We start from the raw sequence: 72,089 nt of genomic DNA on the forward strand, positions 1-72,089 counted from the left end.
CCCTCTTTCCTCCCTCACACTTTTTCCCTAATTTTTTCCTCCTAATTTCCTTATATCTTAAAATTAGTTTTACTTCATTATCTGATTTTTCAGCCTATTCAATGTAAATAGTCCCCCATTTACTTTTTGGTTAATGTAGTATAAAATATCATCATCAATAAGTCATGTTTTTATTGTAAACAAATGGGATACATGTTGTTTCTCTATTTGTACATGGAGTCAAGGCATACCATTTGTGTAATCATAAATTTACATAGGGTGATGTTGTTTGATTCATTCTGTTATTTTTTCCCTTCCGTCCATGCCTCCCACCCCTCTTTTCCCTCTATACAGTCCTTCCTTCCTCCATTCTTACCACCCTCCTTATCCCTAACCCTAAAACTAACCCTAACCCTAACGCTAACCCCTCCCACCCTCCATTATATGTCCTCATCTGCTTATCAGCGAGATCATTCATCCTTTAGTTTTTTGAGATTGGCTTATCTCACTTAGCATGATATCCTCCAATTTCATCCATTTGCCTGCAAATGCCATAATTCTATCATTCTTCATGGTGGAGTAATATTCCATTGTATATGTATGCCACAGTTTCTTTATCGATTCATCAACTGAAGGCTTCTAGGTTGGTTCCACAATCTGGCTATGGTGAATTGAGCAGCAATGAACATTGATGTGGCTGTATCTCTGTAGTATGCTGATTTTAAGTCCTTTGGGTATAGGCCAAGGAGTGGGATAGCTGGTCAAATGGTGGTTCCATTCCAAGCTTTCTGAGGAATCTCCACACTGCTTTCCAGAGTGGCTGCACTAATTTGCAACCCCACCAGAAATGTATGAGTGTACCTTGTTCCCCACATCCTCGCCAACACCTATTGTTGCTTGTGTTCTTGATAATCGCCATTCTAATTGGGGTGAGATGGAATCTTAGGGTTGTTTTGATTTGCATTTCTCTTATTACTAGAGATGTTGAACATTTTTTCATATATCTGTTGATCGCTTGGAGATATTCTTCTGTGAAGTGTCTGCTCATTTCCTTAGCCCATTTGTTGATTGGGTTATTTGTATTCTTGGTGTAGAGTTTTTTGAGATCTTTATAGATTCTGGAATTTAGTGCTCTATCTGAAGTATGAGTGGCAAAGATATTCTCCCACTCTGTAGGCTCTCTCTTCACATTACTGATAGTTTCCTTTGCTGAGAGAAAGCTTTTTAGTTTGAATCTATCCCAGTTGTTGATTCTTGCTTTTAGTTCTTGTGCTATGGGAGTCCTATTAAGGAAGTCTGCTCCTAAGTCAACAAGTTGAAGGTTTGGACCTACTTTTTCTTCTATAAGATGCAGGGTCTCTGGTCTGATTCCAAGCTCCTTCATCCATTTTGAGTTGAGTTTTGTGCAGGGTGAGAGATAGAGGTTTAATTTCATTCTGTTGCATATGATTTTCCAGTTTTCCCAGCACCATTTGTTAAAGAGGCTATCTTTTCTCCATTGCATATGTTTGGCCCCTTTGTCTAGTATGAGAAAATTGTATTTATTTGGGTTTGTGTCCATGTCCTCTATTCTGTACCATTGATCTACCTTTCTATTTTGGTACCAATACCATGCTGTTTTTGTTACTATTGCTTTGTAGTAGATTTGAAGATCTGGTATTGCGATACCCCCTGTTTCGCTCTTTCTACTGAGGATTGCTTTAGCTATTCTGGGTTTTTTATTCTTCCAGATGAATTTCGTAATTGCTTGCTCTATTTCTGTAAGGAACATCATTGGGATTTTAATTGGAATTGCATTGAATCTGTATAGCACTTTTGGTAGTATGGCCATTTTGACAATATTAATTCTGCCTATCAAGGAACATGGGAGATCTTTCCATCTTCTAAGGTTTTCTTTAATTTCTTTCTTTAGTGTTCTGTAGTTCTCATTGTAGAAGTCTTTCACCTCTTTTGTGAGATTGATTCCCAAGTATTTTATTTTTTTTTGAGGGTATTGTGAATGGGGTAATTTTCTTGATTATTCTTTCCAAAGATTCATCACTTATGTATAAAAATGCATTGGATTTATGTGCATTGATCTTACATCCCGCTACTTTACTGAATTCACTTATGAGTTCTAAAAGTTTTCTGGTGGAATTTCCAGTTTCCTCTAAATATATAATCATGTCATCAGTGAACAGGGATAGTTTGAGTTCTTCTTTTCCTATTCATATCCCTTTAATTTCTTTGGTTTGTCTAATTGCTCTGGCTAGAGTTTCAAGGACGATGTTGAATAGAAGTGGTGAAAGAGGGCATCCCTGCCTTGTTCCAGTTTTTAGGGGGAATGCTTTCAGTTTTTCACCATTTAGAATGATTTTGGCCATGGGCTTAGCATAGATGACCTTTACAATGTTAAGGAATGTTCCCACTACCCCAATTTTTCTAGTGTTTTGAGCATGAAGGGATGCTGTATTTTATCGAATGCTTTTTCTGCATCTATTGAAATAATCATGTGATTCTTAACTTTAAGTCTGTTGATATGGTGAATGACATTTATTGATTTCCAGATGTCGAACCAACCTTGCATCCCTGGAATAAAACCCACTTGATCATGGTGCACTATCTTTTTAATATATTTTTGTATGGAATTTGCTAAAATTTTGTTGAGAATTTTAGCGTTGATGTTCATTACGGATATTGGTCTGACATTTTCTTTCCTTGATGTGTCTCTGTCTGGTTTGGTATCAGGGTGATATTGGCTTCATAGAATGAGTTTGGGAGGGTTCCCTCCTCTTCTATTTCATGCAATACTTTGAGGAGTATTGGAATGAGCTCTTCTTTAAATGTTTTGTAGAACTCGGCTGAGAACCCATCTAGTCCCGGACTTTTCTTTGTTGGTAGGCTTTTGATGACCTCTTCTATTTCATTGCTTCAAATTCATTTATTTAAGTGGTGTATGTCCTCCTGGTTCAGTTTAGGTAATTCATATGTCTCTAAAAACTTGTTGATGTCTTCAAGGTTTTCTGTTTTGTTGGAATTATAGATTTTCAAAATAGCTTCTAATTATGTTTTGTATTTCACTCGTGTCTGTAGTGATATTTCCTTGTTCATTCTGAATTTTAGTAATTTGAGTTTTCTCCCTCTTTCTCTTTGTTAGTTGGCTAAGGGTTTATCAATTTTTTTTAATTTCTTCAAAGAAACAACTATTTATTTTGGTAATTTTTCTGATTGTTTCTTTTGTTTCAATTTCATTGATTTTGGCTCTGAATTTAACTATTTCCTGTCTTCTACTACTTTTGGTGTTGGTCTGCTCTTCTTTTTCTAGGGCTTTGAGCTGTATTGTTAAGTCATTTATTTGTTGATTTTTACTTCTTTGGTTGAATGCACCCCATGAAATAAATCTTCCTCTAAGAACTGCTTTATAGTGTCCCAGAGATTTTGATATGATGTGTCTTTGTTCTCGTTTATTTCTAAGAATTTTTTATTTCCCTCCTGACATCTTCTGTTATCCATTCATCATATAATAGTGTATTATTTAATTTCCAGGTATTGGAGAAGTTTCTTTTTTTTATTCTGTCATTTATTTCTAATTTGAATCCATTATGATCTGATAGAGTACAATGTAGTATCTCTGTATTCTTGTATTTGCTAACAGTAACTTTGTGGCATAAAATATGGTCTATTTTAGAGAAGGATCCATGTGCTGCTGAGAAGAAAGTTTATTTGTTCTTTGTTGGATGGTATATTCTATATATGTCTGTTAAGTCTAAATTGTTGATTGTGTTATTGAGATCTATGGTTTCTTTATTCAATTTGTGTTTGGAAGATCTATCCAGTGGTGAAAGAGGTGTGTTAAAATCACGTGGTATAATTGTGTTGCAGTCTATTTGATTTCTGGAATTGAGAAGGATTTGTTTGACGTACATGGATGAGCCAATGATCGGGGCATAGATATTTATGATTGTTATGTCTTGCTGATTTATGCTTCCCTTAAGCAGTATGTAATGTCTTTCTTTATCCCTTCTGACTAGTTTTGGCTTGAAGTCCACATTACCTGAAATGAGGATGGATACTCCAGCTTTTTTGCTGTGTCCGTGTGCATGGTATGTTTCTTCCCATCCTTTCACCTTTAGTCTATTGGTATCTCTGTCTGTGAGTCTGCGAGATGAGTCTCTTGCAGGCAGCATATTGTTGGATTTTTCTTTGTAATCCAATCTGCCAGTCTATGTCTTTTGATTGATGAGTTCAGGCCATTAACATTCAGGGTTATTATTGTGATATGATTTGTATTCCCAGTCATTTGACTCATTTTTGTTTTTTGACATGAATTGGTTTCTCCTTTATTTGGCTATTCCTTTAGGCTAGTTTTTCCCCATTGCTGATTTGCATTGTTGTTTTTCATCTCTTCCTCATGGAATATTTTGCTGAGAATGTTCTGTAATGCCGGCTTTCTTTTTGTAAATTCCTTTAGCTTTTGTTTATCATGGAAGGATCTTATTTTGTCGTCAAATCTGAAAGTAAGTTTTGCTGGGTAGAAGATTCTTGGTTGGCATCCATTTTCTATCAGGGCTTGTTAAATGTTGTTCCAGGCCCTTCTAGCTTTTAAGGTCTGGATTGAAAAATCTGCTGATATTCTTATTGGTTTCCCCCTGAATGTAATCTGATTCTTTTCTCTCATGGCCTTTAAAATTCTGTCTTTATTTTGTATGTTAGGTATTTTCATAATAATGTGCCTTGGTGTGGGTCTGTTGTAATTTTGTATATTTGGAGTCCTATAAGCCTCTTGTAGTTGGTTATCAATTTCATTCTTCAGATTTGGGAAATTTTCTGATATTATTTCATTGAATAGATTGTTCATTCCTTTGGTTTGTTTCTCTAATCCTTCATGAATCCCAATAATTCTTAAATTTGGCCTTTTCATGATATCCCATAATTCTTGTAGATTCTATTCATGATTTCTTACCATCTTCTCTGTTTGGTCAACTTTGTTTTCAAAATTAAGTATTCTGTCTTCAATGTCCGAGGTTCTGTCGTCCAGGTGTTCTATCCTATTTGTTATACTTTCTATGGAGTTTTTACGTTGGTTTATTGTCTCCTTCATTTCAAGGATTTCTGTTTTTTTTTTTTTTTCAGTATCTCTAACTCTTTATTGAAATGATCTTTTGCTTCCCATATTTGCTCTTTTAACTGTTGATTGGTGTGATCATTCAATGCCTGCATTTGCTCTTTCATCTCCTCGTTTGCTTCCCTGATTGTTTTAATTATGTACATTCTGAACTCCCTTTCTGTCATTTCTTCTGCTGTGCTGTCATTGGGTTTTATTGATATAGTAGCTAGGTTTGTTTGGGACATTTTCTTCCCTTGTTTTCTCATATTGGTCAGATGTCAGTGGGACTCTGTGATATTGTAGATTTCCTCTATTGGCTTATAGTGTCCCTGTAGATTTCCAGTATATCACCTCCCAGCCTTCAGTAGCCTGAAGTCTTGGAGGAACTTGATAATGCAGCGCTTCCAAAGAAAGCTCCCCCAACCTGCTGCTGGTTCCAGGGCTTGGAGCTGGCTCTGTGCAGAAAGGCTCTCACTGGGTGGTCTGCTCCGAGAAGCAGTCCGTGAAAGGAGCCTGCCACTGAAGGGAGCAGGGTTGCTTTGGGAAGTCCCTGGCTGCCCTGTCCTGGTCCCTGAAGCTGCCTGTGGCTGGAGCTCGCTGCTGGGGAGACTTGGAGCTGGTTCTGTACAGAAAGGCTCTCACTGGGTGGCCTGCTCTGAGAAACTGGCCGTGTGGGAGGAGCCCACTGCCGGAGTGAGCAGGGCTACCTGGGGAAGACTCTAGCTGCCCTGCCCTGCTCTTATAAGCTGCTCCTATCTGGGCCTGCCGCCCAGGCTGAGCTTCACCTGTTGGGGGAGACTCACCCCGTGGCTCTATTTTAGTCTGAGTCTCTCAATGCCTCCCCTTCTTGAATCCTGGGTTCTGGAGTGACTGGAGATGCAATCACCCTCTAGTCTGCCATCTTGGATCACCCTGTGGAAAGAGCCTGTGGCCGAAGGGGGCAGGGCCACCTGGAGAAGTCTCTGGCTGCCCTTCCCTGGTCCCAGAGGCTGCCTGTGGGTTGGAGCTCTCCGCTGGCTCTGGGACTTGTGGCTGGCTCTGTGTAGAAAGGCTCTCACTGGGCGGTCTGCTCCGAGAAGCTAGCCTTGAAAGGCGCCTCCCACCGTAGGGAGCCGGGCTGCTTGGGGAAGTCCCTGGCTGCCCTGTCCTGGTCCCTGAAGCTGCCTGCAGCCTGGAGCTCGCCGCTGGCTCCAGGACTTGGAGCTGGTTCTGTGCAGAAAGCATCAATAAGTTTTTATAGTTTGTTGATACATGGTTTTCTTCCAAGTTGTAGCTATTACTGATGGTTCTTCTAAGTGGAGGTGGAGATTAAACATACCTCTTGAACATACTGAGTGGGTCCTTTGAGGCTAAAAAAAACACCAGTTCAGGACACATCATAGAAGATGGCAGCTCATTAAAAAGAAGCTAGAGATATTCATCCCAAAAGAAAAGGAAATTTCAACACATAAACACAGAAAACATGAGAAAAACAAAGTAATAAAATCCACCAAACACTGAAACTTCCCACACCTAGGTACAGAAGAATTGACGTGGAAGAAATGCTGAAAAAGTTGATTGTTAAAATGATCAATGAATTAAAATATGTAAGGAATGAACTTTGCCTATCTCTATCTTAATGAAGAGAGCAAAATTCTGAAAAATACTCAGAAAGTAAACTTGGAAATGAAAAACTCAAGTAGGCAAATAAGAAAGAGTAGATCAGCAGAGTTCCATCAGCACACTAGACCAAGCAGAGAAAGAATTACCAAGTCTGGAAGGTAAGGTGCAGGAAGTAGAACACTTAGTATTAAAAATGAAGAAATTGTGATCATCCTATACAAGAGCTCTGGCACAATATTAAAAGGTCAAACATAGGTGTCATAGATTTTAAGGAAGGAGAAAAGATATAGATTATCTTATTTAATAAAATAAGACTATAAAATCTCCCTAATCTCACATTAAAAAATAGAGATCTGAAATGAGTCTCTTGTCTCCTGACAAAAATAACATGGCCTCTACTCCAATCTCTAAAAGAGTCCTCCATTTCCTCTGAAATTGCATGAATCCAGTCTTTAGTAATGTACAACCCAAACTTCCCTATAAGCTCCACTTACAACAATAATCCCTGAATTGTACACCTGAGGAAAAACATTCATCCTCTTAGATGTTGGGGTTGTTGGAAGGGACATTTTCCCTGATATCAGTCACCTTTGATCAAGAACAGCCTTGTACATTTCCTCTTTCTGTGTATAATAATTATGAGGATATTTGGGCAGGACTATCTTGTCTTCCTCTTTAACCACCCCATGGAGGGTCCCTTCTGATGCCTGCCTGAATACTGATTTAGGTTCCAAGCAGAATACTCCTAGTGTTCTTTGCAGCTTGGTGTGGGACAGGATGAGCCTGGCCACCTGGGGCAGGTCTGGTATTCTGGAGGATCTACCTACTGCTGTAAAGTTTTACTTCTTGGAGTTCTGGAGAATTGCATGAACACCAGGGCATTTTCTTTTTGGGATGCTTGCCATACAAGCAAGCTAATACTGATATCATTGCTTCTGCCTCCTAACATAGAAAACCCCTTTCTGAGCATGAACAGGCCTGGATCTGAGAGCACTATAGAAAGGATATGGCTACCAAGGGAAAAAATACTGTGAAGAAGAGGCAATACTTGGCAAAGCATTATGGGGAATGGAAGTGTTATCTGTCAGTATGTCATCACTGAACTCTTCCTAGAAAAATAATTCATGTCTTGTAAGCTTTCCCCAATAACCATGTCTCCCATACTGTCTCTGGACATTTGCTTTGGCCTGCCTGCAACCTGCCCCACTACCCTGGAACATCTGGGCTGTGAAGGAGAAAATGACAAGTTCCCTTTCCAACTGCATGTTTGTAAAACAGATTTAGAAATCATAAACATAAGGTCATGTAGAAGAAAAAGACTAAGAGTGGCTGGCTAGAAGCCAGTCCTATTTTCTGTAATTGCATGAACGACACATTGATGCCAATAATCTTATCATGCAGAGTTACAAAAAAAAAAGACATATTTGAGCATGTACATAACGAATGTGTTGCACAGAAGTATGCATTAGGTGAAGTGGATAAATATATGGAGACATCTGTGTAGATAGATATTTATAGGGTAAAGGCATTGGTGCTTGCACACAGTGAGACTCCATTCTTATCTAGGACAACAGCGACTTCACGCTTGCTTTTTAAGTAAAGTTCCTTGTGGCACAAATTCACGTGTACTGTTCCAGTGCCAATTTATCAACTTAGACTAAACAGTTAGTGTTGGAAATGAGGGGATTTCAGAGCTTCTAGTGTGCTTTGGGTGTTATAGATCATCAGAAATGATTACCCAAAAGCTAAAAATACATTGTCACACTCTGATTTCATCACTTAAAAGTGATTTAAACTTAGTCAAGCCACCTCCTATTCCCTTCAATTTTCTTATTTTTAAAGTAAGAAAACTGATACTTATTACTCTCTCCAGTGGTAAATTTTCATAAGGCTCTTGTAACTAGTTTGAAACAAACAAAACAACAGAAACAATAGTATTGGTGTTGGTCTTTAAGGAAATTTTTGGCATAAGATCTATACTGTAGACTACAAATCAAATCAAATATGCAAATGTGGCCAGAATTCAATTTTTCATCAACTAGAAAGCATCCAACTAGAAAGAAAAATGTGTACATATATAAAATAAAATGTATACATTATTCTAATCAGAAAAGGGAGAAAAGAGGACATTATGTTACAAAGTTGAAAATTTAAATGGAACGATGTTCCATAGCTGTTCCTGCCCCAAACCCACAACGTGGATCAACTTGAACAGAGCTGAGGAATCCAGGTGAGAGATCACAGTGCCTGGAGTAGCACATAAAGAAGAAAAGACACATTAGAAGGTAGTAGGAGGGACAATTTCCCTGCACCTGCATCGCCTTTCGTCTGTACCTCTGCCTCATATCACAGAAAGAGCTTCCCTCACACTGAGCATGGAGAGTGAAGTCAGCAATGACTTTGCTGCAGAACTCAACTCTAGGTCCCTCCCAGTGAAACCCAGCAGCAGACGTCCTCTGTGGCCCATAGTCAGTCTCTTGTGTTGGACCTCACCTCCAGACCAGCACAAGCGGCCCTGACTCCAGGCTTGTGCCTGAGGCCCTGTTTCCAGTGGGCCAGGGACCAGGCCAGGCCCTGTGTCACCTCACATCACACACTTGACCCTGTTATTATCAAGAAAAGACAAAAGGAAGTGTCATTGAAGATGCGAAGAAAAGGGAACAGTGTTAACTGCTGTCAGGAATCTAAATTAGTATGCTGATTAAGGAAAACATTGTGGAGGTTCCTAAAAAAATTAAAAATATAATCCAGCAACCCTATTTCTGGGTTTATATTTAAAGGAATTAAATCAATATTAGGTAGAGATGTATGAACTCCCATGTTTGTTGTAGCATTATTCATGATCTAGGTATTGAATCGGTGTCCATATAATAGAGGAAGTTATTGTGATAACAGTGATATGATGTGATATATATGTATACATATATAAATATATATGCAAGTGTGTTTATGCACATATATGTTTGTACATGTGTATAACATATATCTATGCATATATGTTTAGCATTAAAAAAGAAGGAAGCTGGGTGTGGTGGTGCACGCCTATAATCCCAGTGGCTGGAGAGGCTGAGGCAGAAGGATTGCAAGTTCAAAGCTAGCCTCAGCAACTTAAGCCCATTCTCTAAATAAAAATAAGGGCTGGGAATATACTTGCGTTCAATCCCTGGTACCAAAAAAAGAAAAAGAAAAGAGAAGGCAACCCTACTTTCTCACCAGTATGTTAAACCTGGACGACAATACGCTGAATGAAATAACCAAGCTCAGAAAGATAAATGCCCTGTGATCTCACTTACATGTGGCACAGCACAAGTTGAAATCATGGGAGCAGTGAATGGGAGTGCTGGGGGCTGGTTACGGAGAAGGAAAGACAGAAGGCGAGATTTAGTGAGAAGATACATTTTTGTTAGACAGTAGGAGTATGTTCAAGATATCTATTACATACCGTGGTAACTACAAATAATAATCCTGTGCTGTGTACTTGAACGTTTCAAAAAAAAAAAAAGTAAATCTTACATGTATATAGGGTAATGATGTCTGTCTAATTCCACCATTTTACATACCCCCTTCCCTCTCATTTCCCTCTATGTAATCTAAAGTTCCTCTATTCTCTCTCACCCCTTTTCTCCATTATATATCATCATCCACTTATCAGGGAAGTCATTTGACTTTCGGTTTTTTGGAATTGGCTTATTTCACTTAGCATGATATTCTCAAATTCCATCCATTTATTTGCAAATGCCATAATATTCTTCTTCTTTATGGCTGAATAATAGTCCATTGTGTATAGATACCACAGTTTCTTTATCCATTCATTGGCTGAAGGGCATCTAGTTTGGTTCCATAGTTTAGCTATTGTGAATTGAGCTACTATAAACATTGATGTGGCTGCATTACTGTAGTATGCTAATTTTAAGTCCTTTGGGCATAAACTGAGGAGTGGGATAATACATGAATGATATGAATCTACATCATGCACAACTATAGAAATGAAATGATGTACCCCATTTGTGCATGATGAATCAAAATGCAGTCTGTAAAAAATTTAAAAATTAAAAAAATAAAAAATTTAAAGAAGTAAAATAATAAAAAAAGAGAAGTTTTGTGGATTCAAAGTAAAGGAAACATAACTATATATAAAGTAGGTTATCAAGACTATTATCTTTCATGTACTTAAAATAAAAATCTAGCATGTAACTCAAAAAAAAGAGTAAATCTTAAATGTTCTCACCACAAAATTTCAAGATGAGATGTTTTAGATATATTAATTGGCTTGAATACATATTTTATTATATAGGCATATATCAAAACATCACATTTTATACTAGAAAAAACATTTTTTTTCTATTTTTCTTTAATTTTTATTAAAGAGGAGGATTTAAAGGGTGAGTGATCAGGAGGGTGCATGAGATATTCCAACTCATGAGATTTACACAGAGCAAGATGGTTCAAATTGATGTGTTTTCGTTTTTAAGGATTTATTTTTATGGGATGTTTCCCTCCATGGGGTCTCAAGTATTGACTAAATTATTATGGACTTTATGTATGCAATTCTTGGTTTTATATTTCTTGGGTAACAGATTTAATATAGAGGGACATAGGTCATTATGTCATACATTTATCCCTGGGGTTAAAGGAAGAGTCACAAACTCAGAAAAGAACAAAACAGAATCAAAGTAGTACAAGCCACACAGAAAATCAAGGGGACATGTGCTTTCATCTTATCATTTAGGAGACAATCCCTAAATCAGTAATAGCTAAATCTTAACAGTCCCTAAAACTAAAGCTGACATTTGATTTCAGATAAAATTCAATCATCGTCAAGATGTTACTTTATATCAAATTGTCATTTACTCATTATTCCACTTCAGTTAATATGACAGACAGCTGAAAGGGTGACATATGTAGTGCACTTATCTTAAGTTGGATATGGTTGATAATAATATAGGTTGCAAAACTTTATTATTAAAATACATTTATTTATTTGGAAAATATAAAGGTAATTTTCATAACACGCTTCTTAGATGCAAATACTCAAATTAGACCAAGCCTAAAAAAAAAACAAACTAACTTTCCATGCAATGACATTTATCTTAAAATTTTTCCAATAATTTCCAGCAATTTTTTGCAACATCCATTGCCTTAAAGTAAATTTCAGAATCCAGTTATCCATCTGTACCACATGTTCTCTATAATACTTTAGGATATGCGGGTACTCCAAGAGTTTCCTTTGCCTAACTCTACCTAATCTGTGATGACCATTACTTGACCAGCTATATGTCAGAATTTCCAAATTGTATGCACCTTCCACTCAAATCTCGCTTCTTGCAAATAAAAAAAAAAAGAATAATATTAGATGGTTACTTTGGCTATATTACTTGAGGTTCATCTTGTTATAACTCTTGAAATGTATTTTCTTATTATTCATAAAAGGTATGAAAGATTTTGGACCCAATTTCCTCATAATATTTACAATTTGTATGAGATCATGTTCTATGGCTATAACAAAATGTCTGAGGTTGGTGACTTATAAACAAAAAGAAGTTTATTTTAAAGTTTTGAAGGCTAAAGGGCATGGCAATGGCATATAGATCAGTTCACGGGAGGGCCTCAAGATTGGTGCACTGAGACAGCCCAGGGCATGAGAATGGAGAGATAACATAGCAAGACAGGAAAGCAATAGACACTTTGGGATCAGGCTTCCTTTTTTCTAGCAATTTTTATGGAAATGGGTAATTGGAGTTCTGCAAGAAGTACAGTAATCCCTTCCAAGTGCAGAAACCATGATAATCTCATAACCATTGAGTAGGTGCCACTTCTTACAGGTACCATCACCATTTCACACTGCTGAAAACCAAGTCTCCACCACATGAACCTTTATGGACACACTGAAATCATATTTAAACCATAGCAATATGCAACAAAGAGAAATATTTACGGTATTTTGCTGTGTCTATAACTAATCAGAGACAGAATACCAAAGTATTCTGCCTAAAGAGCAAGAAATTAGAAGACACATTGTAAAGATTATTTCAATTGAGCACATTGACTTTGCATTACAATTATGAACTGCTCTTCCATCAATATCTACAAGAAACTTCAGAATCATTTTCAATTTAAACAGGCTTTGAATTCACTTGGATTGCAATATGGAAAAAAAAAAAAAAACACTGTTGATATTTGAACTTGAATTTCCATGATTGGGTTCTCCACAATTGAATGCTATTTAGGAGATTGTGTTTTATTCATGTATGTTAGGAAGAACTCTGTGGCCTGGTAAAAGTAAGTGTTCAAAAAGTGCTGAGTGAGGAAAACGGTGGGGAATGAATGGATGAATGGATGAGCCATTGGTGAAGAGATGCACCATTACACTGTGACTGTCACAATCATACAGGTTACTCCCGCCCCATTAATCTCTTAACTGCCCCTCTCACATCTTTATTTCTGAGGGTATAGATGAGTGGATTGAGGCTAGGTGTGACAACAGTATAAAAGAGGGCAATAAACTTGCCTCGGTCTTGAGAATTTTCTGTTGGTGGCTGGAGATACATGCACATGACTGGAATGTAAAAGAGGGAGACCACCATAAGATGGGCTCCACATGTTCCAAAGACTTTCTGAAGTCCAGTAGTTGACTGCATCCTCAGTACCGCTTGAGCAATGGCACCATAGGATGTCAGAATGAGGACAAGTGGTATAAGAACAACAATAGAGGTTGTGATCATGATGGTCAGTTCATTAGCATGAGTATCAAAACAGGATAATTGCAGGAGTGCTGGTACTTCACAGAAGAAGTGATTCACTTGTAGATGTCCACACAGGGGTACCCAGAGGATAAAGAGGGAATGAACTGCTGAGTTGGTAAATCCACATGCCCAAGAAGCCACAGCAAGCAAGTGGCAGAGTCGAGGGTGCATGAGGACAGTGTAATGCAAGGGTTTACACACAGCCACATAACGGTCATAGGACATCACCACCAACAGGATACACTCTGTTGTTCCTAACGCAAGGACAAAGTAAAGTTGAACCATGCAACCTGCATAAGATATGGTCTTCTCTGGGCCCCAGAGGTTCACCAGCAGTTGTGGGATGGAGCTGGTGGTGTAGCAGAGATCCAGGAAAGAGAGGTTTGAGAGGAAGAAGTACATGGGAGTGTGGAGATGGGAATCCAGGTAAGACAAGATGATGATGAACGTGTTCCCTGTTAGTGTCATCAGGTAAAACATCAAGATAATCACAAAGAAAACTACTTCCAGGTGAGGCCAATTAGAAAACCCCAGCAGAATGAAGTAGCTTTCAGAGGTAACGTTGAATTTTTCCATCATCATTTGCTTTTTCTTATCTGAGGAGAACAATCACATAAACATACACACACACACACACATTATAAAAATATGATTCAAGGGCTGTAAGGATACATGAAGCAGTAACGAAAGCATTTTTAACATCCTGTCACTGTTTACTACTAGGATCACTTTTCAGTATCACTTCTCAAAGGACGTGTAAATGGTCAATAAATATCGGAAAAAAATGTTTAACATCTCTAACAATTAGAGAAATGCAAATTAAAACTACATTGAAATTTCATCTCTTTTCAGTCAGAAAGACAGTTATCAAGAATACAAGTAAAAATAAATGTTGGTGAAGAATGGAGAAAAAGGTACTTTCATACCTTGCTGGTGGGACAGCAAATTGGTGCAACTATATGGAAAGCAGTATGGAGATTCCTCAAAAAATTAGAAATGGAACTACCATTTGACCCAGCTATCCCATTCCTTGTTATACATTCACCATACTACAGTGACAGTGATGCAATCACATCTATGTGTTTAGCAGCTCAATTCACAATAACTAAGCTAAGGAACCAACCTAGGTGCCTTTCGATAGGTGAATGGACAAAGAACATGTTGCATACATACACAATGGAGTATTACTCAGTCTATAAGAAGAATGAAATCATGGCATTTTCCAGTAAACGGATAGATCTGAAGAGTATCATGCTAAGTGAAATACACCATTTCTCAAAAACTGAAGGATGAAAGTTTTCACTGATTTGTGGAAGTTAACCCACAACAAGGGGTGAGGGGAAGAAGAGAAATTCAGTAGATTAGACAAAGGAGAATGAAGGCAAGGGATAGGGAAGGAATAGGAAATGAAAAAACAGTAGAATGAATCTGACAAAGTTTTCTTAATATGTACATATATGAATATACCACAGTGATTCCCACCATTGTGTAACAAGAAGGAGGTCCTAATCAGAATAAAATATATTGCATGCTTGCATAATTTTATCAAAAATGTACTCTACTGTCATGTATAACTAAAAAGAACCAATAAAAAAACAGAAACTTTTATGATAATGAATTTGGTATCATCAGAATTATGAAGTTCAGATTGATATAAATAATAAAGGAACAAAATGAATAGTGAAGACAAAGTCATTCCACATACTTGAGGCCTATCCAATAAGTATGGAAGGTTAAAAGGAGTTAGAAAAATAAGTGATTCATAAAAATTTAATGATATAGAAGGTTTTGATATGTTCTAAAATATTTTACCACAAAAGACTAGTTAATTACAATGTAAAAAATAGTCAATGGTAGAGTTGAAGAACATGGTGGACACCACCTGTCAACATCACCAGTATTAAGACAAGTCAACAATATAAGTCTGCTGATTTTATTCTCGGAATAGGCATGACATCATTTCAGATATATTCCTACAAAATAAACAAACAAACAAACAAACAAAAAACAATGAAAACAAACATCCTAATTCTAATCATGAAGATACATAACTTAATCTCAAACTGAAACAAAATGTCTTGTCTGTACTCTTAAATTGTCAAGGTCAGTAAAGGTAATGAGATAGAGGAATTGGTTTATATCAAACATAATAAAAGGGACGAGTAAGGCAGTTTATTTCAATAGGTGACCATAGTCTGGAAAAATAGCTACTAACAAAATTATTGAGAAAATTGGAAAAATTTGAATATGCACTGTTTAGATAATCTTGTTCCCTAATTAAATTTACTGAATTTGATACCTATATGGAAGTTATATAAAGCACACCTTTTTCTTAGTCAATAAACGCTGAAATATTCAGCAATAAAGTAATACCACATCTGCAACTTAACTTCCAAGTGCTTGATTATATATCATAGATCAATAAGCAGATAAATGAATCCAGATGATCAATAGGTCATATAAAATAAGATAGAAAAGCTAGATCATAAAACAAAATATTCATGTAAAGATATAGTCTTCTTAAAAGAAAAATGATAGTTTTATTATTCATGTCAGCTTGAAATTATACCATAGTTATGAAAATCAATAAAAATCAACTCTTAAGTTGTATGTGTCATCTATATATTTGCCCTCTTACAGAATAACTAACTTTTAACCTTTGAGTTCTGATTTATTCTAGGGAGATGCCTGAGTAAACGGAAATTGAAGAAATGCCTAAACTAGCTAGGAAAAATAATTTCCATGGAATGAATCATCTTTATTAATAAGTGACTTAAGTTTTAAGGATTTTTACTTTACTTCCACTTATCTGGTTTTACCACCCAATTCCTATTCCAATAATTTTGCAATGAATGAAAACATGATGAAGGATATCAATTTTAATGGTGATTTCAGTATATTTATATTGAGTCAGTTAGATAAGCTTATAGAACTTAGAGAAGAACCTGACCTTCTGATGTGCTTAGAGAAGAACCTTATCTTCTGATTCACTTACTTGCAGTCAAAGCACTAAATGAAAATACATTTTGAAGTGAGGTAGCAGCAATATGGCACATGATGACAGCCACATCAACTTGAGACTGGTAAGGGTTTGAAAAAGCTAGAATCTGGAGACAAGGGTGTAAGAATGATTCGTGAAGGATGTGTGACTCTAATGAAATTTGAAAGGAGAAAATTTTAGGAAGATCAAAAATCAGTGAGCAAACCTAGAAGGAAAGAAAGGTATGAGGAGCAGGACAATGGAGAGGAATCAGCAATGACAGAGTTGGGAGTGCGTGCATCTCAAAGCAGAGACGATGAGCCACTGGATCTGAGGAAGCTTTCTACATAGATGACTTTTCCTTTGGGAGAAAAATTTACACAGTATTTAAATTGTCAGCATAAGCTTTAACTCCTACATATTTTTAATTCCCCAGTTTAGAGAAGAATTATTAATATTTACTGAAACTGGTAAATAGATTTTGTCACTTACTATACTGCACCTAGTGAATCTTATGGTTTTTTTTTTTTTTAATGTATAGTTCATCAATAGTTACGAATATTAGGTAAATCTTTTTCTCTTTTTAAGATTATTTATTTTTAAATTTTTTACAGACTGCATTTGTATTCACTGTACACAAATGGGGTACATCATTTTGTTTCTATGGCTGTACATGATGTAGATTCATACCATTTGTGTAATCATACGTGTACATAGGGTAGTGATGTCTGTCTCATTTCACCAATTTTCATATCCCCACTCCTTCTCATTTCCTTCTACATAATCTAAAGTTCCTCCATTCTTACTCCCTCCCCCGCCCCCCAGCTCCCATTATATATCATCATCCACTTATCAGGGAAAACATTCCGCCTTTGGTTTTTGGGATTGGCTTATTTCACTTAGCATGATATTCTCCAATTCCATCCATTTATTTGGAAATGCCATAATAATATTCTTCTTTATGGCTAAATAATATTCCGTTGTGTATATATACCACAGTTTCTTTATCCATTCATCTGTTGAAGGACATCTAGGTTGTTTTCACATTCTAGCTATTGTGAATTGAGCTGCTATAAACATTGATGTGTCTGCGTTACTGTAGTATGCTAATTTTAAGTCCTTTGGGTATAAACTGAGGAGTGAGAGAACTGAGTCAAAAGGTGGGTCCATTCCAAGTTTTCAGAGGATTCTCTACACTTCTTTCCAGAATGGCTGCACCAGTTTTCACTCCTACCAGCAATGTAAAAGTGTGTCTTTTTTCTCACATCCATGACAACATCTGTTATTGTTTGTGTTCTTGCTAATAGTCATTGTGATTGGGGTAAGATGAAATCTTAGAGTTGTTTTAATTTGCATTTCTCTAATTACTAGATATTGAACACTTTTTCATATATTTATTAATCACCTGTATGTCTTCTGTGAAGTGTCTGTCCAGTTCCTTGGTCCATTTATTGATTGAGTTCTTTAGTAACAAAAACGGTACGGTATTGGCATCAAAATAGACAGGCAGACCACTGGTGCAGAATAGAAGACACAGAGATGAACCCACATAAATAGTCACCTCATACTAGAAAAAAAGGAGCTAAAAACATACAATGGAGAAAAGATAACCTGTTCAACAAATGGTGCTGGCAAAACTGGAAATCCAAATGCTGCAGAATGAAACTAAACCCCTATCTCTCACCCTGCAAAAACTCAACTCAAAATGGATCAAGGACTTAGGAATTAGACCAGAGACTCTGCACCTAATAGAAGGTAAAGTAGGCCTGAATCTTCACCATGTTGGCTTAGGATCAGAATTCTTTAACAAGACTCCCAAAGCACAAGAAATCAAAGCAAGAATCAATAAATGGGATGGACTCTAACTAAAAAGCTTTTTCTCAGCAAAGGATACAATCAATAATGTGAAAAGAGAGCCTCCAGAGTGGGAGAAAATCTTTTCCACATGCACTTGACATGGAGCACTAATCTCCAAAATTTATAAAGAACTTACAGATCTTTACACCAAAAAATACAAAGAACCCAATCAATAAATGGTAAATCTTCTTCTGTCAGTTTTCATTTTTTTATCAGAACCATTAGTACTGGTTTTTGTTATATAGTTGCTATAATAACACATAGTAACCCAGGATTTAAACGTATCTTTTTTTCCTGAATCCTCCCCCTTTTCCAACTTACCACATCATTCAGTTCTCCTCCCATGAACATATTTTTTTTTTTTTCTCTCATACTTACCAATTAGCTCTGGCAGGAAAAGGAAAATAACAGTAGAATCACTCGTGATTTCCTGGTTTGAAGGTCTCTTAATTGCCCATAGTTTTTAAATGCAAATCTTAAATCTTGTAAAAGATGTCAGGAGCAGTTAATAGATGAAATGGAAACAGGAAAATGTAGAAAAATTAGTTTGTTCCCAAAACTATGAGACCAATTCAGACCTCATAAGTCTTAATAATATTGGTAAGGTAAAAAATTAATAACCAGTGGTTATCCTAATTCTTTCTATAAATCAGAACCAACCAGGATAACCAGTCATGCCATTTTTGAAAGAACTTTCTTAAACTCTCTAGCTGAATTAAAACCAGCAATGATCCAATGGTAAATCATGAAAGTTCCTTCATGCAGGTCGCTGCCAGTTGAAGGATGCTGAAAAATTTTCATGAGGTTTAAAACACTATTTTGGAATATTACTCATCCATAAAGAATGATAAAATTATGGCATTTACCGGCAAATGGATGAAATTGGAGAATATCATTTTACGTGAGATAAGCCAATCTCACAAAACCAAAGGATGAATGATCTCACTAATAAGTGGATGACAACATATAATGGGGGATGGGAGGGGGGCAAGAATGGAGGAAGGAAGGACTGTATAGAGGGAAAAGAGGGGTGGGAGGGGTGGAGGGGAAGGGAAAAAATAACAGAATGAATCAAACAATATTACCCTATGTAAATTTATGATTACACAAATGGTATGCCTTTACTCCATGTACAGAGAAACAGCATGTATCCCATTTGTTTACAATAGAAAAAATAATTATAATGAACAAACAAAAAAAAAACCCCACTATTTTTCTTTCCAATGAGTGATCTTGAGAAGTAGGGTCCCGAATGTTATGTTTTCTTTGATGTACATATAATTTTGTAATTTTTTCCCTACAATTGTCTCCATGACCTCATGTATTAATTAGAACTAAGTGGGAGCTATGAGGCAACTTTAGCATGTTAAAGATGGTTCATGCTATAAAGAGAGGTAGAAAGGTTTATGAAGCAAGGGACAAAAACATATAACAGCTTCAAGTAGTCAAAAGGTACACATTTCATGATTTCATTTTCTTCTTAATAGAGAGTGGGAAATAAAGACCTTATCAAAAATCAGTTTTATGAGCTGAGGATAAATTCTATGTATAGGAATCAGCACTGTAGAGGGAAAAGTGGTTGCTTTTACCCATCCCTTTATCACTAGCCAACATCTATTGATTCTGATGATAATTACTCTTTCATACTCTTACCTAGTGCTTAAGTGATCCCTGAGCAATTCCTGTTAATTCCGTCCTTCCTGTGTCTGTCCACATTCCCTGTATGTTGTCTTCCCTATCTATCAAGTGTGGATGACCAGGCACTAGTATTATTGTCCTTGAAATTAACTGTATAAATGACTACCTACTTCTTCGATTCTGATCTGCCATACCAATTTAATAAAGCAGAATCTTAAAGCAACTGTGATCATCGTTGCTACAGAAGAGAGACCTACTAAACATATTTATTTGTGTCCAGAAGGAGAAACTCATTAGAGCCTTCAGAGTACCAGGTGGTGAGACGATCTTACCTTAGAGCAATAGGGGCCATACCAACAAATGGGGAATGTGACATGTTTTCCTCAGTTGGGGCCATTGGGATCTAAGTCCCAAAGTGTCAATTAATGCCCTTGGAGAAATTGTGCTTGCTAGGCCCATTTCTCAGGAATGTTTTCAGTGTGAAACAGCAGTCTTTCACCCATAAGGGGATAATATAATCACCAATCATGAATCTGTATTCCAAGAATTATTCAAAACCATGATTTAATCTGTTTACCAGGAAGCAAATCCTTTGTCTTGAATTACCTGAAAATTCTTTCCCACTTCCTTATCAGGCTAAAGGCTACATTCGACTGGCAGCAATATAAGTTCTTTATTGATATAAATCTAGATCCAAATGGTATAAAATTATGTATCATTAAAAAATTACTGTACTAACACTTAATTTTAGAATCACACTCCAAAACATAAAAATTTTATTATAAAATTAATTAAAATTTATGAGAGGAAATTAGTTGATTTTATAGCTACTTGTTGAATAAACATTTTGGGAATTCAGGATGATGATAAGTAGTGAAAAAATAAACTCCAGAACATTGGGCTTTTCTGGCAACATATTGAATGATCAAGATCTTAAAAAAGTAATCAGAAGGAATATCTTCTGTTATCTACCCCCAAAAATCAACTGCAAACCAGATTCACTCTGGAAACTATATAACATAGCACTATATTCTATATTTTATACATTTAGTTTGTAAAAATATTAAAAACATTAACACTTATCAAATTTCTGACTGATTGCCAGAATGTAATCAAGTGCACACACAGAAACACAGAAATTCCTGATGTTAACTAACAGTTTTGATAATTTTTATTAAGTTGTTAATTGTGTAGTTTAATCATACCTGTAAGGAAATGTAGAAATTTTCAATTTCAATAGAAAGAAAACCAGCAAGATCTGTGTCAATAGCACTGTGACAGAAACTGGGTCCTTTTTTCTGAGTCCTTTCTGAAACCATCCTCTATTCTGGGTTGGTAATGATAATCCAGTCTACCTAGTGCATTTTGGTTTCCTTATCTATGGATTCAGCCAAACAGCATCAAAACTATTTGGAAAAATGTGTTTCTATTGAACATGTACAGACAGTTTGTTCTTGTCATTATCATAATACTATACAGTCTAAGAAGTACTTACACTGCACTGGATATTAAAGAGATGGTTTTAAAAACCCAGGAGGATGTGCATAGGTTCTCTGGAAATACTACACCACTCTATATTGGGGACTGGAGCATTCAGGAGAGTGGTACCTCTGGTGGTACTAGAACCAATTCCTGGCAGACACCATAGCACAGGTATACTACTTTTAGGCCTGGAAAGACTAGTCATTTTCAGAAGTGTGTGTCATATCCAGAATCTATTAAAAATTGGGATTTTCTAAACTTTTATATAAAAATCTCAGGACAAAACAATGCTGAAAGTATTGAAGTAGAAAATTCATAGCCATGTTTATTTGTGCTAGAATATTTGATATTTCTTAGGTGTGTATGTTCACTGTATTCTCATAGGAAGGTTAGTTTGCTTAATTTTTTAAAATCTCCATGGAAAGGAATGTACATATTAAATTTGAAGGTAAAGGTGTGCCCTACCTTACATGTAAAGCATGAGCAATCCTGAAATTACCCTTTCAAACAAAGCAATCTAAACTTTTATTATCCCATGCCAGAAATCCTTTCCCAAAGAACAAATGGAGAAGACCCATGCCTTTAAAACCTGGTTGTAAAGATAGCAAAGATGCATGTAGTGGAATTTTTAAGAGACAATTCGAGATGATTTAGTAGTGATTTAGAAATGTTCTCAAATCTGTACAGCATAAAAACAAGGCAAGAAATGCATGCTGCCCTTAGGGGGCTGATTAAAATAAATGCTGGGGTTCTAGATCAACAAATACTTTTGGTTAAATATAACATGTATAATGCATAATCAAAAGCTTATTTTGCCATAATCAATTTTTCTGGTCATTTTATATGCTAACTGAATAAATCTTGAAAACAACCCATTTGTTGTGGAAATTCACATAATTGTGATATCTTCATTTCACGGATAAGTGGGCTGAGATATAGAGAAGCTACTGCAATGACTGAGCTAGGGATTTGCATCCAGGCAGCTGATCCTGAATCCCTGTGCTTTACCACTACATTCAACTGTGTATACAAAACTGTATTCAGTGTCTTAAATATTCTTGGAAATGTGATGTGCAAGGTGGGAGACAAGTTGTTCTAAACTTCTTTTACCAACAGAGAGACTGAGGCCCTGAGAAAGAGCGGTGGTGGCCAAGATCACCCAGCTTTGAGGTTAAGAAAAGGTTTGAACTTGGAAGTGAACCCCTCACATGTAGTTCACCATCCTTGTAGGGAGGTATTCTTGGTTGATACCTGTGTTGGCTGTGAAAACAAATGTCCCATCTACCATCTCACTGGAAGAATGAAACATTACTTCTTTTCTTTTCTTTTTTTGTTTGGTACCAGGGATTGAACCTAGGGGCACTTAACCACTGAGTCACATGTCCAGTCCCCTTTTCAAAAAATACTTTATTTTGAGACAGTATCTCACTATGTTGCTTGAGGTCTCATTAAGTTGCTGAGGCTGACTTTGAACTTGAGATCCTCCTGCCTCAGTCTCTCGAGTCACTGGGATTACAGTCTGGCACCATCATGCCTGGCCTCTTTATTCCAAGTATATTTAAAACCTACAGAACTGTTTTTATGACATTGTTTCAACCAGCCCCTAGCTGGAATGATCAATGACAAAATTGATAAAGGCTTTAATAAATTCAAGTTAAAGAAAAAACCAAATACTTTTGTCGTTAAGATAAGTAAGTCCATTGTATTTTCAAACTGAAAAATTCAGAATTACAATGCTTTGGAAGAGGACTATAAGCCAGTGGGGCACAAGTCAGAGTAGAGAAGAGTTATATACTTGGGAGTGAGAAGACCTATGCTCAACTGTGTTGAAAAAGAGGACACCAGTTAGAAACATGTAAAACCAATGCAATAAAGATAATATTAAACAATATTCCAGACTATGCTTCTTGAGCAGGAAAGGAAAGATCAAATACTCTAAAGAAAAAGAAGATGGAAACAGAGAGGGAGAGGAATTAAAGATATTTGGGGGCTGGGAAGATAGTTCAGTTGGTAGAGTGCTTGCCTCGTAAGCACAAGGCCCTGGGTTTGATCCCCAGCACCAAAAAAAAAAAAAAAAAAAAAAAAAGATATTTGGGTCTTGGAAAATGTCAGTAAAGAAGCAGGCTTCATACCCCAGTTCCTAGGCAGTTCAGAATCAAAAGGGCTAGAGAACAGCTACTCAGTGAAGTGGTGAGTATACTGAGGGTAATATTTAGGTTTAGTATTGAATAGTCAAACTCTGGTTACTGGGATGAGTAAGGAGATTTAATCGGTTCTGAATTTACATCTAATGTTAACACCAGCACAGGTTTGGTGGTGGTATTGGGTTACACAAAGTGGGAGGTAGAAAGACATACTTGACAAAATTATTATAGAAACATTTACATTCTTCTGATTCTTGAGAAAGGTACAACAATATGTATTAGAGAGCCATAAATACATATTTCTCCAATTAAAAACATTTAACAAATGGTGCTGGTAAAATTGGATATCCATATTTAGAACAATGAGACTAGATTCCCATCTCTCACCCTGATAAATGTAAACTTGAAATGTATCAAAGACTTAACTATACAACTTAGAGGAAAACATAGGGGGAACACTTCAATTTATAGGCACTGGCAAAGAGTTCCTTAATAAGACTCCTATAGCTCAAGAAATAAACATTAAAACACCTCTGCATAGCAAAGAAAACAGTGTGAAGAAATAATGGAAAGAACTGAAGAAGATCATTTTAACTTCTCCAACACAGGACTAATGTTCAGAATATACAAATAATTTAAACAACTCCACATTAAAAATAAATAAATAACCCAAACAATAATTGGGAAAATGAATTAAGTGCAGGAATTTCAAAAGAAGTACAAATGGTCAACCACTATATGAAAAAGTGTCTCACATTTTTAGATATCCAGGAAAAACAAATCAAAGCTACAATGAGATTTCAGTTTGCACCATTTAGGATGGCAAGCATCAAGAATGTAAATGATTTAGGACTTCAGCCAGTAAATAAATCTAGAGACTATTATGCCAAGTGAAATTAAAAATACCAAAGGTCCAATGTTCTCTCTGGTATTTGAATCTTAACATAGGGATTAGACAAAGGGGAATGAAGGGAAGGGAGCGGGGAAACGAATAGGAAATATAGTAAAATGAATTGAACAAACTTTTACACAACCACTGTAACTCCACATCATGTACAACCACAAGAATTGAATCCTAATTATAATAAGTTATACTCCATGTTAATATGTCAAAATATACTCTACTGTCATGTATATCTAAAAAGAACAATTTTAAAAAATTTTTAAAAGAATGCAAATGACAATAGAAGCTGGTGAGGATGTAGGGGGAAAGAACTCTTATATACTGCTGTTGGGAATGTAAATTAGTACAAGTAGTACAGTCACTGTGGATATCAGTACAAGGTTTGCAAAAAAGAAAAACAAAACAAAACAAAACAAAAAAGCTAAAAATAGATTTCCAATGAAATCCAGTGATTGAAAAGAATTAAAGTAGCATATTTTATGCATGCTCATGTTTACAGATGCACAATTCACAATAGTCAGGTTATGGAATCTGTCCTGGTGTCCAAAAGATTAATGGAAAAAGAAAATGTGCTACTTATAAACAATGAAGTTTCATTCAGCCATCAAGAAAAAGAAAATATGTCTTTTTCAGAAAAATAGATGATAGTCTAGACCATAATTTTTAGTGCAATAAATTAGATTTAAATATAAAGCATAATTTTCTCTCATATGTGGAAGCTAAAAGAAAAAAAAAAAAAAAAACACAGGAAAAAAGGGACTTCATGAAATCAGAAGGGATACCAGGAGATTAAAAGAAGGGGGTCAGGGGAATGAGGAGGGCAGTTTGTGGGATGTATTGGGGGATGAAATTGATCAAAATATATTTTTATGTAGGCACAAGTAAACCAGCCATTCTGTATAATAAATATGAACAAAATAAAAATCTTTGTTTTTAGGAACAGGTGGCAACATTTTAATATTTAGTAGAAATATTGAATATTAGTATAATAAAGAATATTAGTAGAATAATGAATATACCCCTGGCTAAAGAAATACCACAATCAATAAGATATATGAAAGAATAACTCACAAGTATTTGAAGTTGACATGAGTTATGAATCTTTATGACTCTTTGTATTTGTAATCTTATTTAGTCTTTCAAGAAATCTTCAATACCCACATTTGATAGATAAAGAACATGTGTTTTATAGATTCTTGGGGTTGCACAGCATGTCAGACTGGAATTGAATGTGTTTCAGTTGTGAAAAATCCATATTTTTTTCTTATAAGAAGATATTTCCAAAGAGGATGAAAATGTAAGAATATGTATTTAAATGTTGAATCATTTAATATATTACATGGAGCAACATGTAAGATAGGAAGGGGGATACATATTGAACCAGAACTGAGGAGCAGACATGAGTAATATTGGAGAATATGCATCTCTATATGCCATGAGACTTTAAAGAATTTTAAACTAAAATGATAAGACCTCAACTTCATGATTACATTAAGGGTAGTAATAAGTAGTTTTGAGTATGAAAACATTGGAAATAAATATATTAATGTTACTGCAATCTTTTCTGCAGTAGATAATTTGGTCCTTGACTAGCAGAAAATTGCTAAAAATGTAAAAGAGGAAAAGTGCAGGAGGTTGATATAGGATGTTGGTGTGGAAATTTCATTAAATTTGCATCCTTTGGGAATGAGATGAGTCAATGATAATGGTGCTGTTTTAAAGTCTAGAGGACTGAACAGAAGGTGGTGATTTTATCATGAAGTTTAATATCAAGAAAATCACTTTTTGGAGCAGAAGTTTAAAAGGACTCTAAAAACTGATGTCAAATTTCAAGGAAGATGTTATTAATTATCTGTAAGAAGGAATTGCCTTCAATTATAAAAAAGGAGAACAAGTTTTGTTAATGAGGATCTGACTTATAACTGATGAATAATGAAAAATTTGTTGTTTCTTCTTTTGGAAACATTAAGGAAATTCTATCATTTATCATGAATGTCATATATTTGAATAAAATATTTATGCAGACAATAATTTAATGTTATATAATTAATATTTTCACAAAAAATAATACTGGAAGGTGGAAAGTTGAACAACAGTAGTTTCTGTGGACCGTTCTACATCTTGAGAGTTTATGATTCCCTTCCCCCAGAATGATTCTTGACAGCAAATATATAGTACTTGTATACTATTAAGTTGCAGATTTCAGGTTCTTTGTATTTATATAATGTGAACACACTGGGGATCTGTGAAGGGCTAAATGTGGAGAAAGTGGGAATTGGAATGTTGTAGTAGTGAAACTGTTTTAAAATATGTTGTTGAAATTTATTTCTTGCCATAACCCCAAATTCCTTCCATTGTGCAAGCAGTAGTCACCACATCATGGGAGCTGAACTTTCTTTTACTCTCAGGAGACTCATTATCTCAGATTGCCATTTCTTAAATGCAGTGAATCCTTTAGGTATATTTCCCTAGACTGTACAATTTATTTTCAAAGACACTGTATGAACTAATGACTGAAACCAACTGAATTTACTGAGTGACTCTTAGGCAAAAGTGACCATAATGGGATGATTAATAATTATTTTAATTAATTATTTTTGACTGCTTACCTATGTGTATCAATAGCTCTGTTAGTATGCATGTTGCATGTCTTTTTAAAGGATAATGAATAAATTAATTTTGTTAACTATATTCTGAATATTATACTCCATTTGAACAAACATGATTCTTGTTACGAATATAATGCAATATTATAATCATGTAGGATTATGTCTACAAATTGGTAATTGATGTGGTGTGACCAGGTAATTTTTAAAATTTTTAACCATAGATGGACAAAATACCTTTATTTTTATTTGTTTATTTTTATGTGGTGCCAAATATTAAACCCAGTACCCCTCATGTGCCAGGCAAGCACTCTACCATTAAACCACAACCCTAGCCCCATGACCAGGAAATTTTGATTTGAGAGAGGTATCAGAAAAATTCTTTTAATTTTCAAATAACTGACAGTAATCAAAGTACTTTCACAAACATCTCACTTGAAACCACCAAAAATTATATGACTGTATAAAAACAATGAGATACATTCTTCTAAAATAATCATGATAAAAGGTTGACATATTCTTTATTGTCTAAAAAAACTTGTTAGAACATATTAGATGTAACTACCTGTGTGCTCAATACGAACTTTCTACTAATTATTCATTGTTATTCATGTAATAAGCAATCAAAAGATCTGAAAACAGAACATGCTGATGATTTGGGGCAAATTATTTGCCAAAATATGCCTTTGGATCCCATGACTTAGCTAAAGTCAGTTTTCAGGTTTTTTTTTTTTTTCTTCCAGGATCTAATCCCAGGATGCTGTGTTACATTTACTTATGTTTTCCAATCTCCTCAGTCTTGGTTTCCTTTTTGTCATGACCTTGACATAAAAATGAGGCCACACAGAACAACGAGACTGGGTATACCTGGGCTGGAAGCTGGAGCTATCTTCTGTGATTTCCTGGAAGACACATTTGTGCCAATAATCCTGTCCTTCAGCATTACAAAAAGAAGAGATAAATTGAGCATGTGCATTAGGAATCTACTGCACAAGACTAAATATAAGATGAAGTGGACAAAAATGGAAGTCATCATCAGTATTGATAGAGAGGAGAAATTCATAGGCTAAAGACGCTGGTACTTCCACATAGTGAGGCTCCATTACTATATAAGGAAAGACTGATGTCACCCTTGTTTTTTCATGAAGTTGTATCACAAATTCATGAGTTCTACCTAAATGCCATTTCACAAACTTTGACTTAAAGGTTAGGATTGGAAATGTGAGGATTTCAGAGCTTCTAGCTTACTTTGGGTGTTGTTGACTACAAGAATGGTCATGACAGCTAAGTATTCATTGTCATACCTGATTTTGTCACAGATGATTGTGTAAAGTTAGGTTACCTCTTCTCTTCCCATCAGTTTCCTTTTGCAAAGTGAGTAAATTTATCTCTGTCATACTGCTTAAAATAAAATTGCACACATTACATGTAAATAATTTGAAATATGGAAAACGTTTAAAACAATATCTCTATGAAGGAAGTTTTGTTAGCTGATTTCTGTTTTAGACTACAAATTAAGAAGACTCATGAAAATATGGTTAGGATTCAATAACGTATGTGTTATAATCACAGCACTCTAATGGAAATAAATGTTTAAATGTGTGAAAGAGAATTTATACATCTTATAAGCCAAAACAGGAGAATAGAGGACAGGGAATTTTAAAATTGGAAAAAAAAGATTCAGGTACAGAATGATGTATGACAGATGCCAAAATATGACTTTTTATTCATCTTCCCTCCACCGAGAACCGTTATTTATAATAGCTATTCATATACATGTACAGCTCATATACATATTCATATACATATACATATTCATATACATGTAACAGCTATTCATATACAAAAAAAGCTTTCACAAGTTACATAGTTGAAATGAGAAATTATAGTACCTAGTGTCTCAGAGAAATAAGAAAAAACATTGAGAAGAAGGAGAGTATCGCATTATCAGCATCACTTATTTCCCAAGACCTGAGAGGCAACAAACGAAAAGAGAATACCACTCCAAATGGGGATGAATAATGAAGTGAGCAGTTGATATTGCACCCATCCCTTCTCAAGACAAACCCAGGACCAGGGCAGATCCTGTGATCCCAGGACTCAGTCTAGTCCACAAAAACCCTAGTCCATAGACCAGCACCTACACATCAACCTCTAGGTTGGAAACTATGTGGTCTAGGTCAGATTCCAACACCAGGTCAGGTCCAGGGTCCAGGTTCATCTGTGTGGTTCCAACAACTTCCAGTTGTTATTACCTCATGCTTCACACCTGGTAGAGTGTCTATTATGAAAACAATCAACAGTAACAAATGTTGGCAAGGATGTGAAGAAAAGGGAAATTTCCTCACTGTTGGAGGGAAGGTAAGTCATTTCACTATGGAAAACACTATGAAAATTTCTAAAAAAATTTTTTTATCTACAATATGATGAAAACAAAATCTCACTTTTGAATATGTATCTAAAGCAACTGAAATCCCAATGTCAAAGATACCTTCTGTACATCCATGTTAATTACAACGTTATTCCCAATAGCCAAAATGTGGAAAATTCTGAGTATCTACTGATAAATGAATGAATAAATTAAAGGCATTATGTATGTATATAGGATGTGTGTGTGTGTGTGTGTGTGTGTGTGTGTGTGTGTACACATTAGAATACCTTAGAGAAAAAAAAGAAACCCTGATATCTTGACAACATGGCAAACTGCCATGAATCCCTGAAAACAATAAAAAATACTGCATGTTCTCACTTATATGTGAATCTAAATATGCTGAATTCATAAAAGTACAGACAACTTGAATGCTTCTTGCCATTTGGTCTGGAGATTCAGAAGAAAATGGGAAAATCTTGATCAAAGGAGAAAAATTTTAATTTAACAGGAGATATATTGAGTTGACTTCTACAACATGGTGACTATAATTAATGCCACTGTTTACCTGCAATTTTCTAAATTAAATCACTTACATTTTAAGTGATTTCAATGTACAAAAACGCATATGAAGTGATGAAAATGTTAATCAACTTGAATAAATAAGTTCATATGTGCTTATATCAAGATATATTGTACACCATAAATAAATAGAGGAAAAAGTTTATGTTGTGAAAGATGAGAATGCTGCACAAGTTGTCCAAAGCTATAATGCTATCCACAGGGCCAGATATTTCAAAGTAATAATTTGTGTTTTTTTATTTTAAAAAGTTTGTATTTAAGAAGGCTGCTATAAACTGGAAAAGGGAACAATTCAACAAGAAGATATAATTATAGTAATTATTTATGCCCCAAATGTCAGTGTACTTTAATTACATCAAGACAATATTTACATTAAATCCTGATAGACCTCAATAGAATAATACTGGGGGATTTCAAAAAACCCCTATCACCAATAGATAGGTCATGAAACATAAAATCAAAACAGACATTTCTGACTTTAATATTACTATAAATAAAATAGATCTAACACAAATTCTACAGAATATTTTACCCAAAAGTACCAAATTCAATTTCTTCTCAGCAGTTTATGAAATCTTTTCCAAAACAGACAATATTCTAGGTCACAATGTAAGTCTTAGCAAATACTGAAACACTGATATAATCCCATGCATCCTATCAGATAATAATGGAATGGAACCAGAAATCACAGCAAGAAAATTATGAAAACCATATAAACACATAGCAATTGAATAATACTTTTTAAAACGAGGAATTCGTCATGGAAGAAATTAGAGAAGCTAAGAAGAAATTCTTAAAAACAAAAACAAATAAACAGATAAAACATACAAAAATCTCTGGGACAGTATGAAGGCAGTTCTAAGAGGAATGTTTATAATAGTCATTACCTACATTAAAAAATTATATAAAGATTGCAAATAAATATATTCATGCTATCCCTCAAGGCAATAGAAAAGGAAGAATAAACTAGTTAAAAAAGCAGTAGGTAAAGAGGGGTGGGGGGGTAGGGGGAAGGGAAAAAATAACAGAATGAATCAAACAACATTACTCTATGTAAATTTATGATTACACAAATGGTATGCCTTTACGCCATGTACAAACAGAGAAACAACATGTATCCCATTTGTTTACAAAAAAAAAAAAAAAAGAAAAAAAAAGCAGTAGGATACAGGAAATAATTAGGATCAGAGTCCTAATTAATGAAATTGAGAATAAAAAAATCAATACACAAGATCAATACAACAAGAAATTGGTTATTTGGAATGATAAACAAGATTGATAAATGATAAATCCCTAGCTAAGCTCACCAAAAGAAAGAAACCAAAATTAACAAAATTCATGATGAAAAAGGAAATATCACTTTATACACTTCAGAAATCCAGAGGATCATTAGAAAGTATTTTGAAAATTTACCCACAAATAAACTGGGAACTCTAAAAGACACTGTCAAATTTCTAGACACATAAGACTGGCCCAAATCAAAACAAAAAGATATAGAAAATATAAACAGACTAATATCAAGCAATGAAATTGAAACAGCAATTAAAAACCTTCCAACAATGAAAAATCCAGGACCAGATGGATTCTTATCTGAATTCTACCAGATCTCTATAGAAGATTTAAAACCAGTCTTCCTAAAATCATTTCATGAAATTAAAAGGGAGGGAACATACCCAAATATATTTTATGGAGCCAGTATAACCCTGATACAAAAACCAAAGATATACCAAGAAAATAAAACTATAGACCAATATCCCTGATGAACATAAATACAAAAAATACTTAACAAAATATTAGCAAACCACATTCAAACTTACATGAAGAATATAGTATACCATGATCAAGTGGGTTTCATTCCAGAGAGCAAGATTGGTTCAACATACAAAAATTAATAAAAGTAACTCAACACATAAATAGAATCAAGGACAAGAATCATATGTTCATCTCAGTAGATGCAAAAAAGGCCTTTAAAAAAATCCATCACCCATCTGTTTTAAAAACACCGGAGAAACTATTAGCAAAATATACTTATCTAACCATGTAAAAGGCTATATGTGATAAACCCAAGGGCATTATCATACTGAACAGAGAAAAACTCTTAATGGTTTCTTCTAAAGTCAGGAAGAAGACAAGGATGTCCACTCCCACCATTCCTAGTCAACATAATCCTTGAAACTCTGCCCAGAGTACTCAGGCAAGAGAAAGAAATTAAAGGAATTCAAATGGGAAAAGAAGCCAAATTATCTCTTTGCTGATGACATGATCCTATACATAGAACACCTAAAAAACTCCATTAGAAGACTTCTAGTGCTGATAAATAAATTTAGTAAAGTAGCAGAATACAAGATAAACGTCCATAAATCAATATCTTTCCCATACTCCAGTAGTGATTCTACTGAGGAAGAAATCAGGAAAACTATCCCATTCCATAACAACTAAACTAAAATAAAATACTTGGGAAATAATATTACCAAGGAGATAAAATACTTCTAAAGTGAAAATTATGGAATATGGAAGTAAGAAATTGAAAAGGACTTTAGAAGTTGGAAAGACCTACCATGTTCTTGGGTACATAGAATTAATATTATGAAAATGGTCATGTTACCAAAACATCATACAGATTTAATGTAATCCTATTCAAAATACCAGTGGTATTCTTCACAGATCTAGAAAAATAAGTCCTAAAATTCATTTGGAAGAACAGAAAATCCAGAATAGCCAAAACCTTCTTGAGAAAGAAGAGTGATTCTGGAGGCATCATAATACCTGCTCTCAAATTATACTACAGCACCATAGTAACAAAAACAGCATGGTGTTGGCATCAAAATAGACATAAAGACCAATGCAATAGAACAAAAGACGAAACAAACCCACATAGTTATAGTCGTCTGATCCTTGAAAAAAGTTCCCAAAATATATGCTGGATAAAAGATAAACTTTTCCACAAATGGTACTAAGGAAACTGGATATCCATATGTAGAAAAATGAAACTAGATTCTTTTCTCTCACCCTGCACAAAATACAAATCACAGTGGATCAAAGACTTAGACTAGTAAACTTGCAACTGCTAGAAGAAAACAAAGGGCAAACATTCCACCATATTGGCACAGGCACTGATTTCCTTAACAAGACCCCTAAAGTACAAGAAAAGAAAAACCAATAATTGATAAGTGGGATGGCATCAAATTAGAAAGCTTCCACACATCAAAGGATGTGAGCATGAAGAGAGAACCTGTAGAACTGAAGAAAATCTTTGCCTGCCACTCCTCTGACAGGGATTAATATCCAAAATATGTAAAGAATTCAAAGAATGAAAGAAAGAAAGAGAGAGAGAAGGAAGGAAGGAAGGAAGGAAGGAAGGAAGGAAGGAAGGAAGGAAGGAAGGAAGGAAGGGACCTAATCAAGAAGAAATGGGCAAAAGAACTAAACAGACATTTCTCAAAACAAAAAAATGCATATGACCAACAAATATATGAAAAAAATGTTCAGCATCTGTAACAATCAGGGAAATACAAATCGAAATTACATTAAGATTTTATTTCACTCCATTCATAATGAAAATTATCAAGAATACAAATATATTCAGTATTGGGGAAGATATGGGGGGAAAGTACACTTATACATTGTTGGGACAACAAATGATTGCAACCAGTCTAGAAAACATAATGGAGATTTCTCACAGAATTACAAATGAAACCAAAAGGTGACTAAGTTATCCCACTCCTACTCCAGTATTTATCCCAAAGAATTAAAATCAGCATACTATAGAGATTTGGCTATATCAATGTTTCCAGCAGCACAACTCACAATAGCCAAGATATGGAATCAGCCTGGGTGCCCATCAGTAAATGAATGGATTAAGAATTGTGTTTTACTCAGCCATAAGTTTTGGTGTTTGTCAGCACTTAATAGAGAATATCATACTAAGTGAAATAGCCAGATTCAAAAAAAAAAAAAAAAAATCAAGGGTTGAATGTTTTCTCTGATATGTGGAAGCTACAGCAACGTCTTGGGGTAGGGCATGAAGGGTTGGATATCATAATGATTTAGGGAAGATCAGTAGAATACTGAGGATACTGAGGTTGAGGGAGGACAGGAAAGGGGAAGAAATGTAGAATGAAATTGACAAAATTACAGTATGTGCATGTAGAAAAGTATGAAAGGGAATTCTGTCTACATGTGAGTCTACAAAGCATCAATTAAAAATAAATAAATAGAAAGTGGAAGATAGACCAGTAGAGTAGAGGAAGGGGAATTTGGGGGGTGGGGAGAAGCAAGGGAAAGGGGGATAATGAGGGACTGAAATGGAGTAAATTAAATTCCATGTATGTTTGATCATGCCAGGATGAACCCAACTATTAGGTACAATATAATGCACCAACAAAAGAAAAAAAGACAAAAAATGAATACTATCTATGTACTTTGAAACGAATTTGTATTCACGTGTTATTTTACTCTATATACTCTTTATTATTGCCGAAGATCTTTTTACATACACAATTACTGCTTCTCAATTTCATGGGTAGTAGGTTAAGGACAAAGGAGCACACCGCCCCCCCCACAATAGTTCAGGTCAAGCTGGAGATTAAGGTAGAGTCACATACACAATAAAAGAATAACTGAACTGAATCAGCTCAATTACAAGCCACATAGAAAACTGAAGGTGATTTTGGGGTGTAGTTTTATTGTATAATGTAGGAATTAGTATTTGAATTAATTATAGCTAAATTTTAATGGCCTCAAAGATCATAGCTAACAATTGCCTTACAGAAAAAATTCAAGCGTTGCCAAGATGCTACTTTATATTGAATTCTTCTTTATTCAGTAGTCCATTCCAGTTTATATGACAAACAATTAAAAGGGTGACAATCATATTTCACTTATTTTAGATGGAGGTGGGTGATAATATAGACAAAAATATTTCTTATATAAGATACATTTCTTTATTTGGAAAATATATAAGTTGGCTTTCATAATATAATTGGTAACTACAAATATTAGAAAACTTTTCCATAAGACAGTATTAATAACAAATTTTCGCAATTTATTTTCAAGTGATTATTTTAAAAATGTATTGGTTTCTAGTTATTACTGGAGGCTAGTTCTCCACCAGCTTCATATATTCTCTATAGTTGTTTCACTATTTGGTGCTCTAAGCACTTACTTTACATGATTATATGCGACCTGTGATGATCATTACTTGACAAGCTATCAGCACTTCCAAGCACCTTCTATACTTACATATTTCTTACTGCCATCCAAAAAAGAAAAAAAAAGAAGAAGGAGGATATAAAATAACTACTTCTGGTGCATACTGCACAGGTGTTTTTGCTACAATTTATGAATTTATCCATACTGTGATAGGAAAAATGCAAATTAAAATTATCCCCAAATTTACTCTTCAACACAGTATAGCAGTTTTGGAGAAAAAGAAATTCATTTGTTTTACTACATGTTTATCTAAATCACAGATATAAAATAAAAGTATTCCTAGAAAAAAATAAAAAGTACACATTCTAGAGATTTTTAAGTTAATGATAGCATCTTTCCATCAGAATTAAAAACAAAATTCTCTTTCACATATATTTAAAACCAGCTCCATACATCATTCTCAATTAAGAAAATACTTTGGACTCTAGGATTGTGATGTGGAAGAGAACTCACTGTTGGTGGTTGATCCTTAATTTAATGACTCTGTTCTCCACAGTAAATGGTATTCATGCAGATTGCTTTGATTTGTATCTGTTAGAAAGAACTGCGTTGCCTTTCAAGAGTAGTTGCTTAGTAAATGCTGACTGAGTGAAAGGGTGGTGGATGAATGGATGGACAGATGAACCATTGGTGAAGAGATGCACCATTACACTGTGAATGTCACAATCAGACAGGTTATTCTCGCCCCATTAATCTCTTAACTGCCCCTCTCACATCTTTGTTTCTGAGGGTATAGATGAGTGGATTGAGGCTAGGTGTGACAACAGTATAAAAGAGGGCAATGAACTTGCCTTGGTCTTGAGAATTTTCTGATGGAGGCTGGAGATACATGCACAAGGCTGGAATGTAAAACAGGGAAACCACCATAAGATGGGCTCCACATGTCCCAAAGGCTTTCTGAAGTCCAGTAGTTGACTGCATCCTCAGGACTGCCTGAGCAATGGCACCATAGGACGTCAGAATGAGGATGAGAGGCATGAGAGCAAACAGAGAGGTTGTGACCATGATGGTCAGTTCATTAGCATGAGTGTCAACACATGATAATTGCAGGAGTGCTGGTACTTCACAGAAGAAATGATCCACTTGTCGATTTCCACACAGGGGTACCCAGAGGATAAAGAGGGAATGGACTGCTGAGTTGGTAAATCCACATGCCCAAGAAGCCACAGCAAGCAAGTGGCAGAGTCGAGGGTGCATGAGGACAGTGTAATGCAAGGGTTTACACACAGCCACATAACGGTCATAGGACATCACCATCAACAGGATACACTCTGTTGTTCCTAACGCAAGGACAAAGTAAAGTTGAACCATGCAACCTGCATAAGATATGGTCTTCTCTGGGCCCCAGAGGTTCACCAGCAGTTGTGGGATGGAGCTGGTAGTATAGCAGAGATCCAGGAAAGAGAGGTTTGAGAGGAAGAAGTACATGGGAGTGTGGAGATGGGAATCCAGGTATGACAAGATGATGATGAACATGTTTCCTGTCAGTGTCATCAGGTAGAATATCAAGATAACCACAAAGAAAACTACTTCCAGGTGAGGCCAATTGGAAAAACCCAATAAAACGAAGTAGCCTTTGGAGGTAACATTAATCATTTCCATTGTTAACCATTTTCTGTTACCTGGGGGGAGGAAATCATATAAACTCACAAAAAGTGGTGAATTGCTTCTAAGAATCCAGGAAAATGTGAAAAGGAACAAGTCAATAACAAGGCCATGCCTCTCTTCAAGATTTGTACAATTTGAGTATGAAATAAAACTATTCCAATAATCAGCTAAACAACTTATGAATCTTTAAGTTCATTCTGATACAAAAACTTAAAAAGTGAAGTTTGAAGAAAAAAGAGAAAGCTCTTCCATGAGCTAGCAGCCTATTTATAAATATAAAAGGAATAATTTAGAAAATATGTGAATGCAAAATTAGTGGACAAATATTTGGTGAAGGAGAGGTTATTTACATCTCTACAAATTACTTGCTAATTACAAAGTAAAAACTTTACATTTGAAGAACCTGGTGGACACGCCCACTACCATGAGATGAATGCCAGCCTCAGAGCAGTACTGAGTGAAACCAACCTCATGTGGTAGCTGATGAGATGCTCTCGACAGGTCATGATGTCCATCAGTGAGATTATTTCCAAAAATACACAGTCTAATTCTTTTTTTAAAAATATGTTTTAGATGTCGATGGATCTATATTTTATTCATTTATTTATATTCAATGCTGAGCATTGAACCCAGTGCCTCACACATGTTAGGCAAGCACTCTACCACTGAGCCACAACCCTACACAGTCTGATTCTGAGAATAAAGAAACACGACACAAACTGAACCAGAGAAAAAAATAATATGCCAGGGTTCTTTGAAAATGTTGAGGTCACTAAAGGCAATGAAGATTGATGAGTGGGCCTATATTAAAGGAGATCAATAAGGCAGAATGTGTGTGGGTCCTACACTTGAAAAAAAAATAGTGATTGACAAAATTGTTGAGACACTTGTAGAATTCTAAATTTAGAATAAAACTGTGTTTGTTTCATGTGCTGGAAATTGAATTCAAGGGTGTTTGACTAAGCTACATCCCCAGTCCTTTTTATTTTGTGACAGGATCTTACTAAGCCACTGCTAAGGCTATCCCTGTTAATTATTTTTATTTTGTTAACTGTACAGAGTTTATTTAAAATATCATCCATGCTCTTCAAAAATTAACACTAAAAGACCTAGTGGTAAAGGAACACAACATCTCCAATTACCCTCAAATGTTCCAGAAAAAGTGATGGATGGTAGATATGTAGATGATAGGTAGATATTAAATAGGTAGGAAGATGATAGATGATTATAGGCAGACAGATATGAGGTAATTAGGTAGATGATAGATACATATATAAAAAGTTGCATGATAAAACAAAGCTCTTCAGGGGAAATTATTAACTATTATATAATCTGGATGAAGGAAAATGGCATTCTTTGTACTGCTTTTTATAATTGTTCTATAAGTTTGAAATATTATCGTAATAAAATGTTATCAAGTGAAAATGCAAGATAATTTCATATTTCATCCAGATATTTTCCTTTCCATATGAAAAGTAGCTTCCTAAGAGTAGCTTCCTGCCAAGTTCTTCTCACACATCCTATGGTAAGTGGTAATTAGTAAGTTAATGCTAACGGAAGAAATGCCTAGCCTAGATAAGAAACAAACCAAATAATTCAGGTTTTTTTTTTGAGTATTTTCAAGTTCTTTTCATTTATGTGGACAGTTTCACAAAACAAACCAAATAATTCAGTTTTCTTTTCAGCATTTTCAAGCTCTTTCCATTTATGATGAAAAGACAGAAAATATTTTCAAATTTAGTAGTGATTTCAAATTCTTTTGTAGAGAGAGAGATATTTAGCCTCACTAGATATGCTTAAGAAAGAACTTTATATTCTAAATTGTTCACCTCCACTTATAGCTTATCTCTTAACAGTAAAATAAAATATAAATATGATGCCTACAAAAACACAGATACACATGGGTATTTGTGATGTGAAAGAGATAGAAAACTGGAGAAAAGAATGTTAGAATGATTAATAAAGGATGCGTAGATATAACTAAATCTGTAAAGAGAAATTTTTAGGGAAAGAATGATCAAAAATCCAATGATGAAGCACAGTGGGAAGGAAAGGTATGAGACAGAATAATGAGGTGGAACCTAAGGACAACGCACAGAATTGGAAGCATGTCCATCACTGGGTTGAGAAATCTGAAACAAAGGACCTGAGGAAGGTTTACATATGATGTCCATTTGCCACAGTGTTTAAAAGTTAATCATAAATTTAAATTAACATGTATTTTTAGTTTTAATTTACCAGTTTAGAGAAGAATTGTGAATATTTAATAAAAGAATCAAAAGGATTTTGTCATTTAAAATATTGGACCTAGGAAATGTTATGCTTCTGTTGAAAAAAAAAATATTTTCACAAACGGTTATGCCTCTTGGGTGATTCTTTTCCTTTTGTGGGTTTTTAATCATTTGTTGGAAACATCAATATATCCTTTTGTTTCATGATTATTGTGATGAGACAGTAAATATCCACCTTTCCTTGGAATTCTTTGCCTGCTTCAACGTTAAACAGTCCCTCTTTACTTCTTTCATGGCCATTACTTCCTAATAAGCTCTAGCACAAGAATAAAGAAATCACAGTAGAGCCACCTTTGTTTTAGTTCATGTTTTATAAATGAAACTCTGATAAAAGACATCAGGAGTGGAGAACTGGTTCAATTTCAGCAGGAAATTGAGAACCATTCAATTTGATTCCAAGGCTTTAAGACGGATTCAGATCTTATAATCCGTAATAGAATTTATCATGCAGATGAATCACTAACCAGTTATTACATTAATCTATTCTGTAACTCAGTAAACATCTAGGATAGTCAGTTAGAACATTAAAAATAAAGCATTGAAAATGCTATAGTTCAATCAAATGATAACAATAGTCAACTAGCAAATCATGAAGATTCCTTCACTTACAGGTCATTGCCATTTCAGGGATGATGACAATTTTCCCAGAGGTATTTTTAACATTTCCTCAGAAGGGGAAACACTACTTCATGAAAAGTATGGACTCAAATGTTGTAGTTAATTCCCCTCATAAAGATGTAGCTTTCTTGCTTTCATACAGTTGCCTCCATGCCTTAGTACTAAAACAAAGTGGCTTATATCTTTATTAATATATGGACTTTCTTTAGCATTCTTGTAAAGACAGCTTAGAAAGGGATATGAAATAAGGGACAAAAAATACAAGGAAGAAAGGGTAGTAAGTCAGTTTAATTTTCTTTTAATTGGAGGGGAAGGAAATAAAGACCTTACCAAAACTCACTTTAAAGGCTTAGGGGTAATTCTCCACTAGGTTTAGAAGTCAGCATTATAGAGGTAAACCTGGTCACTTTTTCTCATCCTTTTATCATTGACCAACATTGGATCCTGATTCATTTCTTTCACACTCTTACCTAGTATTTAAGGAGTACTTGAACAAATTCTTTTCACTTCCATCCTTCCTGTGCCTGCCCACATTCCCTGTGTGTTGTCATTCCCATCTGTCCCTCAACACATGTCGATGATCTGATTGCCGATGCTGGTCTCTCTGAAGTCATCAGCATAAGTGGCTGCCTGTACTTCAGATTCTCATCTAGTATTTCAGGTTACTAAGGTAGAGTTCGAAAGGAACTGTGATTATTATTGCTACAAAATAGAAAGTCAGAAGGAGAAACTCATTAGAATAAGGATGGACCTTTATTCTAAAAGCAAATGGACTCTTTGTAGAAACAAAAGAATAACGTTTCTTGATTTCCTTAGGCAATTGGGATGGTAAATCCCAAAGTGTCAATTAATGCCCTTCAAGGAATTGTCCAGGTTAGAAAACTTTCCCAGGAATGCCATTAGCATGATACCAAACTGTTTTACTAAGAAGATAATAAGTCTATATTCTGATCATGATTGAGAAAAATCCTTTCAGTTATACTTACCAGAAAGAGAATAGATTGTGTTGAGTTAGCTGAATTTTTTTTAACCTAATTCTTCATCTTCTCAGGGATAAAATTTGAGTGATAATTTCATAAGTAATATAATTTTGGGGTTGGAGAAGGTATGATGTACAAAAAAATTAAAACTAACTAATTTATCTTTGCCTTGATTAATTTGAATTTTTTGTGTCTACTTGATATGTCTAAAATCCAAGTCCAGGTACAATGCTGCAAATGCATTGAAAATAATCTTTGAAAATCACTCATCCATCAAACAGAGGGTCACTACCCAAACTCAAACAATGAATAAAACTACTTAATATTTCCAAAATATTTATATCTACAATTTTTCTTAAATCTTGTCAAAATATATAAAGAAGTAAAGCTAGCTGCATTTACTATTGATGCTCGTCCACATCAATAATTGTCTCAGTTTTAAAAAAGGAGGCCATGAGTTTATAATTGCATGAATATTTAAAAATTGTTACATTGTTTCATCTAATAGACTCCATTTTTGCCAAAGAAAATACTGGTATGGAAATCATATCACATTATATGATTGCATTTACAAAGTAATTTTAAGTGATGTGCTATTTTCCTTTGTATTTAATGGAAGTAACCAAAAAATGGTTTTTGGTTTAAGTAGTCTTGTTTTTTGTGAAAACTCAGTGTCAATGTTTTTTAGCTTGCACACAGGAGAAGAACATGTGGCATTTTCCTAAATGCAGAGTGGTGGTTGGGAAGGGTAGGAGAATGAGTGGATAAAGAGAGGTTACATTTAATTAGTGCAAACTGTATGCATGTGTTATAATATCATGATGAGCCATTAACATTTACAATGAATACATGTTAAACAATAATGAAATAAATTAGAGGTTTTAAAACTAATTGTAAAAATATGTAAGTATTGTTCAGAGGGCCTAAAGCATAATTATTCAAAATATGTTAGTTGGTCATTATAATGAATTTTAATAGGAATGGATAGTTTAACAAAAAAAAACACATTATTTCTTCTTGATTTAAATAAGAAATATTAAAAATAAACACCAATGTTCCCACTATTCAGAACATCAGCCATAACTTTTTTGTCATGTTTCTTTACAGTATGTTTTGCCCACAAAATATCACAGATAAATTTCATGTCACCTTCAGCTACCACTTACTTACCCAATACCTAATTCAGAGAGAAGAACTACCATGAGCTTGCTATGCATCATTGCTGTTCACTTTGACATATATTATAACTGAAAGATGCAAAAATTTAATTATTAATATGACTAAATTGTTATATATTCATATAATTAAGTCCCTTATTTTATTTAGGTTAAATTTAACCACATACCAGGACCTGTGAATACTAGCAGAACTCACTCAGCTATTAAAGTCTGAGAGAAGTCTAAACCACCTGGGTCATAGCAGAATGTACCCATTTGCCAACATTCTTCATGTTGTTCTTGGTAGTCTTGAAAATTGTTATTCTTTGCCAGTCTAATGGATACCAGACAATATTAAAGTTTTAGGTTCAATATTATGAACTTGTTGGGGAAACATGAGTTTATAACATGATTTATTTATAGTAAGATATTTCTAAAGCAGCAGGCCTGCATTATGTTTTCAGCAATATACTGGGGGGGTAATGTACATTATGTGACTTTCAAAGACTCTGACTCTTGGTTAGTTTCATAATCAATATTCACTCTCAAGATATGAAACCAGTGCATTATATTTTAAGGTTAAGACTGTAAATTGTAGACAGGAAATTATATTTGAAGAAACATAATGAATGGCATCAATTGATCTCTGTAGGCTTCTGGTAAATTGAATGCTTTGTCTATGAATTAGAGAGGATGGTAAGCTATTTATGGATGGAGGCTCAATTGGAGTTGAGTTTTAGAAATTGGTGTTTACTTATTGCTCAATATGGTTTCCTTTTCCCATTCCTTCCATTTTTATAAGCTGTCAGAAAAACTACACACTCCAAGAGTGAGAACACACACCAGTGATATAAAGTACAAGGTTACCACTGAGATTGTGATAGGACAGGGAAGAACATTACAGAGGTGCTGGAAGAAGGTGTTCACTTCTTATCCTTTCAAGATAAATGTTAGACATACTACGCAAAAGAAAAGAGAAAATTGGAAGGATATGTAAAATTAATCCCATCTTCTGCCTTCTAAGTTATTGTCTGATCAGTTATAACCTTATTGGGTTCATTTATTGACTAGATTCAATAAGGTCAGGTTTATAAACATTATTTATTTAACTTACCATTACCATTATCATTAAAGTTCAGTCTTGGCCACGATAAAAGTGATCAGTAGAGTGACAACCTTTGGGTTATATATGAGTGAAAAAAATGGGAAATTTGAATCTGTTCTAACTGTATTATATTTATATGTCATATTTTCTTTATCCATTCATTAACAGGCACTTAGGCTGATTCCAAACTTGGCTTTGAGGAGTATGCTACAATAAACATGGTCATGCTGTTATCTCTATATTATGCTCACTAAAAAAGTGAAGATGGAAAATTTTTAATTTTTTCCCCTGGTAGGCAGTCATATTTTGAAGGACATTTTGTATGCCTGACAGAATGAAATAAAGACCTAAAATGTTAGTAATTATTAATAACTAAAACAATCCCCCTACAAGTTATACATTTACAATGTCATAATTGTTTAATGTCTCTGTTCAGCCTTCTGGTCAAATGTACTCCTTTCCTCATGGTTTTTGCAGTTTGGAATTGTTATTAATTGTGTCCTTTTCACAGACTTATTTTCCTAAAAGAGAAAACAAAACTATAACAAATGTAAAAGAACAGTAACATCTTTGGAAAGTTGCACTCTGGCAGGTGATCTCAGTCTAGATCTGATTCTCATTGTGATTTCCCTTACATTTTATTTGCTCCCTCTCCTGAGAAAGAACATTTTCCTTGCTTTCAGCTTAGGTTTCCAGATCTGCATTCCAATTTTTTTTTTTTTTTCTTTTCAGGCTATCATCACATTTTCATTACTAAGCATGTGCCTCCAATGTTACACAGTCTGACTTGAGGCAGAGAAGATCATAATGATCTCTATCTAGGTTTGCCAGCAACGCTTCCATTGGGGAGCATGGAGTGTATCTTCCTGGCTGTCAGATATATGGAAAATGTGCTGCAGTCTGCAAAACCCTGCCTTGGCTGGCATCACATGCCCACATATTTGGCAATGCTTTCATGTTAGTAGTCGATAAACAGATGCTGCCTGACTGCGGGGGTACTCTGGTCCTTGAGGCCTTTTATTCTTTGTGACCTTCATTCTCATCCTCATCTAAGTTCATTGCAAGTAGTGACTTATATTTCATGAAATCATCTGCTGGAGGAAAGAAAGCCTTCAATATTTGTATTTCCCTTCCATGAGTTTCTTCTACGCTACCACAAGACAGATGATAATTAGACAACCATATAGAAAAATAGACATAGTTATAAACCATAAGCATGGCTATCTCTCCAGAAAACAAGACTTTATTGGCAAAAGTAGAGTGACTTCTCTCCTTTTTTCCATGTAATTCTCATCCTACATCAGTATTATCATCAATAAATACATGGAAAACCAAGGGTGTAAATGTATCCATGAAGACAAATTTTAAGTGGTAGATGTCTATTTTGTTAGCTGTCTTTTAGCCTATGCACTATATATGGTGCTAGACGTGGTGTTATGAAGATGAGCTCTTTGAACTGGCAGATGAAAGAAGTACTTCATGAGATGGGTAATGTGATGTTTATCTATTAAAAAATAGTGAAGTATTCCTGAGTTGATTGTCACCCATACTTGTGCATCACTCATGGGTGAAAAGGAGACTCTAGTTTGGTTGACTGGAATGACTGCCCTTGTGAAGGAATGACTTGTACTATAGACACTAGATGTTTGTTTCTGCTCTGCTTCAAGCCATGTTCTTTACATTCATGTGAATTGTTTAGAAAACCACAGAGCAGATGGAAGTGATGTGATTGTAAAAATCAACCATTTCATGATCTATATGAAGTTATCAGCTCAGCTGGAACATTATTCTTCCACCTCTGTTTTTTTTTTTTTAATCATACTTTCATTCATGGTAGCACACACTGTGCTCTCTGTTGTCAACGAGGAAATCACAAAGGAAATTAAAAACATTTGAATACTAGCAAACCAAAATGAAAATGCAAATTACCAAAATGTGTAGGATGTAGCTAAATTAGTACTTAGATAGAAATTTGTAGGTTTAAATACTTGGAAAAATCTGGAAGTGTTTAATATGATTTTAGTTTCCACTCTAAAAGACTAGAGAAGAAGATCAATTAAAGCCTCAGGAAAGGAAATAAAGAATACATATAAAAGCAGAAAATTTGAAACACAAAACGAAATAACTAAAATCAAAACATGAATTCAAAATTTCTTCCCTTGGAAAAATGAGGAAAATTAAAAATGTTTAACTCAAAGCATGGAGAAATGCAAACTACCAAATCCAAAATAAGAAAAGGAATTGCTGTATTTCCTATAATTATTTATAAAATAATAAAAGTATATTTTGAACACCAAATTTGATAACTTAGATGAAAACAACTGATTATTTGAAATATAAATAACCAAAATAGATATGAAAAGAAATAAGAATATGAAATTCTACATTAATAAAACATAATAAAATGCTTAATTTAAAATATTCCTAAATGCCTATATTTGTTAACTCTTTTGCTCACTTAAGAATAAATAATACCAATCTTAAAAAGACTACATAAATATAGAAAGAAGAGAACATTTCATGAGCATTAGAGTGGTGCACAGACTATTACTATTAATTTTTACATAATTATAAAAACATGGAATATAATTTGCTCTAATTCAGTTCCCAGTACTTCCCTTCTCCTCCTCTCCTCCTTCCCCTGTTCCCTTACTTCTATTCTACTGATCTTTCTACTACTTACTTACAGTTTTTAGTTTTCATCAGTGCCTTCTGGATATACATGATGGTGAGATTCACTTGGTACATTCATGTATGTACATAGGAAAGTGAGGTAAGATTCATTTTGCTGTTCTTCCTTTTTTCCATTCCTCCTACCTCCCCGTCAATTCTTTTCTTGTACTTCACTGATCTTTCTTCTATTTTGATTCAATGCTTCCTGAAAGGAACAAGGCTGCAGCCATTTCTTCCCTGATTCTGTCACCCCAACACACTCACCATTTTACAATCTAGATTGTTAACTTCCTCGTCAGTCATTGGTCCAGTTAGCCCACAGGATTCCACTACTTAAGGGTAGTTCCCCTGCCATTTGCACCCTTTTTCTCTCTCTTTCACCCTTAAGGGCAGGTACTCTGGTTCGTCTGCTTATTAAAATCTCTTGCGTGAGTGCCTGCGTCCGGAGTGGCTTTCTGGGTTCTTTCAACTACAGCAGAATCCCTATACTGATTGCTGGGGGAGAGCTCCGGGCTGATGGGGTACTCTTTCCTGGGAAGCAGGGAGAGCTCCAGATTGACAGGGATTCTTTCCTAAGAGGATTCTTTCCTAATCGATGACTGAAGGGGCTCCGGACTTCTATAACTGATGACCATCACGACTTAGGAGCCCTAGGTGACCCTTACAGTGGCAGGCAGGCAGTTCCCTTTCCTTATAGATACTGGAGTCGCCTTTTCAGTGCTGTGGGAGTGTTGGGGCCCCACTTCCCCTACCAAATCCTCTGTTGTCATGGTAAAGGGAAAACCATACCATTCCCTACAAACCCCTCTGATAAGTTACCACATTGGACAAATCTACTTCACTCATTCCTTTTTGATAAATCCTATGTGCCCCATTTCCCTCCTGGAAAGGAACAGTCTCATCAAATTGGGTGCCTCTATTTCCTTCTCACCCACCATGCCTCCACCAAGACTCCTCTGCTCTTCTTCTCCTCATGACCTTGCAGGAACAAGGTCTTCATATCCTGAGTCTTCATATCCCCTCCTCCCTCCCTTGTTGACGCCAAGGTCTAGGACACCCACACACTCTCCCCTGTACTCATTAACCTGAAGGACCCAACATCCTACCCAGCCCAGGTCGAATATTTCCTTCCCCAAAGGAGCCTCTTAGGGTTTCAATCAATCATCCAGGATTTAAGGCAGAAAGACTTCCTGTACCCCACCAATTCACTTTATAATACTCCCATCCTGACTGTTCAAAAACCTAATGGATCTTACTCTTTGCTGCAAGATCTCCACATCATCAACTTGGCAGTTGTCCCCATCTTCCCCATGGTGCCCAATCTCTACACCTTGCTTTCCTCTACCCCTCCTTCACCACAGGCTTATCGGTGCTAGATTTGAAGGACAATTTTTCACTGTCCCTCTTCATCCTGACTCGCAGGATCTCTTTTCTTTCACCTGCACTGACACTTTCACTCAAGTTTCTTCACAGCTGACCTGGAATTTCAGGACAGGTCTCACCTCTTTGGCCAAACACTGTCTCATGATCTTGCTTCTCTTACTTTCGTTTACTCCTCTCTCTTACAGTATATTGATGATCTTCTTCTATGTAGTTCCTCTCTCAAGAACTCCCAAGGAGACACTATTAAGCTTCTAAATTTTCTGACAGAGGGTGTAGGGTCTCTCCAGCAAAGATACAGCTTTCCCAGCCTCAGGCTGTTAGGAGTCAACCTCTCACCTGGATTTAAGGCCATCACCATAGAAAGAAAAGCATTATTGCAGAACATGCCTACTTCATCAGGAAGAAATCTTTTCCTTTTTAGGGCTAGCAGAATATTTACGATCCTGGATCCCAAATTTTTCATCCTGGCAGCCCCCTTGTAAGAGGCTTAAGGGGGAACTCCCACTGAACCTCTTCTCAACCTGGCGGAAGCCCCTTTCCAGACCCTAAGGAGAGCCCTTCTTCAAGCCCCAGGCCTACACCTCCCTGACATCACCAGATCATTCCATTTGTTTGTCCCTGAGAAAATTGGGTTTGCTCGGGGAGGGGAGGGGGTCTTAGGTCACATGTTTGGTCTTGGCCCAGTGGCATACCTATCAAAAAGGTTAGACCCCACCATGACAGGCTGGGCACCATGTCTCAGGGTATTGGCCTCAGCATTTGTCTTAACCCAGCAATTAAAAAAACTTTCCTTTGGAGCCCCAACTAAAGTGCTCTCACCTCATCATCTTCTGAGCTTCTTACTTATAAAGGATCTACAAATTCTACTGCCCTGTTGGGTGTTAGCTTTGCAAACTGCTCTTATTGAGAACTCTTCCATTTCCTTTAAGACATGCCCTCCTTTAAATCCAGCCACCCTCTTACCCCCATCTTCCAACATGCATGCTTCAGCAACCCATAACTGCCTTGAGAATGTCTTAGCCAAACTTTCTTTAGAACTTCACCTTGACTGGGTTAAACTCCTGCCTTTTGTTCCTCTGTGTCTTTGCCCGCTCCCAAAGAAAACTGCCAATATCTCCCCTTTTGAGCTGATGTACGATCATCCCATCCTTTCTCTGGAGTTATTGCCCTTTCCTTTCCCTCTTTCTTCTCATATATTCATTCCTCTTCTAAACCACATTCAGGCATTCCTGTGGGGTTAAGCTGACTTCTCCCCGCCTAAACTCTTGTCTGGCCCACTGGCTCATCCTCTTCAAATAGTGATACCGCCGTTTACTGGTGACGAGTTCTGTTCCTTCTAATGTTGAAGATTGAACACTAGAGAAGCACGCCAAGGCAAGCATATTAAGCAGGTTTTATTTAAAGGTAATAATACAGACTTCTCCCGGCAGGAAGAAGGGGGCCATGGCTGATGTTCTAAGGTACCAAAAAGTGAGCGCACCCTACATCTTTTATAGGTTAAATTCTCTTTTGTTCTCTAGTTCTCTCCCCCCTTATCTCTCCTTCCTGCCTACGTGACTAGGCCTGGTTTTGCATTAAGTGAGAAGCCATGGGCAGGGGGAGGGCCAAGGTGATTCAGGCAGGCAAGGGCCCAAGGGGCATTAATTAGCAGCTCCTTGCTTGCAGTCCTTGATAAAGGCAGGTAAATTTTGGTAATCAATGGGCTCCGGAGATCCTTGACATTCCATTCTTCCAGGGGCAGTCTCCAACTTCCAGAGGCAGATGATTTTATGGCCTCCATTTCTTCGATTTGACCCGATCCCCTATTTCTACACTAACTACCTGTTCCCAATTCTGGCTTCAATAGGAGACCAAGTTCTTATCTCTCCTCCTCAGGAGGCTACAGTCCCTTTATCTCCCAAATGGCAGGGACCTCATATGGTGATCCTAGCTATACTAAAGTCTGTCAAGGTGAAAGTTTTACCAGGATGGCTACACATTTCTCGGGTTAAGCTCTACTCTCAATGCACAAACTCCTCTCCAGCTTTTAACCCTCAGTCTTCTTCCAACCAATACTTGGTCACTCCAGTGGGACCTCTCTGCCTCAGACTGAAGGCCATCAAGGCCTCCACCCTTCTTCCCATTCTGGAAGCCAAGAACCAGAACACCAAGGCACCAGACAACTACACCCTGTTATGAGGACTGAATTACCAGCTACATTCTTGCCTCCCCTGCCATTCACCCTGTCTGCCATTTTCCTAACTATCTGTTCAGCTTGTATTACAGGACTGTCGGGACCTTATATAGGATGAATCAGAACCCGGCTATAAGTGCACTCCGTAGGGGAGGTATTCAGTCCCAATATCCACCTACTGCAATGATGTCTTCCTCCCCTGAATCAGTTCTATGCCCATGTTCAGCAGGAGGCAGTCACTGATGATGGATCTTCACCCATATCTTCTAAAAAAGCAAAAATGGGGGAATGAAAGGAACAAGTCTGCGGCCATTTCTCCCCTGATTCTACCTGCACCCCACACACCATTTTATAATCTAGATTGTTAACTTCCTTATCAGTCATTGGTCCAATTAACCTGTGGGTTTCCACTACTCAAGGATTGAGGGTGGGAAAGTATTCAGCTGTTTAAAATGTTTTGCTTTGAGAAGAGAGCCATGTGGTACTTATTGTGTAGGCATAAAGAATGTCAAAGTTATGTGGTCATGGAGGCTTCACTTGAAATTTCAAAGGAATGCTCAGGAAGCCAGGCAATGAGGCATCATATCGCAGGGTCAAAGTCCCTGCAGGCAGCCTCTGAGAGGATGATACATAAAGCTGTGAGAATGAAACTGTGTTGAGGGCTGTCTTGGACAAGATGGCACCTGGCAGTGAGCCAGAGGGCACTGACTACCAAAATAAGGACGTACCCAAAAAGGTTGCTTGCTTACTAGTTCCTTGGAGACTGTTTACGCCAGGCTTTAGGACTGGCTATCTAACATCATGCCGCGTGTGGACAGCTCGTGATTCATATAGTGCTATGCTGACATTCCTCTACATGCTGTCCTGCGTGAGAGAAAGCTTTGCTATAATTGGCTGATAAGCTAGGAGCCTGGGGGAAGAGAGAGGGAAAGGGTAGTAGAAGGGAGATAGTGGCAGAACAAAGGAGGCAGGAAAACAGGGAGGACGCAATAAATCTCATCAACTAAAGACTGGTGGTGTCTCCTTTCTCTGCGCCGGTTCTGCTGGACAGAACAAAACTGAAATTCTTTTATTTTTTCTTTCAACTGAGTTAGTCTCTTTTTATTCTTTTGGTAATCTCTTCCAGGGTTAACTACTTCTGTTGTAGGTGATGCAGTATGTAGGGTTCCACACTTCAAATATTGACACTGCTATTAGTATGTCTTTCCCTTTATTACAAGTCAGAATTAAAACTTTGATTCTCGTTTTTTATATTCCAGTTGCAGAAGTAGTTTTCACTGTAGGAGTTATCTGAAGACAGTCAGCTTTCTAATGGTGGCCTACAATCAGGCTCTAGCTTCTCCAGGAACACTACAGGTTGGATTTAGTTTAAACATGTATTAAAAGAAGAGAACTTCTCTCAAGTGAGTTTAAATGCACTTTATTTTTAGACAACCTGCATGACATGTTTTCTTAAAAAACAGTGCCTCCACTCCAAATAAATCACGGTCAAAATAAATGTGCTCAAGAGGTATCAGTTCCATTTTTCTTAAGTCCTGGTGTTGTGTGGATGACAAGCAGCAGCCAGTTATGACAAATGATAAATTCAAAGTAATTGCCAAATATGTTAACATTTTCCCATTTCTAAACCATCCTTAAAGAAAATCATCACCATCCTCACGGTAGTCCAGGAGAGCGACCATGCCAACTGGATTCATGTTTTCACCAATAAAGAACTGGTAGTTTTTGAAATTAGCAAGGATGTGCTTTATTTGTTCTGCAGCCCCTGTCATAAAAGGTTTTACTCTCTCTGGTCTCTGTTCTTCAAGTTTGCCTTTGATTGATTTCATGTAATCCTTGTTATACTTCTTGTATGCTTCTTCTGTGAAGCTGGTTCCCTGCAAGTGTTGGTTCATGACAATGTCAACACCAGTGATTACTGTGCTTTGGGTACCTTCGCCCTTAGGTCCTTCAGCGGAGGCGTTTCCACCAATGAGCGAGTCATCAATATTACCCTCAGTCCTATTGACCATCTTGCCCTCCACCTCCAGGCAGAGCCAGTCGGCGATTTCCTGGATCTTGTAAATGTCAGAGAACACATCATCATGGCTGATGAGGTCCCAGTAGATAATCATGATGGTGACTGGAGGGAGATGGCAGCGGCGCTAGCTTAACAGGAGGCCGGAGCTCTGAGCGAGCGCGGTGTAGCGGGAGCGGCGCTTGGTGGTGGGGATGTGGCGGGGAAGAAACCAAAATTCTTGAAAAGTTATCTACACTCTCAAGTTCACTTAAGTATTATTTAACAACTGAGATATAATAATAACCCAAGTGTCTGGCAATGGTGTGGAGAAAAACATTACATATATGGTTATATATTACAGTGAGATACTAGTAGCCTTTAAAAAGAAAAAGAAAAAAATCTGCCTTTTTCAATAACAGGGATGAACATGGAAGGTCATTTTGCAAAATGAGATGAATCTCTTAAAGAAAAATATGGTCAAAATTCTCTACCACATATGAAGGTTTAACATACTACAGTAATTAGGAGTGTGTGGTATTACCAAAAGCTTATAAAATAGAATGGAAATAACAAATTTTGGTTGGATACCAGTATCAAACCTATTCTTCATATATAACTTTACTTATACTCAGAATTTTCCATTCTAGAAATGTAAAAATCTCTTAATTATCACCAGAGATTTCTGTGAATCTAACTGTACTGATTACTATGGTCCTTTATTAGAATTTTATCAGGTGGTATCTATGCTGGAGATATTAGATCAAGATACTCCTAGGGTCAGTAAGATTCTAATCTCTGCTGGGCATCTGGATCTCAGAGGCCTCTGGAGAATTCCATTCACAGAGCAGGGTAACAAACCAACCCAGGTGAAGGGACACAGCAAGTATCTCACGTTCCACCACCCAAGAAAATGTCATTCCAAGGCTCAGTCCCCAACTGTAATCAAGCCCACAGAATTTGTTTCTCAACCTGATCATGTGAGTCATCTACTCAAAGGGAAAGGTGTAGCACCCTCCTTCATTCCTCTGAACTGGACCTCTTGGATACAGTCTTCTCTGTGACTATTTCAATGTGTACCAGGTGTATTACCCTAGGCCACATGCCAGGTACTGGCCCACTCAGTGTGACTGTATTTGGTATATCTCCCAGGCTCCAGTGTGGCCTCCTCAGGGTGGCTTCCTGACTCAGCTCTCCACTTACAATTTGAGAAGTATGGAACAGTTCTTAAACACTGGCTTGTTATACAGCTTATGATTTCCCCAAAATTCAGACTGTCTTTTTGTTCTACCAGTGTTTCTCTAACAAATCTGTCCACTGTGTTTCTCTCCCTTTCTGTTTGTATTCTCCCTCCCCTCTGTGGTGACCTGGAGCCTCTGTCACCGCAGTTTGACTCTAGTGTATTATCCTCCGTTCAAAACACCAGAATTTCTGGGTCTTTCTGAGTTTCTGACTTAAGTTTAAGCAAACAACATTAAACAATTTAGGTATATGAGATGAATAACTTTTGGGTGGATTTTTTGTGTATTCAGCTGTGAATAATTATTAATGCTTTGTCTTCCTTTTTTTTTTGTCAGGTATACAAAATGTACCTTTGAAACCTTAATAACTACTGGGGAAATAATATTCAACATTTTCTGTTTTCTCTTTGTAATTGGAAAATATTTAAATTTTTCATTTTTTTTTTCTCATGTATATCCAAATAGTATCTCCCTGTAGGCAAGTGCCCTCTGCATTTTATAACTGGATAAGAGAACCAATATCACTTTGATGATCAATTTTGATAAATAATTCTGATAAACCTGAAATACTGGATCTGGTCCATATGTGAACCCAAAAAGCTTATGGTTGACCAGGCAATACCCAGGCAGAGGGCAGGATTATTTTTGACATATCTTTCCAATCTCCTCTATTCTTTTTAACATTATGTCTCACATTTACCTTTACAAAATGAGAATGAACATCTTCTAGCATCTTAGCATGTGCTCTGCCCTACCACAGTCTCACTGTGATCATTGTATATTATGTCATTAATGTGTGTTCTCACTCTTGGAGTGTGTATCTTTTCTGACAGATTATGAGAAGAGAGGAATGGGGAAAGGAAAGCATATTAAGCAACAATGAAACAGCAATTTATAGAACACAACTCCAACTAAGCCACCACCCAAAAGACTTCAATAATATGTAGTCTACTCTAATTCACATTCTTCTCAGCCAAAACACTCAACTTACCAGAAACCAGCAGAGATCCATTAAAGTATTAATCACTTTGTTTTCTCAGATGTGACATGTTTCTTATGGTCTGTCATCTTACAGTTAAACGTTTTGCATTGGTTTCATAGTTTTGAAGGCAAGTATGGGCTGTGAAAATTACCAAAAGTCAGAGTTCCTGGAAGTCACATAACACAGTGGATCTCGTTGCTTAAGGACGCTACCAGAAACTAATGTAGGGCTACATTAGACATACATTGCTTGTAATTAAACCATGTTATAAACTGATATTTTCCCAACAATCAGTTTATAATAGTTCATAAAGAAACTTCAACATCTGTTCTTACCCAGCAGATTGACAAAGGCTAAATGTTGTTTTTCATGTCTAGTGAGAACATCATGAAGGATATTGGGTATCGGTACTATCTGCTATTGCACAGATTAGCAGACATCTCCCAGATTTTTGATAACTGAGGAAATTCTGCTGGTACTCATAGGTTCAAGTGCAATTGGTTAAGTTTTTTTTCCAATAAAATAGAGAAATGTAAGCATATAAATGGATAACTCTTAATCATATTCATATTTAATTTGCATATTTCTTTCCCAAACAATGTATATTAAAATAAACAGGAATGATGCGTACTAAGGTCATGAAAATGGTTCTCTCAGGGTTATGTATTTAGTCAAAGACTGGTATTTGAAGGGCTTTGTGACATTTTGTGTTCTAAATGCTGGGAAAAAACATGATAATACTTATAGTTGAAGATTCTGAATCATTGGACCAAAGATGTTTATTTTGATATCTAAAAGAATAACAAATGAGGCAGGACTTTAAAAAATATCATTTATAATTAAAATTCACTGTAATGCTAATAGCAACTTATGTGCATTGAATGATTTTATCTTATTTATTATGAAGAATGTTTTTATATTTTCTTAGTTTTAAAAAATACTGTATTTTATTTAAGTTTTTATTAACATGTATTAACTGTACATGTTAATGGAGTGCAAGGTGATATTTTCACACATTCATGTATGTGGATAGTGTGCATTAATCAAATGAATTCTCCCTTTATCCACCCATCCTGCCACCATTCTCAACCTCTAGTAATCACTAGTCTACATTCAGGAAAGCACCACACATTCTTTCTCGTATTTGGAAGCTAAAAAATATTGAATTATCACACTAATCCAGACTGCAAAAACCAAAGACCACTTTTTATTCTATTTAATAGAAATTAGCATACTGGATCATTTTCTTAAAATTAAAAATGTTTAAATATAATCTTATCGTATTGTGATATAATTTCATTACAAAAATTTCATTTGGTACAAGTGAAATATATTAGTTAACAATGTAACATTTTAAAATTTTATTAATTTAGAAATTCATGAACTGGGATGTAGGTTGTAGCTTTGTTGTAGAGCATTTGCCTACTATGCAAGAGGCCTTAATGCTTGATCTCTAGCACTACAACAACAAAATAATGATAATAAATATGTAAACTCATGGAATCCTGCTTTATGCCAGCAAAATTATTATTGAATGTAGACTAGCAATCAATGACTCTTTCAGTTGTTTATATATTTTGACACATTATCCAGAAAAATCATAGTTAAAATACTTTGAAATGTATTAAAGTTTTCTAAAAACTTTTTTGATATTTGGTAGTAGCTTTCTGAATAATAGTGTGAATAGTGTTCAGGGACAAGTTTCAATGCTTTTGCAGGGCTGAGCCCTTGGATTTTAAACATACCCAAGTGGAAAGAGATAAAGAACTCAAATTAGCTATTCTACTTCTCAGTATATATCCAAAGGATTTAAAATCAACATACCACAGATACACAACCACATCAATGTTTATATCAGCACAATTCGCAATAGCTAAGCTGTGGATACAACCTAGGTGTCCTTCAACAGATGAATGGATGAAGAAAATGTGGCATATATACACAATGGGATATTAACTGTAAAGAATGACTTTATGATATTTGCCAGTGAATGAATGGATCTGTAGACTATCATTCTAAGTGAAATAAACCAGTCCCAAAAGATCAAAAGTTTTTTTCTGATATGTGGAAGTTAATCTGCAATAAGGGGGTAGAGAGGGGAAGAATAAAAGTTAAATGGAGTAGAAAAAGGAGAATGAAGGGAAGGAAGGATGGATGGGATAAAGAAAGATAGTAGAATGGCCTGAAATAACATTCCTATGCACATATATGAATACACCACAGTGAATCTCACCATTGTGTACATCCACAAGAAATTAATTAAATAAAAAAATATGGGGGAATGGTAGAAAGATCCATAGGATAGAGGGAAGAAAACATAAGGTGGGAGAAGGGGAGGGGAAGGGAAGGTACTGGCAACTGAATTAGAACAAGATATATTCAATGCTTTTATAATTATGTCAAAATGGATTATATGCCATGTATAACTAAAAAGAACCATTTTTTTTTTCAAAAAGGGAAAAACAAATTATTCAGGCAAAGATACATTATTTGTTTGTTGTACTAGTTAATGCCTTCTCCAATGCCCAAAGTAGATTACTTGACAAATTATTTCTCAAATTTTTGTTTTAAGCAAGATGCAGATCTGTTCCTTTTTTGGAAAATACAGATTGAAGAATTTTTCTTCAGTGATGGTCAGACTATGGATTCATTGCAATCATGATAATCCTCTAATGCCGATGGCTTTCTTGTGAGTTTTCTAACCAGGACAAGTCCTTGAAAGACATTAATAGACACATTGGGATTTACCATCCCAATGGTTCTGTCAAGGAAACCAAGCCACATTCTTCTTTTGTTCCCACAAAAACCCACAGGGTCTAAGATAAGGGCCAGTCCCCTGACACACTGATTGCCCTTATGAGTTTCTCTTTGGACTAAAAATACTTTTAGGAAACTCAGGAGTTTCTTTTCTGTACCAATGATAATTAGATTTAGCAAAGCAGAGTTAATCAGTAAAGCAGAGTTACTTTATGACTCTCACTTGCTGATTTGATTTAGTCAAATATTGATGGCAAAGGGACAAAGACCAGGGATCAGATCATTCACAAATAAGGAAGGATAGATAAGGAAGATGATATATAGGGAATGTGAGCAGACACAGGAAGAATGGAAGTAAAAGGAATCGCTCAAGTACAACTTAAACATTAGGTAAGAGCATATTAGGATGAAAAAAAAAAATGTTGGTTAGTGAAGAACAAATGGGAAAAGTGACCACTTTTCCTTGTATGGTGCTGATGACTTTCAAACCTAGAGCAGAAAATTTATCTTTAGCCCATAAAAGCAGCTTTGGAGAAGAACTTTATTTCCTTCCCCTCCAGTAAGAAAAAAACTAAACCATAAAATTCCTACTTTCTTGTGTCTGGTATAGGCATATCTTTGTCATCTCAAATCCCTTCCTAATCTTTTTTTGTAAGAACACTGATGGTTTATAAAATAAATTAAGATTGTGTATCAGTCACTTTGTTTTAATTAATGTACTGAGTCATGGAGGCAACTGCGTAAGGAAAAAGAAAATTACAACTTTATGAGGGGAAATAACTATGACATTTGAGTTCATACTTCTATGTATCATTTCCACTTCTAAGCAAATTTCAAAAATTGTTCTGGAAAATTACCATTATCTCTCAAATAGATATCATGAAGGAATATTCATAATTTATTCTTTTATTATTGCTGTTTGGGGATTTTATTGCTTTTTAAAAATTATACTGGCTGATTATCCTTCAGGCTTTCTGAGTTGTAGAAAGTCATCTGTGTTGTCTAACAACTGATAAATGCTTATCTAATTGACCAATACCAATAAATTACAAGATCCAAATCAATCTTAAAGCCTTGGTGCTGAACTGAATGATACTAATTTTCCTGATGGAAACCAACCTATTAGTTACTCTTGGCATCGTTTCCAGGAGTTGGATTTATAAAACATAACAATTCTGAGACTTCCAAAGGAGTAGAGCAGAGTGGCTCTACTGTGACTTTCTTTTCCTATTGTAGCTTATTAGGAAACATGAAAGGATGTGTTCACCATGAAAGCAGTGGAAGAGAAGGAGGATTTGGCAAAGCTGAAGGAAATCAAGAATTCAGAGAAAAAGAGGACATTTAAATGGTAGGTCATGTATTGTCACAATAAGTATAGATCAAATGGAAGTATTCATCTTTCTGAAGAAAGATCAAGAAACTGCAGGAGAAAAATATTAGCCTAAGGTTCATACCTATATAGTTTTTTTTAACAAAATGTAAGTCTCACTAGGAGTAATTTATTAAATAATCAAATAGGTTTAGTGTTTTGATTAAGTATGCATATTTAATGAAAAAAATAATTCATTGTTGCATAGTTTGGAGAATTAAAACATAAAAATATGTAGTAATTACAACTTGTGCTTAGAATTTAAGCACTTTATCAGTTATTAACCTAGAGAAAAAGACATCACGTAGGAACCTGCCTCAGACCCTGTGGTTCAGATCAGCCCGTGATGTTGTCATGAGGTTCCTCTTCACTGACTGTTGCTCAGACCTTTCCTATTTCAGTGCTAAGTCACTGAATGTTTTTAAAATTTAGTTTTATTGGTTCCTTTTTATTATACATGACAGTAAAATCCATTCTGGTATACTTACACAACACAGAATATATCAGACCCTAGTTCCTGTCCTTACCCTTCCCAGTGAATTTTGATCTTTTCCTTAAAATTTTGTTTAAAATTTAGATGCACTTGTTCTTTAAGATAATTTTAATAATCTTTTCTTGAGATTTCCATATTTTTCACATCATTATTACTCAAAAATTGATGTCAAGGTGTCTATGGGTCTGTATGTTAGTATATCTATTTATATATTTTTTTCCAAGTTAGATACAAGCTTTGAGTTCAAAAAAACAAATTGGATGATAAAATTCTTTCTGTGAGCACATCTAATTGAGTCTAAATATCTTTCACTCTACATAAGCAATTCAAAATCACTACTTAAGTAGATATTTTTCTTCCTATTTTTTCATCCATATTTATGATTATTGGAATTGCATTTATTATGGTATATCATCACATAAATGGAAGTAAACAAAAAATGTTGAAAAGAAAACTGAAGTCACTCATATGGTAACAAAGGTTGTTGGTTTTCATGGAATTGTCCTCCTGTGCTAAATTAGGAATTTTCTCCATTGCCATTTATTTTCCAGTTATCACCTACCATAGGATGACTGAAAAGAACTTGACTTTTAGGGTGTACTTTTTTATATAAAAAGGCAAATATCTGCATTGAATACAAAATTATTTTGTAATTTCTTTTGGTAATATTTTATTTTGGAAAATACAATTTTACCCAAAATAAAATTTTACACAAAATCTTGTTACAGTAAAACTTCACATTTACAAAAGTAATGCAAAGAACTACCATGTCACTACTATTTATCCATCATCTCTCTATTTACCTATTGATGATCTTTCTATTCTCCATCACTTCTTTAGAGCATTTGAGAGCTAGTTGGTGATGCTATTTTTTCATAAGCACTCTCTCTTTTGGTATTTATTTTCTAAGAACAAGAATAGTATTTTACATAAACTCTATACATTTAGCAAAAAATAGCAAATTTAAGAGGGAGATGATGTCATCAAATCTATAGTATGCATTTAGATTTCTTCAATTGTCTCACAAATTTTTTTAATAGCAATCATTTTCAAGTATAGGATTACAAATGGTAGTTTAACTCATTGGTCTCTTTATCATGGTCTGCTTGCTCAATCTTCATTGCCTTTATTGACTTTGACATTTTGAGTAGTACAAGCAAGTTGTTTTGTTTCATTTTGAGTTGTGTCAAGTTCCTTCATTATTAGAATTAGGACGTGCATTCTTAGCAGGAACATGACTGAAGTGATAGCGTGTCCTGTTGAGAGCATCACATGAGCAGCCACATAATGTTGATTTGTTTCAACACTGTTGATGTTGACATTCGTCACATGGTTATGGGGTGTCTACCAGGGTCTGCAACTGCAAACTTTACTATCTTTCACTTTCTAATTATCTAGCAACTGGTAGAGAGATGTTTTAGACTATGTAAATAACCTGCTTCTCATCAAAGTATTATCTACCAATTTTGTATCCATTTATGTATTCCCAAAGGCATCATTCCTTCATATTTATTAATTTAACTTGTGGCATATGAAATAACTCAGTGTATGTCATTGATATATTTCACTATTATTTTATATCAGTATCAACTTGAGAATTTTTATGTTGTTAAGTCAATTACTGTAAAAGTCTCTTAATAATCTAATTGTCCTAAAATCCAACAGTGGCAGGCTTTTAAAAATGCTTTTCTTTATTTTTCATATGTCCATAAAATTCTTGGTGCATTTCCTTTTGTTTTTTGAGCTTATGTGTTATTTTTTCACTTTAAGGTAACAGAAAGCAAAATGATGAAAAATATCAACACTACTTCTGAAGGATACTTTATTTTACTGGGGTTTTCTAAATGGCCTCGTCTGGAAATAGTTCTCTTTGTGGTTATCTTGATATTCTACTTGATGACACTGCTAGGCAATTTGTTCATCATCATGCTGTCATACCTGGATTCCTGTCTCCACACTCCCATGTACTTCTTTCTCTCAAACCTCTCTTTTCTGGATCTCTGCTACACCACTAGCTCCATTCCCCAACTGCTGGTGAACCTCTGGGGCCCAAAGAAGACTATTTCCTATGCTGGTTGCATGGTTCAACTCTACTTTGTTCTTGCTCTGGGAACCACAGAGTGTGTCCTGTTGATGGTGATGTCCTATGACCGTTATGCAGCTGTGTGCAGACCCCTGCATTACACTGTCCTCATGCACCCTCGACTCTGCCAATCCTTAGCTTTGGCTTCTTGGGTAAGTGGTTTCACAAACTCAGCACTCCATTCCTTCTTTACCTTCTGGGTACCCTTGTGTGGACATTACCAAGTTGATCACTTTTTCTGTGAAGTTCCAGCACTTCTGAAATTGTCATGTGGTGATACTCATGCTAATGAGTTGACCCTCATGTTCACAAGCTCCATTTTTGCTCTCATACCTCTCTTCCTCATTCTAACATCTTATGGTGCCATTGCTCGGGCTGCACTGAAGATGCAGTCAACTACCAGGCTTCAGAAAGTCTTTGGCACATGTGGATCCCATCTTATGGTGGTTTCCCTGTTTTTTATTCCAGCTCTTTTTATATATCTCCAGCCACCAACAGAAAATTCTCAAGAGCAAGGGAAGTTCATTGCCTTGTTTTATACTGTTGTCACGCCAAGTCTCAACCCCCTCATCTATACCCTCCGAAACAAAGATGTCAGAGGGGCAGTTAGAAGACTAATGGGGAGAGAATGAAGTATGCATGTGGCATTAACAATGTAATGTTGCATCCAACTCCTCACCAGTGGTTCAAAGGTCCATCCATTTATACATTCCCTTTTCACTCACTGTACCAGAACTAATGAGCATATAGTCTTACAAGGTCCCAGAATTCTATCTAACAGGTACAAGCAAAATACAGTCTACCTAAAAAACATTCAATTGTACAGAACTCAGCCATGTAAAATTAAGACCAGTACAGTGATATTTTACTGATATTTTTCCATATCACAATTCTAATGTGATTCTAAAACCTTCCCATAATTGAGAATGAGGTGTGAGATTTGTCGTAAATATTGATAAAAGAGCAGTTTATAATTCCTATGAAACGATGACATTGCATTTTAAAATCTCTATTATGTATCCTGTCCATAATAATCATTATGGCTGAATATAATTTGATATAGAGTATGGTTGAAGTACCTGTATTGCCTAAAAAAGCTATAAAAAATATGGGAGGCAATTAGAAATATAGGATACAAAAGTGGCTTGAAGCCAATAAGCTTTTGAAATTATTACTTAAAAATATATTCAAAAACCATTTGATAAAGGTCATTTAATGGGAAATGTTTTCTTTGTTTTTAAGCTTGATCTAAGGTGAGTATTTGTGGTTAATAAGTACATTAGGAAAGTAAACATATTTTCCAAAAAAAATATTTTTATGAAAGTAATAATTTTATTTGTACTCTTAACCAGCTCTATCTGAAATAAGTGAACTACATACTCACCCACTTAACTGTCAGTCATATCAATATTATTGGAATATTAACTGAAAGAAAATAATCTAAAGTGACCTCTTAGAAATGCTTGAATTTTGTCTGTAAGTTCATTGCTAGATACATACTTCAAGGGCTTTATAAAGACTTTGGTACAAGTATTGCAGACTGTATATCCTACATTGTAAAATAATACTACACCCAAAACTTCCAATTTCCTGTGTGGCTTGCAATCACATTGACTCTGTTCATTCTCTCCTTGTTCTATCTGTGACTCTTTTATCAGACTGAGAAGAGTAATAGTAGGGTAAATATTCCTTTGTCTTCTAAACTACCACCCATGAAATAAAGAAGCAATAATTGTGTAAATAAAAGAAACTGATAATAATGTCTATGTACAGTGAAAATGCACATGAATAAGACTATTTGAAATATGAAATATTTGTACCATCTTGCATTGTGAAAAGCTTATGGTTTGGTATAACTGTGTAGCATTATCATCCTTCACCATCTAAATTTTCTCCTTCAGCTTTTTAAAGGTATAAGGAGAAAAACTTGCTTGTTTCTACTTGTACAATATGAGATTTTGATGTATTCAATTATTATGAAATTATTTAGGTTCATTAACATATACATCATACTGAGTAGTTAACAATATTTTTGGGTATGGTGAGAACCTTTTAAGATCTACTCTCTTGCCTGGCATCCACGTGCCTGTAATCCAAGTGGCTCTGGAGGCTGAGGCAGGAGGATTACAACTTCAAAGCCAGCCTCCACAATTTCTGATGCCTGAGGCAACTTAACAAGACCCTGTCTCAAAATAAATTAATTTTTTTTTTTTTAGAAAGGACTTGGAATATGATTCAGTGGTTAAACACCACTGGCTTCATTTCCTGGTATAAAAAAAAAAAGAAAGTAAAGAAAGAAACAAATCTACTCTCTTAGAAATTTTCAGGTGTAGAATATAGTAACATTAGTTCTAGACATCATGTTATGTAATATATCTCAATAGGTCTCCTGTTTGAAACTTTGTGCTTTTTGAAAAAAGTCTTATTTCCTATTTCCAACCAGCATTTTACTTGTCTGAGCTTTCTTAAGTTAAAATAATGTAGATTCATATATGTGTGAATAAAGATTATTGTCATTGTCTGCATAGACTATTTCACTCAGTATCCTAGAGTTCATTCATGCTATTGCAGGTATCAGGATTTCCTTCTTTTATAAAATACACGTTTGTGCATGTGTACACGTGTGTGTGAGAGCAATCATATATGATTCCAAAATAATGTGGTGGATTTATTTTCAAAATTTTGAAGAAATTCCATAGTGTTTTCCATATTGGCTATAATAATTGCCTTCCTTCCCCTAGTGTATGATATTACTTTTTTTCACATCCACACCCAAACATTCTTTTTGTCTTTTTTCATAATAGATACTATATCAGGTGTGAAGTGTGAGGTAATAACTGGTGGGTACAGTCCTGGACTCAGCATGCACTGCAAATGGGATTCAAGGATTACTTTGGAGCCTAGACCCAGTCTGCTGTTGGAGCAGGGCTGGAATCTGGTTCTTTGGAGAGTCATTTGGGGCCCAGAGCCTGGGTCTCTGTGTGTTGATATGAAAGATAGGGTCTTTGAAGAATCAGTTGGGTCTTGGGACCACCAGGACGGGCCTTGTCCTGGATTGGTCTTGAGAAGGGAAAGGTGCTAAATGAAGTGCCCACATCCTTCACCATCTCCACTCTTGTAACTTGATGCAAAGATTACACAATGTATCTGTATCAAAACATCATGTATTACCAATTTGTGAATTTATGGAACAGTTAAAAATAAGACTAATTTAAAAATAAAAAATATAAAATGAAGGTTTCACATTTCAAATGATAAATGTGAACCAGTATTATTATCTTTTATTTCTTGTTTTGATGGTTTTTAAAAAAAATCCAATAATTCACCATGGTAATTTTTTTTATCTTGATAAAAGATTTGTGCATACAATACTTTTACATTATATAAGTTTTAGAAGAATTTATAATGGGAAATAAATTATTGGATAATTCTGAAGGATAGTTTTCTGTATCTTGATTGACATCTACTTCCTTTCAGGGTTTGGTATTCTTATTCCAAATCCTCTTGGCTTTTGAGGCCTGAGAAGAGAAATCAGTCAGAATTTGAATTGGCTTATCTCTATATGTGACCTACCATTTTTCTCTTATGACTTTTAAAATTCTTTTATTTTTCTGTATATTAGTAATTTTCATTATAACATGACTTGGAGAGGATATTTTTTCATCTTGCCTATTTGGGATTCTATGTGATTCTTGTATCAAGATTTCTGTCTTTTTTCTAAGATTTGGAGAACTTTCTGATATTATTTCATTGAAAACAATTGTTTATTTCTTTAGTTTGTAGTTAGATTTTTCTTCTACCCCAATGATTCTTAAATTTGTTTTCTTGATGTTATCCATATTTTATTAAAAATATTCTGCATATGGTCTCTCAACATCTTTTCTTTATTTTTAAGTTTATTATCAAGATTATAACCTTTGTCTTTAAGGCCTGAGAATCTATCTTTAGAATGGTCTAATTTATTGTGATTCTCTCCATTGAATCTTTAAAAAAAATTTTATGTATTTTTTATTATTACTTTTATTTTTGGTGATGCTGGGAATTAAATGCAGAGCCTTGTGCATGTAGACAGCACTCTAGCAACTGAGCTATATCCCCAGACCTCCACTGAATTTTGATTTTGATTTATCAAGTCTCATTTACAGGATTACCATTTGGTTTTTTCGCAGGGTCTTTATCTCTTTATTGAAATGATATTTTGCTTCCTGTATTTTCTCCTTATACCTTCTTTTAGTTCATTGAACTATGAAATTTCTAAATTCTTTCTCTGATGTTTTCTTTACTATGGAGTCAATGGGTTAAAGTGTTGAAGTGTTGTGGACTGTTTAGGGTAAATTTTTTCCCTTGCTTTTTCATACTGTTTGTAAGAATTTTGCTTCTTTGTTTCTTTTTTTTTTTTTTTTTTTTTTTTTTTTTTTTTTTTTAAGAGCTGTATAGTTAGTTAAACACAGTACTTGGGTTCATCTCAACAAACTCATACATATGCATGAAAATCAATTTTAGGTCATGATTCCCCCTTTCTCCTTCCCCTTATCCCTTTTGTCTTCCCTCCCTCCCTATTTCCTTCCTCTACTCTCCTTGACTTCCTTTTGCTCATCTATTACTTTGTATTTGATTGGTTCTTTATATTATCCTCTTCTTCTCCCTTCCTTTCCTTTATTGTGCTCTGGCTTCTGCATATGAGAGGAATATTTCCACCTTTCTTATTTTACAGAAACTATTTAGTGAGCTTCTTTCCCTTAAGGGCCCCAGGCAGGGAGAATATTCAGGTATCTATACTTTCACTCAATGTGTCCTCTAGTAATCCCAGTATCAGCACCACAATGAGCAAAAACACTAAGTTCCATTTACTACAGTCACTTCAGAGCAAAGCCACGTACAGATCAACCTTAGGAAAACCCAAATTTGTTCACAGTGTTTTTCATAGTTATTCTAATTTGAATATAAACTTGTAGTAATGTTCGAAATAGGTTAAAAATTAGTAATTAAAAATAGTAAAATTCTTCCACATGAATTTCATGATTGCTTTCTCTATTTCTATGAGGATTGTCATTGGGATTTTAATTGCAATCGCATTGAATCTGTACAGCACCTTTGGTAGTATGACCATTTTGACAATATTAATTCTGCCTATACAAGAACATGGGAGATCTTTCCATCTTTAAAGGTTTTCAGTAATTTCTTACCTTAGTGTTCTGTAGTTTTTCTGTTCTGTAGAGGTTTGTATTCCTTAAATTTCTTTTGCCTAATTTCTCTGGCTAGTGCTTCAAGGACAGTGTTGAATAGAAGTGGTGAAAGAGAGCGTCCCTGATTTGTTCCACTTTTTAAAGGAAATTATTTCAATTTTTCTCCATTTAATATGATGATGGCTATGGGCTTAGCATAGATAGTCTTTACAGTGTTAAGGTATGTTCCTTCTATCCCTTTTTTTGCTACTGTTCTGAGCATGAAGGGGTGCTGTATTGTATCAAATGTTTTCTTGGCATCTATTGAAATAACCATATGATTTTTAACTTTAAGTCTATTGATGTGATGAATTATGTTTATTGATTTCCAGATATTGAACCAACCTTGCATCCCTGGGATAAACCCCACTTGATCACAGTGCATTATTTTTTTAATATGTTTTTGTATGTGATTTGCCAAGATTTTGTTAAGAAGTTTTGCATCTATGTTCAGGAGGGATATTGGTCTAAAGTTTTCTTTCCTTGATGTGTCTTTGTCTGGTTTTGGTATCAGAGTGACACTAGCTCCACAGAATGAGTTTGAAGGTTTCCCTCCTTTTCTATTTCCTGGAATACCTTGAGGAATATTGGTATTAGTTATTCATTAAAGGTCTTGTAGAGCTCGGCTCAGAATCCATCTGGTTTCAGGCTTTTCTTGCTTGGTATGTATTTGATGGCTTCTTCTATTTCAGTGCTTGAAATGGATGTGTTTAAATTGTGTATGTCTTCCTGATTCAGTTTGGGAGGATCATATGTCACTAGAAACCTGTCAATGCGTTCAATATTTCTATTTTGTTGGAGTATAGATTGTCAAAACAGTTTCTAAGTGATGTTATGTATTCACAAGAAATTAAAATAAGAATCAATAGATGGGATGAACTCAAACTAAAAAGATCTCTCTCAGCAAAGCATACAATTAATAATGGGTAAAGAGAGCCTAGAGAGTGGGAGAAAATATTTTCCACACACACTTCAAATAGAGCACTAATCTCTAAAACTTATAAAGAACTTACAAAACTTTACACCACAAATACAAAGAACACAATTAATAAATGGGCCAAGGAACTGGGCAGATACCTTACAGAAGAAGACATACAGGTGATTAACACATATGTGAAAAAGTGTTCAACATCTCTAGTAATTAGAAAAATGGAAATTAAAACTATTCTAAGATTTCATCTTACTGTACTTAGAATGGCTATTATCAAGAACACAAACAATAATAAATGTTGGCGTGGATGTGGGGGAAAAGGCACACTTTTACATTGCTGGTAGTTGCAAATTGGTGCAGCCACTCTGGAAAGCAGTATGGAGATTCCTCAGAGAACTTGGAATGAACCCACCTATTGACCCAGTTATACAATTCCTCAGTTTATACCCAAAAGACTTAAAATTAGCATACTACAGTAATGCAGCCACATCAATGTTTACAGCAGCTCAATTCACAATAGCTAGATTGTGGAATCAACCTAGATGCCATTCAACAGATGAATGAATAAAGAAACTGTGGTATATATACACAATAGAATATTGTTCCATCATAAAGAAGAATAATATTATGCCATTTGCAGGTAAATGGAAGGAATTGGAGAATATCTTGCTACATGAAATAAGCCAATCCCAAAAAAGTAAAGGCCGAATGTTTTCCCTGATAAGTGGATGATGATACATAATGGGTTGGAGGGGTGAGGGTGACAGAAGAATAGAGGAACTTTAGATTACATAGAGGGAAATGAGAGGGAAGAAAAGGCGAACTTATAAAAGTGGAATGAGACAGACATCACTATCCTGTGGATATGTATGATTACATGATTGGTGTGAATTTACATGGTGTACAACCACAGAAACTGAAAGTTGTACCTCATTTGTGTAAAGTGAATCAAAATGAAAAATAAAATTTAAAAAAATGTTATTTTTCTGATGTGGAAAAATTGGCATTTGGAGAAATTGATAATAGATTCTCCATAGCGTGGTTAAAAGCTGAATAAATGGTGTCAATAGAAAAAAAAAAAGAAAAAAATATAAATAATAAGATTGTTACAACTTCATATAGGACCTGATGCAAAAGCATCCCCCTGCCCCAGACTGACACAGATTGCCAGGGCACCATGGCTCCAACCAGGAAAGAAATAGTCCACTGGTTTCAAACTCTCACTGTTCAAGATTGTGAACCATGGGTGCCATGACCCTCCACTGTCTGGTCCATCTTGGCCACATCCAAGCTTCGACTACCTGTAGCTGTGAATGACATCCCCCTCTACTTCCAGGACAGAGACGGCTCTCCTACCTATGCATTCCTGGGCTTTCACTCGCATGGTATGGATTGTGTGCACCACCCCCATCTCTGCTCTTATTCCCATGGGGGCTGTGCAGAGCACTGGATTAGGAATGCACTACCCTGCAGTACTGATCAACTCTTGGGTCCACTCTACCACTCTACTTGTCTGTGGTGAGGCTTTGGAGTCTTCAGCAACTTTTGACTAGTTGCAATACCTCTACAAGTTTCTTCTAGATGGATTATTGAGACATCCCACTACATGTATTCCCTGTGGCTTTATATCTGGCTATCTGAAAGTGGGGTGATACTACATTGATTTAATTTTCTTCTAGGGAGACTGGCCAGGTGTGGACTCCACAAAATGTCTTTCATGTTCCACACCACTATCAATCTATAGTTTCGGTTAAACTGCTTGGTATTTTTCACTGACACTGCTGCTACTATTGCATTTTAATTTGATCTGCTTTTATTTCCATCTTTTGTTAAGGAAATAAGCTTATGTGCTTCTCTTCTCCCTACTTTTCTTTCTATTTTCCCTCCCTATTGACCCTACTCAGGTCCAGGATTGGGGTTAAGAAAATCTGTCCTTATTTTCTGCTCCAGTAACCAAAATTCACATGTTTGCAAGTCCCAAACTGTCAAATATTGGGGTTTAGAGCATTCATTCGGTTACCCATTTCTCTGGTCAGCTTTTCATTCACTGCCTTCTTACTGTGGTGTTGAAGGGTCAGGAGTCACTGCTCAACTCTTCTCAGCTATCTTCTCTGAGGCTTTTAATCAGACCAAATGGACAGCAAAATAGGCACAAGTCTTTGGAATAATAGACACATTCAAACCTACTGAGCTTATCATCCATGTTATTCCAGAGATTTTTGGATGGGGCTATGGCAGAAGATTAAAACACATAAGACTGCTATTGGATATTTGTTACAGTTAGGGAATGGGGAAGAATAATGTTATAGCTTTTTGGGAAGACAAGGGTGTGTCATTTATGCTATATTTGCTATGGAGCCCCTCACCAGAGAAACACCAGACCAGTTAGCAAAACTAATGAAGATGAGATGATTGAAAAAATCCTCAGAGAGGAAATTGCCATTTGATTTCATCACACATTAACACATGGATAGTAAAAGACTATGTAGTTGGGGGTGGCACAGGGGACTGCCCATAAAATTGCCTGATGCCTCTGCATTTGAGAACTGTCCTGTCTGTTCTCAGCATTATTGAAACTGGAGTTTTGAGATGCAACTGGATTCACTGCTTCTGCTGGCAGGTGGGGATCTGTACAAGCTGTAGGCCTCTTCAACTGAGAGGTGTTCAACTGAGAGGTGTTGCAGTTCTTGATGGTGGGTCATTCCCTCCAGTGTTGAAGGAGACCCCAGCAGCTTATTGTCAAATTCTTCTCTCAGGGTTCTTGTTTCATGAATTTGAAGAGTGAATTCCATAGACCAGACTGAATGAATAAAAGAGTAAGATATATTCAAGAGTAGAAAAAGGGGCAGAACTCTTGCAGAGCAATAGGGGACCTAGGAGCAGGTCTTCTCCTGCAGAATGTGCTATTCTAGCAGTTTATTTAGCACTTACGTCACTGATATTGGTCTAAATTTATGCTAATTAACATTTGGAGAGGCAATTGGGTAGCCCTGAATGTCATTCCATTTTCTTGTGGCAGGCCAGGAAGCTGGAGGCTGAAGTCATTGCATTACGTCTACTCAGTGAGGGTTCTGGAGCTGAGAGCTGCATGGAGTGCGCTGCAGCAGACTGCCAGACAATAACCCCTTGGCTCACCCAAGCTAGGTGCTGGCCTGCCCACCCTAGGGCCCATGACAAATGGCAAGCTCTGCATAGCAGCCCATGCCTGTTGCCTGTGCTTTAACTGACCCAGGCCACCATTCTGCTGCTTCCCTGCTCCCCTGATGCTTCTCACAAGGACCAGTGGGCTGACTGCACAGCTTGAGGGCTGGGGTGCCATGTTGCTACCCAAATAACAGATGCAACCAGAAGGCGTATCAAACAAGGTAAGGTCCCTCTTCAGCAATGAGAGACAGACTGCCATCAGACAGACAGATTGTATCAATTTGTGGTCCTTATACATTCCACAGCTGTCTTATTCTTCCTATACACTGAAGTACAAAAGATAGATTGGTAAGGTACCCTTGCCCATCTAGGCTGTTTAGTAACAATCTTATTACTAAAACAAGATTGTTCATTAGCCTGTGCTTAATGCAGCTGATTTGGCATCATTAGGGTCTACTAAACATTTGTCATATTCTCCATAGGTTATCAATAAGTGATCTAATCCTGACCTGGGAAATGGAAGTTGCATATCATGCTAACCAGACTGTTGGATCTGCTTAGAACTCCGTGTGACTACAACACAAAGACTTCCTTGAGTAGTCTGCCCCACTAATGAGATGAAATGGACTTGACTAATATAGAACTGGAGTAAAACACATTATATCCTCCATTTTATCCCAAGCTCTACCCCCAAGAAGAGCTGGAATAATAAAATGTCCAAACACGTACATTGAGTTCTCTAAATTCTTTCTTTGGAATGGGAAAACAGTATGCTTGGTGCCACTTAGACTCAGGGTTGGACAGGAACCCAGAGGTGCTTAACTACTGAGCTATGACCCTATCCCTTTTTATTTTTTATTTTGAGGCAGGGTCTTGATAAATTGCTAAGGCTAGCCTTGAACTTACAATCCTCCTGCCTCAGCCTCCCGTAGTCCGTAGGACTACAGGTGTGTGCCCAGCAAAATATAATTGTCCTATACTTATAGAGATCAGAAGGCTATGTTAAGTTACAAGTTTACATTTCTTCTGCCACTTTCAGTAGAAGACATGTCATTCCTTCTCAAAGTCTCTCCCTCTGTTTTTAAATATCACCAGTACAGTATCTCCTATCTTTTATATATTTTTGCCTTCTTCTCATAATAATTCCAGTGATTGCAGGACCTCAACCAGAAAATTGAGGATGGTATTCTCATCACAAGAACCTCAATTTAATCACATTTGTAATACCCTTTGACCATGTAAGGATGTATGTAATCCAATGTTCTAGGAATCAGGAGGCATTCTTCAGCTTACTGCAACAAATAATAAATATGGAAGGAATGATTTAATTCTAGAAATTAACATTTGGCAACCACTACAGTAATAATTGTCCCTGAGAAGGATTATAAAGAATTCCTGATAATAGACTAGTGGCTGGAAGTTTGTCCAAAAACAGAATCCCACCTCATCTCAACGTGTTTTGCGACGATACTCATGCAATACCAAGGCAGACAAGATAACTTTATAGCAATGAAGTCTAGCAGACACCATGTTAATGAATTAGAGTTAGTATCACCGGTGGAATAAATGAATACCATGTACCTGTAACAGTATGCAGAGGAGGACACAGTATTATTTCTGTGGTATTCTCACCAACAATGAGTAACATCACACTTATCATGCATAAAGTCCAAAAAATTTAATTAGAAGAATATTATATAAAATAAATGTCCACAATTGTCAGTACTATTAAGCTAATTATAAGTGGAGACATACTGAGTAACATTACAAGTTAAAGGAGTCCTGAAATCACTTAGGAGTAGGTGTGCATTATAGGTTGAAATATTTTAGGAAAATAAAAATGCATTTTAATATTGAATAACTATAAAAAGGGAATGGTAAAATACTCATGTTGAAATGTTAATTTGTGCAATCTGGTGAATGTTTAGGGAAAGATCATGTAATTTCTCAACTCTTCTATAACGTGCTATTGGTTATTGAATTATAATTGGTACTTACTGATTTGTATTTGAAAGTTTATTACTCTTGAAATCACTTGATATTCTAATACATAATGGCCAATTCCCTTTCCAAATTAACATATTTAAAAGAGAGTTAGAAAAAATGAACAGATGGCCACAGGAGGAATGAGTCTGAGTGTACCTGAGCAGGAAGCCAGAGCTGTCTTCTGTGATTTCCTGGATGTCACATTTATACCCATATTCCTGTTCTTCAGAGTAATAAAATCTAAAGATAATTGAGCATGCACATAAGGAATGTACTGCACAGCACTAAATATATGATGAAGCAGACAAAAATTGGGAATCATGTGTCTGAATGGAAAGGAGAAATTTACAAGTTGGAGAAACTGGTGCTTCCACAAGATGAGGCTCCATTCATATCTCAGAAAATGATGACTTCACTATTGATGCTTTAGCAAAGTTGTTTGTGGCACAAATTCATGTGTGATAGGGAAATCTATCACACAAATATTTGCTCTAGGGTTAGGGTTGACATTGGGATAATTTCAGAGCATCTGTTTTGCTTTGGGTGTGGTTGTTTACAAGAATGAGTTGCCAGACCTAAAAATCCATAATCACACCCAGATTTTGTCACTGACAAGTTGTTCAAATATTGTCAAGTTACTTACACTATTTCTTGCAATTTTCTCATTTAGAATGTGCGAAAATTTATACCTAAACTGTAATATTTGCAGAAT

The 72,089-nt window shown here is 35.7% G+C and overlaps 4 protein-coding genes across 4 annotated transcripts; 1 reads left to right on the forward strand and 3 right to left on the reverse strand.

The window, feature by feature from the left end:
* Positions 1 to 13,059: 13,059 nt before the first annotated feature.
* LOC306666716 (olfactory receptor 2J3-like) lies at positions 13,060 to 13,987 on the reverse strand (the record flags this gene model as incomplete). The annotated part of the gene is made up of 1 exon (XM_079148947.1): positions 13,060 to 13,987. The coding sequence occupies exon 1, from the start codon at positions 13,984 to 13,986 to the stop codon at positions 13,060 to 13,062; it is 927 nt and encodes a 308-aa protein (XP_079005073.1). The 5' UTR covers position 13,987.
* A 21,870-nt stretch (positions 13,988 to 35,857) lies between these two features.
* On the reverse strand, positions 35,858 to 36,784 carry LOC306666695 (olfactory receptor 2J3; the record flags this gene model as incomplete). The annotated part of the gene is made up of 1 exon (XM_079148917.1): positions 35,858 to 36,784. One exon carries the CDS (start codon positions 36,782 to 36,784, stop codon positions 35,858 to 35,860), a length of 927 nt encoding a protein of 308 aa, XP_079005043.1.
* Positions 36,785 to 50,789: 14,005 nt separating this feature from the next.
* Positions 50,790 to 51,284, reverse strand: LOC306666709 (translationally-controlled tumor protein-like; the record flags this gene model as incomplete). Its single annotated transcript, XM_079148940.1, has 1 exon — positions 50,790 to 51,284. The coding sequence occupies one exon, from the start codon at positions 51,282 to 51,284 to the stop codon at positions 50,805 to 50,807; it is 480 nt and encodes a 159-aa protein (XP_079005066.1). The 3' UTR covers positions 50,790 to 50,804.
* Positions 51,285 to 59,793: 8,509 nt separating this feature from the next.
* LOC306666692 (olfactory receptor 2J3-like) lies at positions 59,794 to 60,723 on the forward strand (the record flags this gene model as incomplete). The annotated part of the gene is made up of 1 exon (XM_079148914.1): positions 59,794 to 60,723. The coding sequence occupies one exon, from the start codon at positions 59,794 to 59,796 to the stop codon at positions 60,721 to 60,723; it is 930 nt and encodes a 309-aa protein (XP_079005040.1).
* Between the last annotated feature and the right edge of the window lie 11,366 nt (positions 60,724 to 72,089).

Source organism: Sciurus vulgaris, assembly GCF_902686455.1.
Source record: "Sciurus vulgaris genome assembly, chromosome: 7".
In the NCBI taxonomy this organism is placed as follows: domain Eukaryota; kingdom Metazoa; phylum Chordata; class Mammalia; order Rodentia; family Sciuridae; genus Sciurus; species Sciurus vulgaris.